This window comes from Leptinotarsa decemlineata, unplaced genomic scaffold, assembly GCF_025532065.1.
Source record: "Leptinotarsa decemlineata unplaced genomic scaffold, Ldec_3_MD MMD2_tig00001393_RagTag_RagTag, whole genome shotgun sequence".
NCBI classification, from domain to species: Eukaryota; Metazoa; Arthropoda; class Insecta; order Coleoptera; family Chrysomelidae; genus Leptinotarsa; species Leptinotarsa decemlineata.
In genome coordinates this window covers 8,779,408-8,851,496 of record NW_027412562.1, presented here as the reverse complement: position 1 = coordinate 8,851,496, position 72,089 = coordinate 8,779,408, and the positions used below count along the sequence as shown (strand labels likewise).

The 72,089-nt window shown below is 35.3% G+C and overlaps 2 protein-coding genes across 2 annotated transcripts in view; both read right to left on the bottom strand.

Moving 5' to 3' along the window:
* LOC111511095 (L-dopachrome tautomerase yellow-f2) overlaps positions 1 to 10,331 on the bottom strand; it is a 12,471-nt gene extending 2,140 nt beyond the window's left edge. The window contains exons 1-4 of the mRNA XM_023167097.2: positions 9,968 to 10,331; positions 6,595 to 6,867; positions 6,063 to 6,242; positions 614 to 897 (exon numbers count right to left, since the gene is read on the bottom strand). Of these exons, the coding sequence (XP_023022865.2) occupies positions 614 to 897; positions 6,063 to 6,242; positions 6,595 to 6,867; positions 9,968 to 10,322 (1,092 nt within the window). The 5' untranslated portion in view covers positions 10,323 to 10,331. The remainder of the gene's footprint in view (positions 1 to 613; positions 898 to 6,062; positions 6,243 to 6,594; positions 6,868 to 9,967) is intronic.
* Positions 10,332 to 21,466: 11,135 nt separating this feature from the next.
* On the bottom strand, positions 21,467 to 62,282 carry LOC141482515 (L-dopachrome tautomerase yellow-f2-like). Its single transcript, XM_074175953.1, has 5 exons — positions 61,800 to 62,282; positions 39,912 to 40,184; positions 36,565 to 36,744; positions 28,397 to 28,680; positions 21,467 to 21,927 (listed from the first exon to the last, which is right to left on the bottom strand). The coding sequence occupies exons 1-5, from the start codon at positions 62,101 to 62,103 to the stop codon at positions 21,565 to 21,567; spliced, it is 1,404 nt and encodes a 467-aa protein (XP_074032054.1). The 5' UTR covers positions 62,104 to 62,282; the 3' UTR covers positions 21,467 to 21,564.
* Between the last annotated feature and the right edge of the window lie 9,807 nt (positions 62,283 to 72,089).

The window sequence follows — 72,089 nt, the reverse complement described above, 5'->3', positions numbered from 1 at the left end:
TGGTTAGCTCAGTAGACCCACGGCCGGCACCGGAGGGAGAATAGTGTTCTCCTTCCCAGGTGCGCCTGGTGTGCCGGTCCGGTTTTGCACCAGTTGCTCGGGTAAGTGGTGGCGTAACTCACCAAAGGCCAAGGGTGTTATTGGCCATCCCTGCTTATATTATTATTATTATCATTATGCGCAAACCGTAGTAGGCGCTGGTCAGGCCCTATCCCCCGAAGCCCCGATATATTCGGGAGGGCGCGCCAGCATTATCAACCAACGACCACTCCCCACACCGTTATTATTATTAGTATTATTGTACAATTTCCCCATGAAAAACAAAATGCATGTTCATTTGGAATTCTAATATGTCTGTAATAACTCAATGGAAGCTTAATAGTATCAAAAATTTCATATCAATTCAGAAAAAATGTTCAAGTATGTGTTGTCAGCAGTCATTTTTATTGATAAAAATCATAATGATGTATATAATTCCCACACTTGATTACAAAAAAATATTTGTAGGATCAACTATAATGTCCCAAAATAATTAAATGTTGGAATATAGGAAAGGACTTCAATCAATAAAAACGTAAAATTACAATTTAAAAAATTCATTAGAAGTCGTTACCTGAAAATCGGTTCCATCGCTGGATCTGTTCGACTCAGTTTCATTCCTCAAGAGCAATGTGGATACTTTGTACATGTGTGTTCCTGCCAATGGATGGAAGTAGAGATCCCTATATCCATTTTGTTTCAGACTAGAGAGTTCGGTACTGAAAATGCCGTCGTTGAATTTGAAACTGTGTCCAGACACGAAGAAATTCGCTAGGTTTGGATCTGGATTGAAATATCTGTGATTGACCCTCCACGATTTATTGTTTTTCAAACTGTAAACAACCAATCCAAATGCTCCTACGAAATTCAATATAGGTGTAAAATTGGAAGAGAAATAGAGGAGAATGTTTCAACAATTGTATTGAGAACGAACGTCAAAGTCAACTCAGCTCCACGAAACAAAATGTGAGGGACTACAATTTCAAATTGGTTTTTTGGAAATATCTCGATAATTATTAAATTTGAAAAAAGATCCTTAAAGAAGAGAAAATTTTCTGAAAAATAAGTTTTACCTCCCGGAAGCTATCACCAATATTTATAATTTTAATTTATAGGCGAATATAGAGCTAACAGCGGGTGATACGAGTCCCGCACACGCTTATCGATATGGACAATAAAAATATTTCAACCCTTTAAATAGCATTATTGAGAAAAAAAGTCACATACTTTCTAGACACTTGAATAAACGAAAATTCATGAAAAACATTTTTTCCCATGATCATTTTATTAGATATACTTCAGTTAATTGACTAATTTTTACAATGAAGAAAAAATAATTAATATTTTCTATGTTTTTTACCATGGAAAGTTGCAATTCTCTTTGTTTCATTATGATTTCCTACCAAATAGTACCGGCTATATCCATCAACTGATTAATTCTTAAAAGTTTTGAATTCACATAAAAACCGTGGAGTTTTTCTTGAAAGCCTTCAAAAAAGTTATATAAAAATGATTTTTAATAATCTTTAGCTTAATTTGTTGAAAAAATTATTATAAACAAATGAATTTTCCATAAGATATTTGAAATTATTTTGGGAAGATTTCTATCAGTGATGAATATTATGATTTTTAAAAACAAAATTGTTTCTTAAAAAAATGTAAGTGCTTAAAAACGCATTTGTTGATTAACAATTTTTTCTGCTACTGAATATGAATATTAAGGAACAATTTGTTTTCAAATCATAATTTCTATTTCTCTTTGATATTCTGGAAAAAAACTTTTTCTCAATTTATATTTTCTTTATTTATTTAATAAATAATTTGTTTTAAACAAATGAATTTTTCACGTCACTTTTCGTGTAAAAAAATCTCTATTTCTTTCATTTTTTTTAATATTCTTTCATTTTTGCGTTCGGCAATTCCTCATGGTTCTCAAACATTGTTATTATAATAACTTTTCGAGCCCCTCCTGAAATTTTTCAAAATGTTGCTAGGGGCCATTCCAAATCGAATTAACCCTGTATCATAATTTTCGGTGTCCTTGGACAGAATTTCCAAAAAAAGGATCTTGTGACCCAGGCCATCAGTCAAGAAGGAAAGTACTCTAGAATAATGAGAATCGAGATTCAATTTTAAGAAACATATTCTTCGAAGAAACTGTCATTAAAGCAGTGATGCATGTCAAAAATAGATCCATAACCAGGAACCATGTAGATGCTCTGTTAATGAATGTTGAATATGAATACATATATACTATTAAATGAAAATCGACCATGCAACATGTAACTGCAACATGATAAAGAAACATCACTCTATAAATCATATTCGAATCATGCAACTCTAAAGTCTATCCAAATCCAAGATAGAGTAAAACAAAACAAAACCGAAGCGTGATATTCACGTGATCGCCCAGTGTCAGATGGAAAGGACAGCGTTCATTGGTGAATTCGCCTTCTTGGTACGAGTTCGGTACCAGCACAGGGTTGTAATCAGTCGTTTGCGTGTTTGTGTGGCGTGCGTTATAGTATTTTGTTTAAAATTGTTTTCCAAGATGTCCAGTACAGAGACTGCTGATGACACTGTGAGCTATCCTCTGAGTCAGGCCAGAAAACAATCTAAAAAAACACATTCGAGTGTTGACATGAAAGAAGTGATTTTAAATGTGTCCAAGAAAGAGATGGAAGAAATTGAGACATCGACTGTCGACGAAGTTGTATCGAAAGTTTCCGATAAAATTGGAGTGTGTTGCGCTCCGATTTACAATGTTTTACGGGAATATAAACAAAATTATATATTTTCCAAACCGAATACAAATCAGAAACGTCAAACCATTATAAAATCAATAGATGATGCTGATAAACATGCAATCAGGAGGAAAATACATGAGTACTTTTTCAGAAATGAAATACCCACGATAGACAAAGTACTCACAGAAATAAATGAAGATGTTTTATTGCCAAGTTTCAAGCGGTCAACATTCCATACAGTATTGAAACATTTGAATTTTGTATGGAAAAAACGAGGGCGCAATAGTTTTTTATTGTATAGAGGAAATTGTGTTATGGAGGAGAGAGTATTTGACCAAAATTAAATATTATAGGGAACAACAGAGAACAATTGACTATATGGATGAAACCTGGGTTAATGCTGGTCATACTATCCCTAAAGTATGGGTCGATGAAACTGTGACCTCATCTAAGAGGGCCTTTCTAGATGGACTATCCATCGGATTAACAAATCCATCAGGTGAACTTATATTTATATCAAGACCTGCCTCAATCTCAATATATAAAAAGTATCCCTCGTATTTGTTTTATTTACTCACATATCTTTTCATAATTTCTGGTAAAGGCGAACGGCTTATTATTTGTCACATCGGCAATGAGAATGGGTTTGTTGCTGAAGGGCTATCATTCGCGACGGTTAGAGAAGATTCCGACAATGTCTTCAAAAAAGGTTGAAATCCAAAATTGGCTGCGATCAAAGAATATTAGCTTTGAAGACCCAATGCTCAGAGTACAGCTACTAAAAATCGTCAAGGAGCGCAAGCTTGAATACCAAATATATATAGTCGATGAGACGGCAGCAGGCCAAAACAAAATTGTCCTTCGCCTGCCTCCATACCACTGCGAGCTCAATTCCATCGAGTTAATATGGGCGGATGTGAAGAATTTTGTAGCTCAGCATAACACCACGTTCAAATTCACAAATCTCAAAGTACTTTTTGATGAGGCTTTGAAAAGAGTCACAGCGGAGAAATGGGAGAAGTGTGTTCGGCATTTGATATCGGAAGTCGAGACAAACATGTGGAAGCTTGATAACATAATAGAGGCACAAATCGAGCCACTGATAATTCAGATTGGTGAGGATGACACTACTGATGAAGAGACAAATTCATCCAGTTGAATAATTTTGATTAATATTCCTTTTGATTTTAGATAAAATAAAAATTATCAATAAAGAAATAATTACGTCTCTTTTCATATAATGCTTGAGTGCGCTGTGAAAAATCCAATGAAAATCTTTTTATATTACACATATGATCTGTATTTTTCCCGTTAAACTGCAAAACGTGTGCATTTCACTCGTTATTATAAAAAAGTTTTCCTAAGTATGATATAGCATTTGCGATCAACAAGATGATGGTTCTGAATACGACCCTGGCCAATTCTTGGAATTTTCAATATCACGTGCGTAGGGCATGTCAATGTTTACATCCACTCTATCTTGGATGTGAATTTCCTTTAGATTCATAAATTTTTAAAGGAGAAGAAAGATTTTCTGTTTTTTACAAGTTCACACCCACAAATAGGTAGAATACAAATAATTAGAGAGTATAAAGAAAGATATAGATTACAAAAAGGGTGTGAAAAACAATCATGACATCGAATCTTGAATAGACTTTAAAATAAACAGTTTGCTGTCATGATGTCTATCGCACAGGTCCGACACTTACATTACAAATATTGGCAACTTTTTCAAAAAAATTGTCCTAGGATTCCCATTGTAGAACTGAATCATATGCCCGGATTGTGATCTGGGTACAAAAAACCGAATTTGTCTTAACAAGTCACTACAATCAATTTCGTTATTTAAGAATTTAACTACAAATATAATCACAGAGCAATTATCTTCTTTCTGCTAGGGATTTCAAGTTGCATGAATGAGTTTTATAAAATATTATAGTCTGTGTCCTCATCTGAATAAAATCCATTGCACTTAAAAACATGAATTTCAAAAGCTCACTCTGAACAAATTCTAATCGCTGAACGAAAATTCGATATAATGGAAACCAAATTAAAGACGCATAATCTACCTCACTTCTAATGCAAGTAACATACAACAATTTGAGCGTATCAACATTTGGAAAGTTTCCCCAGTTTCTGGAGAAATATCCCAATAGCTTTAACATCGGCTATATAATGTGAGTGGTTTGAGTATCAAATTATAAGCCGTCGATAAAAAACCAGCTCTTAATCTTTAATCGTATCACCGTTTTCGATAGCCGTATTATTTATGGAATATTAGGAAATTTTTGAATATAGTTTTCTGTAGAAAGACAGTACTTTGCATTCACTTACATTGAATTGGTCTGTTTTCACAACATCAAATTTAATCTTCATTAAGCGAGTCCTGTAAACGATAGCAATTGTCTATGGACTTGATTACTGAAAAACTCTTCAAGTCATCTGTGAAAAGTGAATGAGGGCTTGTGATCCTTATCAAAATGCCTTTTATGAAAATTGGAAATGAAAGTGGTCCCAGATTAGACCTCTGGGGCACTCCTGAAGTATAATTTAATGGTTCGACTATACCCCCGATATTCGAAAAACTGAATGCGATCTGACAAATGAGATTTGAGCAATCCTATCGAAGAAGTTGATAATCCGATTCTTTGAAGTTTTTCCAAAAGTAAAAAGTGGTCAATCTGCTCAAAGGCTTTTTTCATATTAGTATAGAAGACATCAACTTGTTCTGTTCAATTGAGATTACAGGAAATATATTCTGTTACACTCGCCAGGTTTTGCACATGGATAATGCTTATTTGGTATTATCATCATTTTAATATCGTGAATAATGCTTTCAAAGAGTTTTCCAAAATTGCATAATATAGCTACTGATCTGTAGATGGATACGAATGATAGATCGCCAGATTTGAATACGTGACATATTCTCCATATCTCTGGATAGATTTCAGAAGTGACAAATGAGTTGAAAATATGTGAAAGTGGTTATATCAACGCAAAAATACAATCTTTGACAATAAAACTTGGCAAGGTGTGATTCCACTGAGACGTTATTATGTTCTTTATATATCATAATATTGAATTGTTCCTCAATTATATATCATAACATTGAATTGTTCCTTCTTTCTCTTATTCTGTAAAAGTAACACTGAGAAAGAAACCAAAAGCAATGAAAAACTATTTGAGGAAATGTGCTGTGATTGATATATCAAACTCAGTATAGTATCGGTAGAAAACGATATTTTGTCAATTCAGTTTGACTATTGCTCTACCCACCTAAATCTGTTATGTATGCATATGCATCTCCGCAGGTATTTTCAGTGACATCTACTGAAATACTGGTGAGAGAAGTCTTTGGTTTCAGACTGTCTGCTGGTATTTGGAAAGTATGGATTACTTGATCTGTGTTGAGGTCCATGATAACCAAGGTTGGTGGTTTGACTTTGGTTGCATTACCTGAAAAGAATGAAAAAAATAATTGAAAATTATACATTATAGTAGTTTCTAGTTTGATTGAAAAATAAACTATTTTTCCATCGAGACTGATATATATTGAGAACAGTTTTTTATATCATACTCTGTACCAAATTTTCAATTTTGACTTTCACTGTACCTAATTGATTTTGACATATTTGGAAATGAAATATATCAGAGAATAAATGAATGGAAACACAAAAAATAACAGAGCTAGTTTTTTGAAATCTATGTTGAGTACACTCTACGATTAAAAAATGAATTTTTCCTCTAAGGTTCAATGATGAAGAATGTATTCAGTTAAAAATTCAATCAAATTATCAATAACAATTACCTGGTAGCTCCAGAACACCAGTGTCAACGAACCAAAGTCTGTCACAGGGATCGACTGCCACTCTGTATACTGAAAGGAAATTCTGACCAGTATTTTGCGGATCAGGATACAAATTTTTCTTCCAGTTGGGGTAGGGGATTAGAGGGGTGTTGTGGCGGATTGGGTTGTCGAGTGAGACGTAGTTCAAGGTAGATGGAATCCCTAGACGTCTTCTTGGAACCGTAATGAAGAGTTTGTTCTTCCAGGCATTCACGCTCATGGGAATGTTGTTTTCTAGAATTGGTATGTTGAATTGTATATTATTCTTAGTTGCATACAATAGTTCAGACAAGTAGCAATGTATTTCATTGTGGAAGTTCAAATACATTCGATTCAATATTGTTGCTAGTGTTGATAGTAGGACCATGAAAAATGTTCTCACTGATCTATAGAAATATATGAACATTGTTGAAAACTGAAACTACACGATCAATGTCGTTTTCATAGAAAATGATATGAAAAATGTATTAGACACTTAATTTCATTTCCAAGAGGGCATGTGATGCACTGTTTGGAACCTTTGGTGTAGTAATAAATATCACTGGAGTTTCATTCCAACACCAAACCGTTATTTTCAACACCTCAACACGTGTTTCGATCACCAAGTGATCATCTTTAAAAAGAAGATTGATCTTTGGGTAAAAATGTTTGGCTTTCTTCTACTCCATCTTGATACAAAAAAAAATATAGGAATCTCCCAAAGAAAGGAAGAAAGTAATCAATTTTTTTATGTTATCTTGATTGGTACTGAATAACTGATAAGGCAAGTGTGTTGCGGCGAAATATCGATGTATTCCAGTGTTCCATGTAAATGAAATTGTCACCTTTCATTTAGTATATTGTGTAGAAATCCTGGGAATGATACAAACTAAGTAGAGAAAAGTGTTTTGTGTATAATTCAGTGTTGATATAAAAGTATTTGTTTCGAAAGAATTTATCTTTCATGTAATTCAATGTTTATATGAAAGTAGCTCTTTAAGGAGGTTTTTTTCTTTCAGTTTGTGTCTGAAAGTTATTTCTCTGCATGATCTATATATCTATGGATTGAGTTAATTCTTTCAAAACTGATCACTTTCTTCCTTTTTTAGAAACATTCCCACATTTTCTTTGTATCAAGATGGAGTAGTAGGAAGCCAAAAACTCTCTTTTCCAAAAATTAGTTACTCCAAAAAATATAACCCTTACAATTGATCTTCCTTTCGATGATCATTTGGTGATCGGTTTGGTGTTGGGATAAAACTTCAGTAATATTCCAAGAGGGCAGTTTTGAGAAATATTTTCAACTCTAGTGATCATTGAAAATGTGTGATTTATACAAAATATGAAATACATAATTGAAAGATTACAGTGAACTACAAAAAAAGGTTGAAAGTATGTTGGTAGGTATCTAGGAAGCTACCGATTATAATATCGATCTCGAAAAGAAAAACCCAACAAATCAAAACTCGAGACAGAGAAAGAGAAAATAATAGAAGGATATAGAACTTACGTGACAAATAGTTAAAAAATTGGGATGAAAATACGATTCAAAAAATTGATACTATATATACTAAATCAAAAATACGATTTGCCATAATTGTTGGAATTTTGTGTGTGGAAGTTCGAGGAAAGAGGTTAGTGCCATACATTTGATGTTTTGTTTTGTTCGTTTTGATGTCATGTGTTTTGATACCTCTATATCTCAATGGATAGTCATTCAACTGTGCTGCAGCTGCTGCTGCAGCACAAATTTCCTGAATAATCAAAGTCAAGGTTCTCAAAATGGATGGATACGAAGAAATCCAAAACTATTACAGAAGATTGCATTTGGCACATACATTTGAAACTGTCAAATCCTTTACTTTCTGGAACATGTAATTTATGTTGAAAAGAGAAGAAGAAAAATTGAAACATACCCACTTCCCAAAGGTTATCGCATTTCTTTGAAGAAATAATGTTTGTTATGAGTAAAGGAATCGGAAGACTTCAACAGCGAGCAGATCAAAAAACTCATTAGGAATGCGAATAATGAAACATGAATAATGCTGAAGGATTCAAAAGGATTAACTTAGTTTGCTTCACTATCAATTAGCAACAATTACTGTGTTAGCTGGTGCGTGTAGATGGGAAGAACTAACAAACATGTCAATTGATCCAATAAACGACAAGAAAGATATGTTGCTTGTAAAAATACCAGATTCAAAAACACATATTGAGAGAAATTTTGTAGTTGTATAGGCAATATTTATCTTTACGGTCATCCCATTCTCTACATAAAAGAAAATTGTTCGATAAAATATGTTGGTATCCACAGTTTTGGCAATTTTCGATTGAGATTCATGAAATTTTTGAATTTACCCAATCCCAAAAACTACACAGGCTATAGAATTCATCGAACTTCAGCGATGTTATTTGCACACAAATTTGGAGAAACACGGTGGTTGGAAATCGCTGGAGGATATAACGACAATTCACTCACGAACAAAATGAAATTGCCATCACCATTCAAAAATTATCAGATGTGAAAAGGGAACTTTACCTTCTTGTTCAGAATTCATCAATTTTAAAATCTGCAAATGCCTCTAAATAATAGGGAGCAACGTTTGGAGGCTATAATGAGGGTTTTACTAGTGAAAAATAATGTAGTTAGCTACTTGTGGAGAGTGATAAGATATACTGTGAAGGCGTTTCAAACAAATTGAATCCCTTCATTATTAGCAATTGCAACATTTTTTATTTAAATATTTAATGATGTAAATAAGAATCAGAATGTTTCTTAAATGTTACTGGAGTTTTTTCACAACACCAAATCGTTATTTTCAACACCTCGACACGTGTTTCGATCACAAAGTGATCGTCTTCAAGAGTTTAATCTTCCTCTCAAAGATGATCGCTTAGTGATCGAAACACGTGTCGAGGTGTTGAAAATAACGATTTGGTGTTGGAAAAAAACTCCAGTAATATTCATTACTACCCCAAAGGTTCCAAACAGTGCATCATGAGAATATTTTTTATTTAGAAAATATTTTATTGTGAGATTTTCACTAATCGGTGGAAATGGCACAGTGAAAGTCCTACAATAAAGTACTTTTTCAATATGTTATGAATTTTCATCAAATATCGGCGGACTCCATCACATATAGAATGTTTCTTATTTTCAAATTTCAATATTTAATACAATTGGGAAGTGAAATGTTCGAAATTTGGTCCTACTAAGAAATATAATAAAAAAATGTATCTCATCGATTTGTTATTCTACATGGTTGCCGAAAAAATAGTGTACGCAACACGCTCGAAAATAGTCTATTTGTGCCCATAGACTTCTGTTTTATTACGGTTATTATTCAATATTTACCATACTGATAATCAATATTGGTCCTTGTCTCATCATGCATCGTCTTCAGGTCTTCTTCTGATTTTCCAAAGAGTGGCTTTACCACATAATTTGGATCTTCGATAACTACTGTTTCACGATGTTGATGGTAACTTCTTTTTCCGTATCTCGGATTCCCTTGGTCACTTCTACGAATCCTTTGTCTATTGCTGGGCCATTCATAATTTATCCTGGTCCAAGTAAATTCCAGGTTGAGTCCTGCACTTGACACTGAGATAATTACCAGAAAAAAAACGTAAACTAGAAGAAGCTTCATAACTATCAACACCGGTCTTCGACAAGCCAGCGAAGTCAGTGGACTGAGAACTAAGAACATGTTTGATGAATCTCATCATAATATACATATTAAGCAAGATAGCAGGTTGATGTAAATATTTTCGTCAAGGAAGCCACAATGTGGTTATATTATCGTATTCCGTTGTTGCCGGATATGTTTCCAGGCGGAATAGCAGAATAACTATCAAAACATTTGAAGAGTTAGAAAAGAAAATTGGAGATTGAAGATTTGTTGTAGATTGTACTTGAAACTTTACTTGAAAGTACAAAATTGAATGTGACAGTCAAACTGAAAGGAATAATCGACGTGCTTAGCTTTTCGACAAAACATATAGCAACGATATGAAACTATACAGAGCGTGTGACAAAAAATATATCGGTCATATTAAGTGAGCAATCGAAACTCTTTTCGAAAAACACGCTGAACATATCCGATTTCCAAGATCAGAATAATCTGGTGTCGATCAACAGGCCTTCGAGAACAGCTAAATAGTAAATGAAAACTGCCTCAAATTGTTCTGATCGGTACAAGACGCTAGATTTTTGGATTCTTTCGAATGTATGGAAATAACAAAGTGTGGCACCAGAATTTTGAACAGTGAATAAGGTTCCATTCCAAACTGGTTTGACAACAAAATCGTCACCATCAATTTTGATGAAACTATCTTCATCTCCTTGTCATGCTTCAAGAACTCAAGAGCACAATAAAACACCTTCAAGATTGATGATCACCTGAAAGTAAAAGAAACTGAATCGATTGAATATCTATTTACTACAATAGACAATCATCTCAGATGGAATACACACATACTGAAACTATGTAATACACTAAAAAGTATTCTGTATCGATTCAAATTTCTGCTAAAATTCGCTAGGATCACATACATTATAATTGGCTGGGGAGGGCACTGAAAGAGCATATTAAAAGAAACTGAATCGATTGAATATCTATTTACTACAATAGACAATCATCTCAGATGGAATACACACATACTGAAACTATGTAATACACTGAAAAGTATTCTGTATCGATTCAAATTTCTGCTAAAATTCGCTAGGATCACATACATTATAATTGGCTGGGGAGGGCACTGAAAGAGCATATTAAGACTCTGGTAGTGCTTCAAAGAACATTCCTGAAAATTATGCTGAAAATACCGAATCGATACTCTTCTGAAATTTTATAGTCCGAATTGAAGGTATTTGATATTCGACAACATTATTTTCCTAAAACAACCTGCTTTGTATAAATCATACCTTTTCAAACCAATATGTAACTACGATACGATACGAGAAGGAAGATGGATCATTTTAGAACACCATTTGCTTCTATGGGTCTATGGGTCAACGCTGTTATAACCATTTGATTCCAAGGTTCTTTAACTTTCTGCCTTATGAAATGAAAACTATAACAATATAACAAACTATAACAAATTTATGAAAAATCTTATAAAATTCTTACAGAACATAAAAAGATTGGAAATACATAGGTTGATTGAATGTAGCAATTGATAGGAAATGAAACGAAAAATGGTTATATAGGTATTTATAACAGCAAACTTCTTTCATTGGTATTAGGTGATAGGAAATGCATGATATTGTCACCACAGATAGTCTATGACTTTGTGGGTACCGTTTTGTTTGCATAACATATTTCATTATTGATTTCATTCACTTCCACGAACTATAATATAAGTTTTAAATTTTCAATCCACCTTACTTTATATATTCTTTTATCTATATCTATTCATATATTTGTAACTCATATTATTATCAAATAATTGAATAGAACTGGCGATTCTTGATGAAAATACATATTGAAAAACTGATTAATACAGTTTATTGTATGATTTTCACTATAAAGGGTTTTACAAACCGCAACACGTGTTTCGCTATACAATAGTTTCCTCAAGCATAAACAGTTTATGCTTGATTCTTTGTGTAGAGGATGAAAATTAGAAAGAGTCTTTTTTTTATCTGGCTTCATATAGACATCACAAACTGGTGATGTATGTGAAGTTTCTGAGAACCTTAAATCAGAATGAATTCCAACTTCTTGAGTTCTGCCAGACAAAATCATAAGAAGCATACAATCATAAACAGTTTATAACTTCCAATAAAAGTAAAAGAGCCATTATTAGCACAAAAACAAGTAAAAGTACATCTTGAACGTAAAATATAGTTCTGAGGTGACTACTGTTGGAGACTGCCACTTTCGGACCTCAAAAACCAAAGGAGTTCATTTGGAGGATCGTGAAACAAAAGCTTTGAGTTTCCTTGATGGTTTTTGGAAATAGAATTTCGATCAGAAGTTCTGAGTTTTAGTGTATTAAGCTTTAGGGTTTTATTATTTTCCCTATTGGAGCAACCATTTGAAAGAATGTGAAATTTCAGGACAATGACATTCCAGATTCTTCATACAGTGATAATTTATGGTCAATAGTGATCATTTACTATTTTTTTAAATTATTCATTTCAAGGTTAGGAATTCAAAACACTATCAAAACCCTCAGGTGAACCGTAACCCTTGTTTTATTGATATGTTTGAAGTGTATTCTATCTCAGTGTAACTGAGTTGGTCTGCAGCGACAAATGTCAAAAAGGGGTATTCTACAGTATCTCTAGAAGCTTCTGTAGATGGTGTCCGAATGGGATTTTTCAGCTCTCAAAATTGATTTTTTATTTTCTCTTGACCAAAAAAAACGAGCAAGGAAACGGAAAGCGTTATCAATCATTCACTCACTCGAATTGACTGCCGTGTTGGTCGGTGGTTCAAGCCCTAGTCTAAACGATCGATCTTCACTTGCTTTCGTCCAACCCGTGTTAGGAATCACACGTTAAAAGGTAAGATCTCGTTAATCCTTAGCTCGCACAAGTTTCGACTTCTGAGGGTTGTCGTTCGTAGGGGTGCGACAGCTCATTAACGGAAAAACAGATTTTTTTAAACAGACAGATGTTGCGGTTGTCTTCATACACGTATGAATTCAATCAGGAAGATTTTGATTTGCAGACAAATGCGGAAGTTGAGTTGGAAAGATAAATTACCTGAATAATTGGAATCACTGTAGGCTTGAAGAGCATCTGTATTAGCCCTATAAGTAATGTCATATTCAGTTGTTCATCCAAAATACTTCAATATGCTCTTCATTATTTCGCAGTAATCATATTTTGGTTTAGCTACTGCTAGTGCTACAAAAAGAATAGCAAAATGTATATCAGATCTTGTAGCTAGTGATGAATAGATAAGACTGCCAACGGCGGCTAGCAAAGGAATATTTGGAGAAATTTCTCTATCATCATCGTCAATGTGACGTTTCTCAATTGTAGTTTTAACAGGGTGACATATTTTCTCTTCATTCATTTATCCTAATTCCACTCTTCTACAGTTATTTGACACTCAGTTTTCAAGTCTTCAAAAAATATCTTATTGCTTTACGTTCCGCTGACCAAGTTAGCTTTTCAGGAGATGTTATATTTTCTGATGATGTTAACTTTTTCTATAGTGATTATCTCTGTGTCAAGTACAGGACTTTACCTTGAATTTGCTTCAACCAGAATAAATTATGTATGGCCCAATAATGAACAACGAATTCGTAGGAGTGACCAAGCGAATTCGAAGTAGAGAGAAAGAAGTTACCATCGATATTGTGAAACAGTAGTTATCGGAGATCCAAATTTCGTGAAGCCACCTTTCAGATAATCAAAAGAAGACCTCTAGATGATGATGATGATAATACAATGTATTTTTCTAGTTAATCGAAGTTCAAAAAGCGATTTCGTAGCTGAAAAAATATTCTGAAATACGCTACATTTATATAAGGAAAAATGTTATATTCAGTGGCTATTATTGAGGTTTCGCCATCATATTTTGTTCTTCAATCAGCAATGAAGTAGCATTTTTTGAAAAATGTCGACAAAAATTATACCCGTACAATTTTTTTAAGAAAACGGTTCAACTATAATTTTTTTTAATGCATGTAGTCGTTATATTTTTCATTGAAAATGTGTAAAATTTTTGCTTTTATTTGGGTCATTACTGTTTTAACCCTCGCATTGTTTCATGGATTGCAAACTGATTAGTTGAGAATATTCGCTACTCATAATGATGTCTGAATGATCGGAAACTAGTAATTTCAGATGAAAAATCAAATGAAGAATATGTATCATATGAAGTTTCTCAGTATTTCAGAACTGATATTATTTTGCATCCATTCTTCACATTCACAACATTCTACGTTTCACTATTATGCTGATGATATACAAATGTATTTATTGTTCCCCTCAGTGGCATGGCTATAGGAAACATGATAAAATATGATGATTTACTCCCCACATCTTCAAAACTACACAATCTCGAAATTAAAATGAAGGAAAACACCAATCTGTTGACTTTTGGTGGAAACCGCATGTTAGTTGAAAGTTATTTCATTCATTTTTCGTTGAGTCCATTCACATTTATGTAATGTAAGATCATAAGATCTAAGCGGCGTAAAGTTTTGCATTACATATGTGCTGAGTGGGAGGATCTTCAAAACCATTTTCGAAATTTCCCCTGGCCAGAAGTTTGTTTCAGCTCTGAAGATCCGCATCAACTTGGGCTTCTGAAGTCACGGAAGTTATTCTATTATCCATGGATGCATACAATTTTTATTCAATGAAACGAAACTCTGACGGCAACCGTTGGTTCAACAAAATTTGCGAGCGAGCTGTCGCCTACAAAAATCTCGCCACCGGTAGTGGCGTAAAAATCCCAGTGCCGAAAACCGAACTGGGTTTGTTAATGCTTGCAACAGCTGCAAACTTAGGATAAATGAAAGCAAAAAACTTCACAATCAGAGAATTAAGGATAAACTGCTTGCCAATCCCAACGGGTCTAGATCCTTCTGGACGGTAGCTAAAGCTGTTAATCAAAAATTTACAAAATCCACATTTGGAATAACGCAATCGAGAAACATGGAGTATCAAGGCCTTTGACCATGTGTGGCATGAGGGTTTGCTGGCCAAACTACGATGCGCTGGCTTGTGGAATCATTTTTGTGTGTGGCTCTACCATCAATGCTGGCGTTTCTCAGGGATCCAAATTGTCTCCAATCCTCTTTTCATTGTATATCACCGACTCGAGAAGACAAGAATCCAATAATTGCTCTCTGGACTACAGCAGATTTGTTTCGTCATTTCATTTGGGTTCTAGGACATCGGCTGTAGATGCACATCTTCACCGGCAGTAGGAAGTTGCATATCTTAATGAGGATCTAGAGTTAATTTCCAATTGGGGTTTCAATACAATGCCACAAAAACCCAGGCATCGGTTTTCTCCAAAAAGGTAAATGTCTCCGAACCGGATATAATAATGTCAGGTTAGACAATTCCACTTTCTGCATAGATAAGTTTGTTGAGTGTTAAAATGGACACCACTATGTCTTGGCACAACAATGTCGCTTGAATTGCAAAGGCTGCTTCTCAAAAGCTTGGAATACTGTTCCGAACTAGAAAACTGTACAACATCTCAGCATCTTTTGATGCTTTATAAAGATTAGATCAGGCCTTCTTTGGAGTATTGTTCTCATGTATGGAACTCCACCCCTAAGCATACCCTGGAGCTGCTGGATTCTATCTAGAAATGTGCCATACGCCTGATTGGAGACGCGAACCTCACCTGCAATCTTGATAGTCTGTAACATCGAAGATAGGTTGAGGATTTGTCTTTCATCTATAGATACTTTCACGGGAAGTGTTTGAGTGACTGGGCACTCTTGATTCTACCAAGATTGGTAAATATCAGAAATACGCGACGGACTGTGGTTCAACTCAGTACACCTCGAACTTCACTGTTTATGAATTCTTCCATTTGGAGAACTGCGTTTATGTGGAATAAACTTCCTGTGAAAGTTTTTCCCCATGAAGTCAAACTACAGCGATTCAAATCCAATGTGAATCGCTACTTTCACACAGAGCGCGTCAAGGATTTTCCTTCAGTGCTTGTGTTCCAAGCTCTTGATAAGCAGTCTTTTCAATTACAGCGACATGATTTTGTCGAAAAAAAGAGCTGAAAAATTGAACAATACTCATATAATATAAACGTTTCGGAGGCAAATTCTGCCCATCTTCAGACATGGTCAAAATTTACATTCAAACACAGTTTTTCCTTTGTTGATTCTTTTCATTTTTCAACTTCTTCGTAAGGTAAACCGGAATTTTCATATTTTTCAGATTGTAGAATGTGAGAAAACCGAAAAAAGGTCGATTTAAAATCAAAATTGACTTTCATTCGACATTATCTTCTTGCTGATTTCAATTATTAAATAAACGTGGTTTTCTTTTGACAGATTTGCCTCCTGGGCTAATATTGTCTGGTCACATCTGCGATACGCCTATGACAATGAGAAAATACTATTTGGAGTATGGCCTTGAAAAAAAAAAGATTTATTATCAACCATATGACTACTGACTTCTGCAACTTGAAGGCAAACAGGTCAACCATACTACATATAAATTTATTGGTCACACGGTAATAGTGCCTTTATGTTTACTTCTCGAAAAATAATGTTGGCTAATGTGAAAAGCAGCCTTTGATTCAATGGAATTATTTTCTTTGTGATGGTTCTCAATCCATTCCAGGTAATGAAATTTCATCACTACTCGCTTCAATGGAAAATAGGTAACATATCATTAAATCACCACAATCAAAGTAAATATTGTTACCTCTCATTGTTATCTACTCATATGCAAATGAGCTTATTTCTGATTGGCTGTAATGACGATTTGAATTCGATTCAGTTCAATATAAAATGGAAGGTGATATCGACAATGTTTACGAAGATCTCAAATGTGAGGTTGTAGATGAAGAAAACTTCTCATACCAAGCTGAGAATTTGAGATGTGAAGCCTCTTCTTTCGGAACCTGCTACACAATTAACATCAAAAAGTTATTCTGGGGAAATATACCGGTCTCATACCGAAGAAATACCGTTCTGCAGAATCTGTTCGAGTCATACTGAGGAAGAGTCGTTTAAGTGTAAGCTTTGTCCAAGATATTTCACTCGAAATGGTTTCTTGAAAATGTATGAAAGGAAACATACTGGAGACAGATCATTCAATGTGGTAATTTGGAAGTTCTTCAACAAAGAGAAATGGAAAGAGAAGGACAAGGGAAAGATATTTAAAGGCAACTCAACACTGTTGAAACTGTCAAGAGAATCCCTGGGCAATAGAAAGAGGCGGCGAGGAATCTCCGATTGACTGTGATAGACCTGCGAAAAAAAGACGAGCTGATCTTTCTGATATACTTCAATATATTCATAACATTGTGTGGTATTTCAATTCAAAGCGACTACAACATCATCCTTCAGATGATGAACTTTCATAGAAAGGGGTGTCAACATGATGTATCATTTCCATGTAGTATCTGTTAGTATGTAATTATGAAAGAAGCGAGAAAGGAAAAATAAGAAACATCATCACCCTACTACATATCTTTTTACAGTTGTTACATTCTGATATTCGTATTAGTGACATTTATTCCATTTTAAATACTTCTATATGAGTTTATAGAAAATGTTTTTATGAATTTCATTTGTATTTGAAGCAATAAATTTTCTTTGAAGTAGTTCATTTTTATTCAACAGTACCCATCCCCATATGTAATGTATATTTGTATACTAATTAAAAATGTAAAATTTTTCCTTCTCTTTGGAAAACGTGTATAATTACTCCAATACATGAATCAAAGGATAATATATCAATTTCAATACTATACAAATACTAGCAAAATTATTCGAAGAAATCAACATGGCTTCATCCCTACTTCCTTATTAATATTATAAATGTAAGTTTGTTTTTTTTTCGCCCGTGCGGAGCCGGGGCGGATTGCTAGTAGCTAATAAATCAAATAAATCCTAAATGTTTTAAAAATGGATTCCGATTGGATATAGGCTATATTGATTTCAGGTAAGCATTTTATCAAGTGGATCATAATGTATTACTGCATAAATTAGGACAGTATGGAATAATAGGAGGGACATTACAGTTCAAATCAAATTACCGACAAAATATATTTTTCATGTTTGAACACAATCAAAATATATCTTTGAAGTTTCACATAACTTCAGGGGTCCCCCACAGCTTTAATTTGAGACCTCTATTGTTTACATTGTTCATTAATGATCTTTCAATCAGTGCTGAATTATGCATACGGTTTGCTTTTCAGGGTTTCAGAAAACGTGAAAACGGTTAAGGACTGTATGCTCTCAATGAAAGATATAAACAATACTGGCAACCGCCCCGGCTCCGCACGGGTGCAATGCTGTGATAATACAGTGCGACGGCATTAGGATACTGAGAGTTGTAACTTCATTACTGGAATGGTAAATGACGTTGAAGTACTGACATTTTGAGACTTTTTTGAAAAAGATTTTTTCATCTTACATAAAAAACAATTTTTTTAAAGTATCATATGTTACTTTTAATACCTCTAAGAACATGTGTTCAAAATTTCATGATGATCGGTTGAGTAGTTTTCACGTGAAACCGTAAATAACAAACAAACATTCTCATTTATAATATCATTAGGGAAATATAGATGGTAAAATATAGTTATAAACAATATAGTAAAATATAGTTATGATGATAAACTTTCATTCAGCATGAACGAATGTCATGAATATAATAAAACACCTATTTATTTTTTATTACACCATGGATAATGAAGTATTAGAGCGTGAAAAGGGTGTTAAACATTTTTGGGTAACTTTTAATTTTATTTTTCCCTTTGCCAAGTATACTTTTTACTTAATATTTCTGTATAATTTCTCCCTGCAGTTCTTCTACTATATGTATGTAGGTTCTTTTCATGTTGTAGATGTGTAGTAAGATATGATTCCTGAATATTCCAACTGGGGAGCCAGCCGCGGGAAAAAAGTGCGTCATTAAATAAAGCTCTTTCATTACTACTTCTCCATACCTGTATATTTTCGGAGGCTGAAATTCCATATAGCTTAGATTTTTTATTTATTCCCTTCTATAAGCTTCTGGTAGTGTTGATGATTTTTCCGAATTATCATGGCTTCAGCTGCTGGCAGTGAAAACTGAAGTCATCGCAAGAGTGAAAGTTGGAGGAACCAAGGTGTCAGATGCACGAATACTTGATGTGTTAAAGTCAGTACTTCGTCGGTAGAGCAAGACAGAGGCACGACTTTTGCTTGATTTCGACAATTGAGTAGCTAATGATGATAGAAGCAAGAAAGGGAATAAATGCTATACCCAGACTGCAGCACTTTCCGTTTAGAGAGGCGACGGTTATCCATATCTCGAAGTCAAAGACGAACCACCTATTCCCAGATAACCATAGGCCAATCAGCTCAACCCCGTCTTTGAGCAGAACGTGTCATCCTGAAAAGATCAGAGAACCAAACCAACGAACAGTTCGGTTTCAGATCAGTACACTCGACAGAGTTGCAAATCCTGAGGGTAATAGACTTTGCGACGGAAGGCTTCAACCTCGGCAAAGGATACAACACCGGAGCGATTTTCTTAGACGTCTCCAAGGCGTTTGACAGAGTTTGGCATGACGGACTTCTGGACAAAATGAGCAACTTTGGCTCCACGAAACCACAGGTAAGATTAATCGAGTATTTTCTAGCTGACAGGCGATGCCGCTCCAGAGTAGGACAAGAACTCTCACCATGCGATTACTGGAAGCAGGGGTCCCACAAGGTGTAGTCCTTTCACTACTCCTCTTCTCGGTAAACACAGCAGACGTGCCCAAGCCGGAGAACAATTTTAACAAGCGCACGTCACGATACTTGCAGCAACATGCAGATAGATTAGAGGAATGGGCCAACCTGTGGAAGATCAGTATACACCCTGGCAAGAGTCAAGCAATACTGTTCACACGGAGGATGGTACACCCAGAAGGAAACGTCATCTTCAACTGACAAGAGATTTCGTGGACAAACGAAGCTAGATACGTGGGGGTCAACCTAGACAAAAGACTAACGTTCAGATATTACGTACGGCAGAGAATAGTAATGGCGAGATCTGCTCGACAAAACCTATTACCAATAATAAGTCGAAAAAGCAACATGGGATTGAAAGTGAAGCTGCTGATGATAAAGACCGCAATATTAACGATAATCCTGTGTGCCTGTACTGCCTGGGGTCAGTGCGCAGCGAAATACAGAGGGCAGATCTAGTCGTTTATGAAGGCGTGCGTAAGGGCCACCGTAAACGCTTCAAGATATGTAGCGAATAAGTACATATTCCGGGATTTAGACCTGAACATACACTACGTAGACGCAAATATGAGACAGTACGCAGAGGACACGTTTGACAGAATTCGAGCGCACGACAATCCAGTGCTAAGCGATCTGAATGCACTGAACAGGGATGACCCTAGATGCCGAGAGAGGGACAAACACAGGAGGCCAAGGAAGCAGAACCAGAGATCACATCCGAGAGTCGCTGTCAGGTGACTTCGGCAAGAATAACAATTTCTTAACCAGTTAGTTACGGTTAGTTTTTGGGGATTCCATGCAAAAATTCAGTTAGGAAAGCCATGATAAAAAAAAACAGATTAGAAAGTAAAGGCACCTTGACTTTCGACTAAAGGAGGTCAGATGTCAATCTATATTATTTCAGTGTGAATTTTAAATATCACTTCAACAAAAAAACCTATACATACATGAATGCAACAATCTCCTGACCTGAACGAATTGTTCCTTTAGATAATTTTATTCTTAGCCAGTCTTCAAGTATGCCCACTGACTCTATGTGAAAAATGTTCTTTTCTTATACGAGGAATCGAGAAAATTTTGGCGGTTGGTTACCTCGTTCACAGACAGATGTGGCGATGACAAACCTGTTGTTTGTTGTCCGCTGCAGCCTAGAAATGATACTCTTAAGGAATTCGTGGTATTAGCCAGGGAAGTAGTGGCTTTCTGATAGGTGTCAGTCCATTAACCTACAGTGTAGGGAGTTGGGACTGGCCTGAACGAATTGTTCCTTTAGTTGATTTGAATATTCAGTGTTTTCTCCGACCTAATGTTGGTCCTATTTTTTTGTATTTTGATATGTTCACATGTAGTGAGTATTCACAATGATCGTATTATAATTGCAATTATCATTATAAGTATTGTTTCACGACACGAACATGATAAGGACCAACTGAAATTTGATTAAAAATAACAATACATATTATAATTTATTGAAAATAACAACATATATCTGAATATCTAATAAATAATTTGTACACAACTTCATTTCAGCATCCAGCAAAAACAAATGAACTAGTAATACTTTCCTCTGCCATTTCCTCTGAATCGAGTCGTCTCACACATCGTTCCTGCAATGGCATTTTCAACCGTATTTGACCATACCCTGAAATTTACTGTGTCATAGTTCAGTCGTCCAAATAAAAATTCGGGCATAGTGTTTGTGAGCAGGTAAACTTTGTCGTTACGAACTTTAACGTCGCAAGGATAAATCATGGTTTTATCGTCTCTTTGTACGAGCGATATCGTATTCAAGGGGCGGTCTGTGTTCCAGCAAGCCAAGGCATTTTGGTTAACGAGTCCTAGAAACATTACTCCAGATGGTTCATGAATGTCGGCAGATGAGGTTTGGGATTGTGCACCTCTATCACCAATGTTCTGAAAAATAAAACGTTTCTGAAGAAAATATTTTTTAGTAAGGAATGGTTGATATTGTTGCAAATAGGCTAGTACGACCTTGTCTAATTACAATTTTCACTGATATTTATTGCTTGGGTGACATTCGACAAACTTTTCCCAATCTTTTGGGATAGAATGAACTGAAGAGAATTCATTCAGAGCTTCAGAAAAGAATCAGTTCAAATAGGCAACCAGTTCAAACGTAATATTCTATTGAGTCCTATGAGTGAAGAAAAGTATGCCGCTGTGATCGATTTGTCGAAGTGAGTTTGATATTAAGTCTTTTATGGATTCAGCAGCAGGACCATATACGAGATTCATCTACAAGACTAATTTCTGTGAGATATCTTACTTTAATGTCTGCCGGATATAATTCAATATCCAGCGAGGTATTAGCCGAGAAATTAATTGTTTTCCGGTAGGCATTCACCAGATCATACGGTGAAGGTAGTGAAGGAAGTACAAAAGAAATTTCTACAAATAGGTAATTCGAGTATACGAAAGGGTAGCCTGAAAAGTTTTCGACCTAACAAAGATACAAGACATTTTTTCAGTTGTTGTTTTCAAACATAGTCTCTTTTTAACTTTCTCCCAGCGATGCTCTCACTTCTGTCACCCGTCCAAATAGTACTCGCGGTTTTTCTCTGTAAAATAATTGTTCATGAAGGTGATTGCCTCTTCAGTTGACAAGGGAACAAAATGAAGTCGCTTGGAGCTAGATCTAAAGTAAGGCGGATTGTCAAGCAGTTCAAACCGTATTTCGTAGATTTTCGCCATGGCAACCTCTGAGGTGAGAAACGGTGCGTTTTCTGCAAATGTGGCCGTTTTTCTGCATGTTCTGCCTGCAGCTTGTCTAGTAATGGTGCGTAGTATGCTCCTGTAATGGTTTTTCTTTTCAAAGATAATCAATTGAAATAACTTCATGACTATCCAGTCACCATCACTTTCCCAGAAAAAAAACAGTTTTTGCTTTTTTGCAGCCGGGTCTCCTGTTGCAGTCCATTGGTTGGACTGTATTTTTATTCCGGGCATATAACGGTGTATCCAAGTTATAATTGGCGCCAAAACTCAGATTCATTGCGCCTGAACTACGCCAACGGAGCGTTGAAAATGTTCATTTTAACAAGTTTTTGGTCTAACGTGAGCAAATGTGGCACCCAATGCGCGGACAGCTTTCCTATACCTGAATGTTGATTCACTATACGTTCAAACACGTTCATTTGACATGTCCATACCACCTGCTATCTTTCCCACGTTAATTTGGCGGCCGTGAAGCACCATTTCGTGAACTTTGGTGGTGTTTTTGTCGGTAGCGGCAGTTTATGGACGTCCCAAACGTTCATCGTCTCCCAAGTTTTTATGGACATGTTCCATTTAGCTGCCCAAAATTTCACTGTGGTAGATGATGGTGTAGACTCCCCATACACATAATCCAACTCATCTTTGATTTGCGTTGGCATATTGCCTTTCAAAAACAAATATTCAATGACAGCACGATACTCGATATTATCCATTTTTATAAAAAAGATTGTCACATAACAACTGCCTGTCCAAAATGAATGAATGAATGTTCATTGACATAAATATGGTACAGGTACAAGTTGAAATAAAAAACACTTCAATAAACACATATAAGACCACAGAAACTATCTGGGGAACAGTTTGAACGTGGTGAGGCAATTAAAGAATAAAATAAAATCAATAGTTAAAATATATGAAATCTCAATCCATACTTATATCTAAACTCATCTTACGAACGAAAGAATGTTATATTATATGATGATTCAATATCGTACAAAAAAATGTCAAAAATTTGATCGGTGGGGTCCCTATGGTTTTTATTTAGTAGTAATTTCAAAAATTTATTTTGCAAAATCTGTATTGCATTATAGTGTGCTCTTGAAACATCTCCACAACCTATTATTCCTTAGCTCATATGTGATTTTACCAAACTATGATAGACTATTACTCTTTCTTTTCTATTCAAGAATTCAACAAATTTTTTGAACCTATACATCTCAATTTTTTTTGTCAAGTAGTCCACATGAGTTTTCATATGAAAAAACGATTCAACATTATTTCCAAATATTTAATTTCATTTGCTGGTCTTCTTGCGAATGAATTTTGTATGGTTGTATCATACTTTGAAAGAGATGTCTCGAAGATACTGAATCGTAAGGGAACCTTTTTTTTTGAAATTCAGTGGTAATAGTCTGTAGTCCAACTATGTTTTAATTTTGACAAAATCCCTTTCAATTTTTACTTTCACCGTTCCTTGAGACACACGACATGAATCTTCCTTTGTTTGGCTGATTTTATCATTTATTGGCTAAAACTTTAATGAGTAACTGCCAACAGATGAACAACGAAATTCACTAGCTTTTATATATGAGTGCTGGTATCTTTATGTTGAGATCGGAAACATTCCAGACCACCACCCGCAAGAAACAAAGTTTTCGAAACAACTATCATCACAGAAAATGAATGAGAAAATATTACTGGACAAAACAAAGGGGAAAAAATTGAGAACAAAACTAGTGAAACAAAAACACTTACAACGAATACGAAAAATCAATAATGAGAAGTTTATGAAACCACCAAACAACTTTTAAATCAGTCACAAAAAAATGAATGTCAATATTCAGCACGTTTCCAGAGATATAGACAAGCGAAGACACTGAAAGACTAACATGAGCAAGACATATTGTCAATAAAAGAAATTTCTTGGAGAAATATTAGGAATTTTGTATACATCAAGGTTCATTTGGAAGGTAGAAATATATACCACAGAAGAAAAAAAATTTAGAGACTTTTTAAGAAATCGCTTGAAAATTGTACCCAAGTGGATACTAGATAGTTTATTTCCTCCAATAAATGTTCAGCCCAACTTATTCTAGAACAGGAAAGTGCTTTGAATATATCAGAATTTTCTACCACGGATATTGAGTGAACATTTCAGCATGCCGAGTCTACCCTCAACAGTGAGTTTCGATGTTAGGTAGTGAGTTATGTAGTTCAGCATATTATTCGCTAGACCAAATCATTTAAAAGAACAATTCGTTCAGGCCAGTCTCATATTACCTACATTGTAGGGTAATGGACTGACACCTATCACAAAAGAACTACTCCCCTGGCTAATGCCACAAAGGGCGTTGGATTATATCCGACAGGTGCCAGTGGAGAATTCTTCACTGAAGTTAATCCTGCATATGCTGTTGGCGATAAAACTGCCGCAATCGATTTTCAATTATTGGAACACACTTGCAGACCGGTTTCGGGCTGTTTGGCCACTCGTCAGTGCAAGGTAGTGTCTATCATCAACATGATGTCGATGATTTCCGATAAATGAAAATTGAATCAATTCAGAGTATCATCCCTCCAACTAGGCTGAAGCGAAAAATAAACAACATGTTTTTCATCGCCCCATCTGCCTGTGAAAGAGGTAACCAACTGGACTATTCTTCTGTTGTTCTATGAATACTTTGAAGCTCTGGAAACTGAATGTGCATGATACAAATACCAAAAACTCCTGTACAATTCTCACCAAATTCACAAGAAATGCAGCCAGTACTGAGATTGGGATGAACTTGAAATATCTTAGACAATCTGCATTTTTTCTACTCATGAACCTAAACTGATATATGCTCATTATCTGTTTTAAAGCTACCTAGAAGATTCACTAGGGGAATTGTGTATTTTGACGTCATCAATTTTAACGGAATTGAGAAGATTTACACTGGGTTATCGTTGATCATAACTATATTACCACCATAAGTTGAATATCTGCAAAACGTTAAGTCTATGCTATATTACGGTAAATGCATTTTTTCATTTAAATCCAACCAATATTCAGTTATGGGGATGCTGCTCAGTAATGGCAAGTTCTCAAGAAAAAAGCACAGACCAGAATATTTGTTTCTAACGGATTGAATATTCAACATCAGAGACGAAGAGTACTGTAGATGTCCTTTTTGTTTTGGTACTTCTGCATTTGGTTTAATAGTCGTACACTCCATAGGTTCTGTCTGTCTGGCTGACGAAATTCATCAACGGTGATTTTTCTGTTCATCCAATGATTCATTGTATGATTGTAGTGTCCATTATCATGCTCCCATAGATTCAGTTCATTAGAGATGTGTGGTTTTTTCCCACAAAGAGAATAAGATATCTCCAAAAATTTTTTAAGAATAGCTTGGGTACATAAACTGCATTTTTGGAGTACATTCTTATTCACGCTACACGTTTCACTGAATGAAATAGCTTTTTCTGGCGTGTTCAGTACTAAATAATTAGTTTTTTGTTATTTGATCATGTCATTATGAAGTTTCATCAAGTATCGAGTCAAATCATTTAAGAACAATTCGTTCAGGTCAGTCTCAACTCCCTACACAGTAGGTTAATGGACTGACACCTCCCAGAAAACAACTACTCCCCTGGCTAATACCACGAAGGGCGTTGGATTATATCCGACAGGTGTCAGTGCAGAATTTTTCACAGAAGTTATTCCTGGTCGTTCGATAGTCATCTTAATTTCGGTCAAGTTGGAGCCTGGGTCCCTTACCCTTTCAACTGGTGTTTGCCAGAAGAACAAACGGGTCATAACTGATCATGGGATGGTGGCATGAGTGCCCTTAGACATCAATACCGCCCTTCATGGTGTACCCCTTACCTGGCTGGGGAGAGATGGATGAAAAATTGTTCATCTGTTAACGGGGCCTTCTATATCGGAAGGGGTCGTCTACAGCATAGTCTATAGCTTCCCCAACTAACGAATTACCGTGAGTTTCTGCGCAATCAAAAATTCGCCGATTCCTCAACTGAATGGACTGCTGAATGGAAGGTAGCTGCAAATCTCTGCGGATGGCTTCGTTCCGCACGAACCAAGGAGCATTCAAAATCATCCGTATTAGCTTATTTTGTAATATCTCCAGAATAAAAATGTTAGACGGAACCGCTTGCCCCCAGATGTCTGAAGCATACATGATGACAGGCTTGAACATCGTGTTATAGATGATAATTTTGTTTTTCAAACTAATTTTTTATATTCTATTGATCAGAGGGTACAAACATCTGATCTGACCCTCGATTCTTGTTTTAACGGATTCAATGTGCGAGTTCCAGGTGAGCCTACGATCTATTAGAAGGCCGAGGTCCTTTACCCGCGCTTGCCAGTTCATCTCCCTTCCAGATACCCTCACTTTCCTAGCCGGAGAAGATATCGTTCTTTCCATGGTTATCGCCTGAGTCTTTTCTGGGTTGCATGTTGTATGTAGTCGACCACGAGCTCTCGACCCATGGAAGATGAAAGGAGAGCTGTATTATCGGCGTAGAGAGACATCTTCATACGCTCGGACCTCGGGAGGTCGCTGGTGTAGAGTATAACGTGGGAGAGAGTACAGCTCCCTGTGGCACCCTAGCGAGGATCTCTCTGTTGTCAGACAGGGAGCCGAATCAATCCACCGGATCAGGCCCCAAGGCAGGTCGAACGTGACCACCTTATGCCATACACGGTCGAAAGCCTTCGAGATGTCTAAAAGAACGACATGAACTTTACGATTATGGTTTAGCTTTCGAATGGTGTTTTCAACCAATCTCAGAGCCTGTAACTCGGTGGAGTTGTCTCTCCTGAATCCGAATTGTTTGTTATGCAGGAATTTCGGTCCTCAATTTCTTTATTGAGCCTTTGCAGAACGACTCTTTCAGCCAGCTTAGCCGCCGACAAAATCAGACTTATCGGGCGATAGTTCTGTGGGAGCTGCGAGAGCATGAATAACATCGCATGCTTTCACCTTCTGGGGAAGTATCAACGAACTGTTTATTATATCGAGAAGGTTCTTGACGCAGTTGTCTGGAGCTTCTCCAACAACATTTTGGTTGTTGAATCGATCCCCGGAACTTTCTTGGCCTTTGCGGCCCTGATATAACCCTTCAGCTCTCGTAATATTCTTATATGTAGTGTGGACATAAATAGTACCCCAACATAAAGCTTCTGAATGGCATAAGATAACAAAATCGGACAAAGTTTATGCAGAAAGGTATCATTTTTTGTATTTATCGATAAGAAAAACAAGTGGTGCATCACTCGGTATGAAGAGGGAACTATTAACTTTTTTTGGGGTAATAAGAAAATGGAAACGGCTAAAGTGATTCACAAAAATGAAAAAGTGTTGGTTAAAAAACCTATGATATCTAAGACTCCTACTATTTTATCTCTTATCAAAAAGTTATGTATTTACGAAAAATTTATATATTTTCAAAAATGTCATATCCTAAATTCTTTTAATTAGATTTACTGTAATGATTGATGTCATAAATACCAAGTATTGTGCACTTCCGATTGTCAAACATTCAACTAGATGTTGTTTGAGAAAACAAAGACGATTGAGTTATGATCTCATCATAGAATTGCATATTACTGCAAATCTGCAGATTATTGAGAATACATTACCTGGAAATCGTCTTCGTGATAAGACCTGGTTGAAGCAGTTTCATTTCTCAGAATCTTCGTGGATACTTTGTACATGTTGGTACCTGCCATTGAGTGGAAATATAGATCCCTATATCCATTCTGTTTTGGACTTGTCAATTCTGTACTGAAAATTCCGTCATTCCATTGGAAACGGTGTCCGGAAACGAAGAATTCACCAGCAGTTGGTTCCAAGTAGAAATAGTTGTGACTCACTCTCCAAGATTTGTTTTCCCGCAAACTATAAACTATCAAACCGTATCCTCCTGCAAAATGACAATGTTTGACAAATATCACGACTGATAATGAAATTTTCAAATTCATTCCAAATCATTCCTCTAGAAGATTTTTACAAACTCATAGAGAATAACAAAAAAAATTAGTAATCTTCTTAGCTGCACTGAAATTTTCAACTTCGAAAAAACTGTCCGTCTAAGTTTCCAAAAATGTATTTAACGGGTAACACTTTGGGTAGATATACAGGACGTTCCATCAAAAAGTGGACAACCTGAAATTCGGAAACGGATGTGCAATCGAAAATCCCAAAGAACACTTCAATTTTAATTTCTAGGGGGACTAATTGTGATATTAAAGTCATACCCGAAACTTCACCCCCTGCGTCGGCAACTCCCTCCCCTATTTTTTTCAATGGCATGGGGGGGAGGTAGAATGATATCATTTCAAAGGTCTTTTGTCTCTCTGTTACTTCTGTAATTTTTTTCGAAATTGGTTCATTCGTTATTGAAAAACTGAATAGTGAACGTTTCATTTAAGAAATGAGATATCAATGGTTATTGATGGAAAACTATTTTTTCAATGAGGAACCCTGTATATTCCTGCATATTTCAATGAAGCCCAAACTTATCTTTTCAAAAATGCGGCACACTTGAGTCATCTTTGAAATACAGAGCTTATGGGATTTTTCATGCAGACTTTGAAACGCACACTTTGATCAAGTATGCTTTGGGCGACGCGACGCGGCAACAAAACAGAGGACATTGTTCAGTAGTAGCTATCAAATTTCGAGAGAGCTTCTCAAAGCAGCAATTTAAACGCATAGTTTCAATGAAAAAAATTATACTATATTTATTACTGATAAATGAAATTTACTTCATCAATAATAATAACAATGATGAGAACGTACAATCAAATATATTTTTTAGAGAAGGCGCTCGAAATATCCTTCTCCTACACACAGGCGACACCTTTTCTGAATATTGTTTGCCGAATTAATTAGTTCCATAGGAGTGAGAGAAGCAACATTTTGTATTACTGCCGCTTCCAATTCGTATTTTGAATTGGTCGGAAATTAGAAAATTACATCGTTCACAAAATTTTGTATTACTGCCGCTTCCAATTCGTATTTTGAATTAGTCGGCAATTAGAAAATAACATCGTTCACAAAATTTTGTAATACTGCCGCTTCCAATTCGTATTTTGAATTAGTCGGCAATTAGAAAATAACATCGTTCACAAAATTTCGTAATACTGCTGCTTCCAATTCGTATTTTGAATTGGTCGGCAATTAGGAAATAACATCGTTCAAACTTCTCCAGAGGTAAAAGTCCATAGACGTTAGGTCCGGTGGCCTGGCCGGTCAACGGTTGAGTCCTTGGATGGCTATCGAATTAATAACAAAATTTGCAGACAAAAAATTGGTAACAATTGCAGTGTTGTGAGGCAAGACCTGTTGAAAATATACTCTCTGAGCTCCATTGGGGGCAATTCATCAAAAAGGATTTCAATATTTTTCTTTAAAATTTCCAAATACCACTGATATGTGAGAGTGTCATAATTACACCCCTGAAAACACCTGCCCACACAGCGAATCCAAATCTTCCTTGACTTCTTTGTTCCATTATAGAATGAGGATTTTTTGTGCCCAAGTACAAAAATTAAAGCGGTTGAAAATAGCGGCATTGCTCGCATAAACTTCATTTGTTCACATACAATTTAACGAAAAATCATGGACTTACAACTTTTCGGGAACCACTGCGGCATTCAAAATCCACTGGTCTAAGTTGATAAATTCTTCTGGTTCTGTATGGCTCAAATTTGTGTTTCTTCAAAGTCCCCCTGATGTTAGTTCTCGGTAGGTGAGTGTGACAACACTTCGCGTTGACGATTTGGAATTATTTTCAACAGCTCCTAAAACGAATATTTCTTCCAACTTCTTATCCCCATTTCATTTATATGATTTTGGCCTTTTCTTTTCAAATTGACCACCATCAATTAGGTTGTGTCGCAATCTTGCGAAAATAGCTCTCAAAGATTGTTTTCTCTCTAGATACCTCACGAAATATAAATTACTTGCCGCTTCTGCATTTTCTTCGGTCTGTATGAAACAGACTATCATATCACATCCGAATGTGTTTGAAAATCGAACAAAAAGCACCAATTGTCTTTACTGATCAAATACAATTTTGACAGCTACCAGTGACGTTTTGCATTCTGTTTTATCGCCGCATCGTCCAAAGTATACTTCATCAAAGTGTGCGTTTCAAAGTCCACATGAACAAACCTTCAAGCTCTGTATTTCAAAGATGACTTTAGCACAGTGGTCGCCAACCTGTCGATCGCGAGCTACCGGTAGCTCGCGGAGGTAATTCTGGTAGCTCTCACAACGATTTCAATTTAAAAAATACAAACTGCAAAAATCAGAGAAGCTTCCAAAAATTCCACGAAAAAATATAATTGTCTAATTAAACATAAACAGCGGCAACGTTGCGGTGAGCGATCTGCCGCTGACGCCATCAAGCTAGAATCGGCTAGAACCGACCAGCCGGACCAGCGCGTTAGTGTTCGAGAACGATCTGGATTGCTTTAAACGGGATAAATACGCACGACGCGGCGACATTGCGCTTAGTTTAAAACTGAACGCGTAACCAACGTCCAGCGGTTGGGTTAGTAGAGAACAAGAAAAATAATATTATGGCAAGCTGTTGTAAGAAGGTAATGACATGCCACTTTCATTCGGAATGGGAAGAACAATACTTTTTTACAGAAGTTAAAGATAAAAATGTGTGTTTGTTATGTAATACTTCCGTCTCCGTTGCTAAAAAAGGAAATATTGAGAGACATCATAAAACTGTACATTCTAATTTTGAAAAATCATTCCCACCACATTCTGCCGCCAGAAAGGAGAAACTGAAACAGTTAAAAAAGCAGTTAATTGGACAACAATCAATATTTTTAAGAACAGTCGACAAAAATAAGGCTGCAACTGAAGCATCGTACCGTGTGTCTCAGATAATTGCACAAAAAAAGAAACCTCATGAAGACGGGGAAATGATAAAACAGGCATTCTTAGAAGCTGCTGATTCGTTATTTGCCAACTTTAGAAATGAAGACGAGATAGTTTCAGCTATAAAATCTATGCAACTTTCTGCTAATACAGTGATGAGACGTGTAGAAGTAATGAGAAATGATATTTTTTTACAGTTAAGAACTGACTTAGATAACTGTTTTTATTTGTCACTTCAACTGGATGAATCAGCAGATGTCTTTGACACTGCCCAGATGGCCGTGTTCGTCAGGATGGTTTTTAGTGATTTTACGATTAAAGAAGATCTTTTGAAGTTCATTCCACTGAAAGGACACACTACTGGACTTGAGTTGTTGTCTCATTTAAAAAATATTATTTCTTCCGAGAAAATTCCAATATCGAAAATGGTAGGCTTGACAACCGATGGCGCTCCAGCTATGGTGGGTTGTGATAAGGGTCTGGTGGCGTAAGGATGTCGTAAGGATGAAACTTTTCCGCAATTTCTCTGTTACCACTGCATTATCCATCAGCAAGCATTATGTGGAAATTTCCTGAAACTAAACAACGTTATGAAACTGGTGGTAAAAATTATGAACAAGATTAGAGCTCAAGCGTTACAAAGAAGATTATTCAGAACCTTGGCCGATGAAGTTGACTGTCAATACGGGGACCTACTCCTTCACTCTGAAGTCCGATGGTTTAGTAGAGGTCGGGTGCTGAAACGTTTTAATGATGTCCTATCTGGAATAGTTCAATTTTTCAAACAACGCGATGAACCGACTCCGGAACTAGAAAATTCAATCTGGCTTAGATATTTTGGTTTTCTCGTGGACATTACAGAGAAATTAAACGAACTTAGTTTGCAGCTTCAGTCTCAAGTACTGAATGTATCTGGCCTATTGTAAGTAAAGACAAATATTCAGTTCTATGCCGTGTTGCCTTGAAAGTGAAAGCATTATTCAGTTCAACCTATTTGTGTGAATCTTCTTTTTCCAATATGAAGTTTATTAAGAACAAATATCGCGATCGACTTACAGATGAACATTTGGATAATTGTATTCGAATGGCTGCATCAAATTATACTGCAAACATTAAAAAAATTATCGATGAGTCTGAGTGTCAGCCTTCTCATTGAAAGTGCTTTTTTATTTTTCAATGTTTATGTTCATGATAGTGCGTTACTTTTTTGTTGTTATTATTAACTATTTTTAAATCATACGTGACATGCCGTTGTGGCTGGATAAAAGTTTGTGTTTATTTTTCAAACACCTTCGTTTGATAGGTAGGAATGTAGCTATGAACAAGTACGTACTAGTAATATTAGTCATTTTGTTATTAGTTTATTATTAGTACCTATGTATTATGTATTACCAGTTGAATAGTAAAATAAATACATATAATGATAAATTAACTGTGGATTATTTCATTTACGTTGCGTTATGTGGCTTCCGTGTGGGTAGCTCGCTGTTTATTCCAAAATTAACAAAGTAGCTCAACACATTGAAGAGGTTGGCGACTACTGCTCTAGCAAAACATGCAGAGACTCGGGCTGTCGGAAGACAGGGTGTGTCGCCTCTCTTTGGAAAATGATGAAACAGCAGAACATATACTTTGTGCTTGCTCCGCTGGGGACCGAATCAAGTTTTTAGAGTTCGGCAGAGCCGTACTCTTACTATCCGACCTCAAATACCACTCACCATACAAATTAATTGGCTTGGTTGAGAAGCTGGGTTTATTTGGTCGAATGTGAGTAGGTGTGAGCCACAATAAACCCTTGTGGGTTGCGGTGGAGGGTCGATTAGACCCACTCACTTTGGACCTAACCTAACCTAAACTAGCAAACATCAAGTGTGCTATATTTTTGGAAAGATAATTTAGGGCTCTATTGAAATATGCAGGGATATACAGTCTGTCTCACCAAAACAATATTTTCCATCAATAACTATTGATATCTTATTTGTAAAAAAATTGTTTTCCAAGTCATTGAATTCTATGTAAAAAATTACTTTGGAAAAAAGTAACAGCAACTTTTCGAGAATTCCAATTTTCGAAAAACATGCTGTAACTCAGAAACGTTGATATATAATGATATGCGATTTTCACCATTGAGTTTGTGATAAAATTCGACCTTCAGACACATCCATCAGTTTTCATCTGCTTTCATCATGCTTTGCGTTTTCCAGAAACGTCTAAACTACCATCGACCGTGACGGTGTATATAGTCGATTTCCTCATAGATTATTCATTTTTCAAAAAGACGACAAGTCTTTATGCCTTTCAGTTTCATCCAATGTTACCAAACAAACTGAGTTAGGATGTTACTTTTTGAACAAAAACTGAAAAGCAAAGAACGCTAAGAAATAATTTTATTACTCGCGTCTGTTATTTGAATTTTTTCTGAAATGGAAATCAGGTTAAATTGGCTCATTTTTCAATCACAAAGTTTGATAACAAGATTTTAACTTCGAAAGTGTCCACTTTGGCCCACTCTGTACCAGTCTAAAAGAAGAAGCTACCGTGTAGTGAAAGACGAAGTAGAAAGTTCATTATGAGAATCATATGATTATGAGAATCATCGTGGATGGTGTCGGTATATTCATAAAATGAGTATCTATTGAATCGAAAGTTTTCTTAAAATACAATATGACAATAGGTAAAAGAGCCCCCACATCAATCAGTTGCCCGAAACCTTCGTTTTAAAGAGACTCATGCCTTTTGAAAAAACGAAGATATGTAAGTTGTACAATACAACAAATACACAGTAAAACCTTTATTATATAGGTTTTATTCCAACGATCATATTACACATTTTTTGTTTTCATAAAATTGAATTTGGTATTCTTTTTCAATTGAGAATTCTAATATTCCGGTCAGTTTTAGAGAAACTATGCCAGAGTCCAAAGTTACTACGATGAAAATTTGAACGATAAATTAATTGGCCATAAAAATAATCCTGAGATGTGGCTCTTAGCTACAATACAGAAATAAATTCGCTAGTCAATTACTTTAATATCACCTGATGGCCTTGAAATCGTATATTCGAATACTCGTGAACAGTTATCTACTTCAATTAGACGATTTGAGTTTTTATATAAATATTAGTGACTAGGATCTGACTTGAAGGTCTCATCCGTTAGTTGTGGATGAGCAATCACGAATGTAAAAAATACTATTCCGCTAGAGTTGAACTTGTCAAATTTTCATTTGACTTATAATGACTTATAATTTTGACAAAGACTGATTGAAAATTTAAACATAATTGAAGAAACTTCCTACTAAATGATTGATACTTTCAAAGAAGTACAGTTATAAACTCATTAAAAATTCAAACATTCATTAAAAATTTAAATTTGATACGTCACAGACGTAGTTGAACTAATGTTGCCCTGCCAAAATATGGTTTGCAAATGTAGAATTGGCCTTCACATTCAATAAACTATTTTTATATTCTTTTATTCTTTGGGAAAATGTTTACCTCATTTGGCCAATATAAAATTTTGGGCAAGAATCACAAGTCAAATTATATCTCCTGGTCTATACGACGTTGAAGTTTTGTCTTTTATTGTTTTTAATAAAATTGCATTAATTATGATTCGTAGTTTTCTGAAAATGATGCAGTCAATAATACCTACTTTATGACCTCATTTCTCTCTGTAAATTACTTTTTGACAGTAGAATATACAAGGGTCTGTGGGAGCATACTATTGAATGCTGCCACTTTATGCTGATAGGGATGTGTTGAGGAATTATATACGACAATGTCCGTATATTATGGTTTGCGGAAAATTAAAGAATAATGTTTATTTATAATTTCGACGTGCGGTCGAACCGGGCGGTTCGACGTGCTTCGTTCACTCAGTCAATGTCCGATTTTCACTTGCTTTCGTCCAACCCGTGTTAGGAATCACACGTTGGAAGGTAAGACCTCGTTAGTCCTTAGCTCGCACAAGTTTCGACTTCTGAGAGTTATTGTTCGTATGGGTGCGATAGCTGGTTAACGGGAAAAACTTATTTTAAACCTATTTATTTTTATTGTCCACAACACATAATGGCAGGTCTGAACTTTCGTGTTCTAGCCTTGTAAGGTTTCCTTGAGTAGATGAAGGTACGATATTAAAAAAATTTCAAGAGGGACATAACTGAAAGCAACAGGTATTCTTCGAATATTGTAAATAAGATGATTAGGAAACATAAATTCTGAAAAAATCTTCGGGTTTTCAAAAAGAGATAGATTAAGAGTTCATCGTCCACTAATGATATAGATAGTATTGTGAAAATTTGAATGTGAAAGAAGCTTTCAAACCGTAAGGACAAAATTTTGGGAACTGAAAAGTAGAGGATATATGAAACGAGTTGTGAGAACTTCGGGTCAGACTAATCGAGGCATCAAAACTGGTGTCAAAGAACACGCATTACATCTGATCCGGAATTGGTTTTTGGGAATTTTCAGCATTCACTGTTGTCGCTTACTGGCCGTGTTAGATGATTTGTGTTTTATGTTTTCTGCCCAGAGAGTTTTTAGAAAAACAAATTATGACGAAATGCAATTCTCACAAAAAAACTGGTTAGAAACCACACGAGTAGAGGTTCGAAAACTCAAGTGATTTTCCAAGCAATAATTTATTGTGAGATTTTCGCTGAACCGTTTCGTTATTGTATAGTAAAATTCGTGTTTTGATTATGTGATATTTAGTGAAACTCTCACGATGAAATATCAGTTGAATGCTCACTGGATTTTCATCATCAGCTAACTCTATTATATATGAAGTGATTCACAAGCCCCGTTGCAAAAGTATGAAAGTAAATGAAGATTGGAAACTCAGAACTGTGTGGAAGTATTCCGTAGAGTATTTATAATTTTATGGAATTTTTACTAATAGCTTACCTAAATCTGGTATGTACGCAAATGCATCTCCACAGGTACTTTTCGTAACATCTATTGATAGACTAGCGAGGGCGGAATTCGGCCTCAATTGGTCTTCTGGTATTTCGAAACTATGAATAATTTGATCCGTATTGAGGTCCATGATAATTAGAGTTGGGGGTCGTACTCTTATTGGATTTCCTGAGAAAGAATATTACTGTAATATAGTACTGTAATATAGTACAGTACAGTGTGTGTATTTGATATCATCAATTTTTTTTAGATTTAATAATGTCATTATGCGTGGAATATGACATCGTTCAAATATTTGCCATGGCTTCTTCGGATGGATTTTTCTATAACTATGGCGCATAAATCAGTCTGAATTCGATCGATGGCATGGGTTATGTAGGCTTTGAGGACCTCTGTGATTTGTGGCTCATTCGCATATACCTGTAACTTAAGAAAACACCACAAGAAAAAGTCTAACGAGGTCAAATCGCATGCTATCTGTGGCTAGTTCACATCACTTCCAGGTGAAATGACCATGTCCTCAAATCGCTCTTGCAGAACATTCAAATTGTTATGAGCTTGGTGGCCGTTGCGTTCCCATAGATATATGGACCGATGCCGCTGCCAGTAAAAAATCCACACAGTGACTTTTTCAGCATGCATTGGACGCTCTTGGATCTCACGTGGACTGTCCCAAAATCGATAATTTTGTTTGTTCACGTACCCATACATCCAGAAATGGGCCTCATCGCTGGAGATGATTCGTCGATGAAAATTAGGATCAGTTACCAACCGCTCCAGAGCTCATTCAGCGAACACACGTCGTTGTCTATGGTCGTTCACCTTCAGTTCCTAGCTCAGTTGAATTTTGTACAGGTGCAGGCCCAAGACACGATGCGAAATTCGCCAAGTTGTGGTTTGCGAAAGGCCGAGTTCTTGTCAGCGACACGAAATCAACTGTCTCAGATTCTCATGCACACTCTCACAGACAACGGAGATGTTCAGGGGCAAACGTAGCGTTTCGTTGACTTACAGGTATTGTTCGGTCGTTCACTGTACTAGTGGACTCAAATTCATCCACCACATTACGAATAGTCCTCTCGGTAGGACGATTATGGCGACAGTAAAATGGGCGAAGCGCGCGGTACATTGCACGAACACAACACCCATTTTGATAAAACAATTTCATTATTTGTACGTGTTTTTGAATGCCGTATCCGTCGTGGACATATGGCAAAACAGACTGAATAAATGACAACTAATTTGACAGATGTAGCTTCAAGAGGATGACTGTTATCATTTGTTCGAAGGTGATTGACAATGGTTCGTGGTGCATTTCATCAGTTTGGACTGCCATTTTCTAATATGATATAAATTGATTTGGAATCCCTGAAATAATCAAGTTACGTCACGACGTTTCGATTGTTAGTATCCACAATCGCCTTCGGGTGATAACTGGAATTATTTCTCAGAGATCTGACTATTTGTAGGCCATTCGAATGCTTTTACCTATCCCCTCTTCCCTCTCACCGCTTCATAGGTTTCAGCGGAAGCTGACCGTTTGACGGGAGTTGGTCGTGTTCAGCTTGACTAGAGGTTTACATATGTTGCGTATCTCTACACTAGCTTGACTAAATGCGTTGTTGGACAACATATATGAGGCTTCTTTGAATTTTCTCCTCAACCAGTGTTCCTCCTTTTGGATGATTTCAGCTTGAGCCCACTTGATGTTAGGTTGATGAGTCCAAACACGCTCTGCTATTCCTGATTTACTGGTTTCTCCTCGCTGTATGTGTTTCTTGTGCTCGGCAATGCGAACTTCCAATGGCTTCTTAGTTTCACTGGTGTATGATTCTCCGCACTCGCAGGGTATCGGGTAAATGCAATTCTTGGAATCGCAGTCCGCGTTTGGTGGCATGGTTTTCGAGAGGCTGCTACGGGTAGTGTTCTCAGATCTGAAACAGGTTCTGATGTTATACTTGGACCCAATCCTTCTTATCCTTTCCGACAATCCTCTGATGTAGGGAAGTACAAGTACTGGTTGTGGCGGCTTCTCTTCCTTGTGGAGCTCTTGCTTCACAGGAGCGAATTCTCTTCCTTGTGGAGCTCTTCCTCCACAGAAGCCGCCACCACCAGTATTTGTATTTCTGTACATCAGAAAATTGTTGGAAAGGATAGGAAGGATTGGGTCCAAGTATAACATCAGAACCTGTTTCAGATCTGAGAACACTATTCGTAGCAGCCTCACGAAAACCAGGCCACCAAACGCGGACTGCGATTCCAAGAATTGCATTTACCCGATACCCTTCGAGTGCGGAGAATCATACATCGATGAAACTCAGAGGCCATTGATAGTTCGCATTGCCGAGCACAAGAAACACACACAGCGAGGAGAAACCAGCAAATCCGGAATAGCAGAGCATGCTTGGACTCATCAACATAACAGCAAGTGGGCTCAAGCTGAAATCATCCACAAAGAGGAACATTGGTTTAGGAGAAAATTCAAAGAAGCCGCATATATGTTGTCTAACAACGCATTCAGCCAAGATACACGCAACATATACAAACCTCTAATCAAGCGGAACAAGACCGACTCCCGCCAAACGGTCGGCTTCCGCTAAAACCGATGAAGCGGAGAGAGAAAAGAGAGGATAGATGAAAGCACTCGAATGACCTACAAACAGTCAGATCTCTGAGGAATAAGTCCATTTATCACCCGAAGACAATTGTGGATACTAACAATCGAAACGTCGTGAAGTAACTTGATTCTTTTAGGGATTTCAATTCAATTTATATTATATTAGACCATGGAAGTCTGAAATAATGAAATTGAGAATTATTTGAAAAGCTAAGTCGAATAACTTGCGCCTCCAACTTATAATTGCACCTCTGACGATTTTTTTTCATGGTCTGTCATATCACGAAGGTAGCCAACATTCTGGTAGGAATTGTAACAGTGTAAGTCCTCTAAATTCGCACATAAATTTAGGTTAGCAGCAGTTAAAAATGTTAATGATATGAAAATTATGGCAAAGAATGAAAATTCAGTTCTTATTTTAAATTGCAAGCAAGAATAGGGAATTTATTCAAAATTCAGAAATAGATGGAGTGTCAATAGACCAGATGTGGCCTCAATACTTTATAAATCTTTCTTCCAATTGGTAAAATACTTTAAATTACTGCAGCCATTGTGAATACCTCTTTTAAACCAAAAAATATGGAGTACCAAGTCATAAATGGAACAGTAGTGGACATTATCATCAGATTTCAATGAATCATGATGAACTAAGAAGGTGGAATATTTTAACTTGATTCCTCTTATAGAAAGTGAAGATTATCAAAAAATTATATTTTACCTGGTAGTTCAATCAAACCCGTATCGACGAACCAAAGCCTGTCACAGGGATCGGCTGCCACCCTGTATACCGACACAAAATTTCGACCAGTATTGCGTGGATCGGGATACAGATTTTTACTCCAGTTGGGGTAAGGGATCAAAGGGGTATTTTGACGATTCGGATTGTCCAGAGATACGTAGTTCAATGTAGATGGTACTCCCAATCGTCTTCGTGGAACTGTTATGAAGAGTTTGTTCTTCCAGACGTTCGCTCCCATGGGAATGTTGTTTTCTGAAATTTGAAGTCAACATCAATACTTTGAACGTATACGAATGTTCGAATTCATGTTGCTAATATAAATTTTAATTAACGAAATTTTAAAGTATGATTATTTGTTAACAATGTTTACAATTGATTGCTCTGAACGATTCAGCATCAACAACACTAAAATCAAGTCCGTAACTCTACATTTTGGTCAAAAGGATAGCTATAAAACATCCTCAGTAAATGAATATCTCATAGGTTATTTGGGAATTTGTTCAGAGGCTCTTCAGTACTGAAGAGCCTTGGGGCAAGTGTCTTAAGGCGAAACATCGATTTATACCAGTGAGGATGACAGTGTTCCATGTGAGTGCAATTTTTTATCTTTCATTTAAAGTATAACTCATGTGAATGATATCTGATTTTTATTCCACAACGAATGTTAGAAATACAAACTGAGTAGAGAAAAGTATCTTCTGTATAATTCAGTGTTCACATAGAAGTATTTGTTTCGAAAGAATTTTTTCTTTCGTTTAATTCAATGTTTATATGAAAGTAGCTGTTTCAGGAGGACTTTCTTTCAGTTTGTGTCTGAAAGTTACTCCTTTGCATGATCTACACATCCATGTATAGATTTACTTATTTTCAAATTGATTACTTCCTTTCTTTCTTTGGAAGATTCCCTCATCCTTTTTTTGTATCAAGATAGAGTAGTAGAAAGCCAAAAACTTGCTTCTCATTTGCTTCCTAACTTTTTCTTACAAAAATTTACGAACTGCAAAATCAATATGCAATGTTCAACAAATTTTAGGTCATCTAAAATGCTTTTTCAGAGACTATCGATGCAAATCAGTTGCGTCGTTATTTGCCATATTTGCTTTTTGATTGACTCTTCATTTCCTATGACCCTACAAGCTGTATCACTAATTCAACAATCACCAGCTCAACAATTACTGACTCAACAATCACCTTTCACAAGTGCACTTAGGCTCACAGCACTAAAGCCACATGCGACCCATTGTATATCCTCCCGAGGAGTTGTCCTCCTAGGACAACTTTTGTTGTCCTAGGAGGACATTGTTGACGATCCGAAAGACGTTGCTGAACTTTTCAATAAATTCTATACAGATGCGGCTAAAAAGATATTGAGCAATATAGTCTCCTGTGACAAGGACTTCAATCATTTTCTGCGTAACGTTACGTCATTTCCAAATTCTTTTTTTCTCATGCCCTATCAGGAGATGGAACTATTTCAGTTACTTAAATCAAAATTAAAAAATAAATTTTCTTCGGGATCGGATGAGGTACCTACAATTCTATTGAAAAAGTGCCTATCAGAACTTATTGTACCACTTACTTTTATGATAAATATCTCATTTTCTTCTGGCGGTTTTCCAGAATTGCTGAAATGTGGTAAAATAACACCTGTGTATGAAAAGAACTGTCGTCAGAGCCTTGAAAATTACAGACCAGTCACAGTACCTTCAACTTTTTCCAAAGTATTCGAGTATTGTTTTTTAGATAGATTAATGTCATTTTGCCATGAATATGATATAATTTCGAGAAACCAACATGAATATTTCAACAAAAAATCTACGAAGACTACGGTGTTTTCTTATTATCAAAAAATAATAGAATATATTGAGGCAGAAGAATGTCCTGTTGGAATCTTTCGTGTCCTCAGCAGGGCATTTGACTGTATCAATCACGACATACTACTGGAAAAGCTGTATAAGTCTGGTATTAGAGGCTGTTCTCTAGATTGGATAAAATCATTTATACTCAAATGTACACAATATGTAGCCATCAACACTCATTTCTCACAACAAACTGAAACATATATTGGTGTCCCTCAGGGGTCCATATTGGGGCCAATTTTGTTCCTTTTCTATATTAATGATTTGGATAAACTTTCTGTACCTGCATCCTTCACAATGTACTCTGATGATACGTCGTTAATTATATCTGAAAAAATGGATCCTTCCTTGCGTGATAAATGCAATGAAGTGTTGACTTCTTTGAATGAATGGTTTTCAGCAAATTACTTGTTTTTAAATACTTCGAAAACGCAAGCACACCAAATTAAAAAAAGAAAGTAATGAGTTGTCATTCCAATCGAACGAATCGAGTCCATCGATCTCAACTAGTTTGGATCAAACAATTTTCTTAGGATTATGAATAGATAGAAATCTCAATTGGAAGGCTCACTCCCATTACCTAATCTCAAACTTGAATTCGATTGCCTTTCAATTTAGAAATTTGCGGCATGTACTCAATATTGATCAATTGATACAGCTCTACTAAGCACAAGTTGAAAGTAGGCTAAGATACGGTGTGATATTTTGGAGTTTATCTACCTTAGCAAAATATATCTTTGTGAAACAAAAACGAATTTTACGATCAATGACGGGACTTTCACAAACTGATTCATGCAAAGATATATTCAAGATACTGAAAATATTAACATTACCATGTCTAGTCATATCACAGTTGAGTATGCTAGTATTTGACAATAAAGATGAAATTTATGTGAGAAACAAACAAAATCATAGTTTCAATACAAGACAAAAGAATGATTTTTCAATTCCATTCAGAAAATTCAAAATAACTCACCAATCTCCCAGTCACATGGCTCGTAAAATATACAATTCTCTTACTTTAAATGTAAGAAACTGCATAACAAAACAAAACAATCATTCAAATATAATTAAAAATCCTTTTTGACAGAACAGTGTTTTTATAAACTGGATGAATATTTGTCGTGGCAATTTGCGGTGAAATAAATTTTTTAGTATTGGTATAAGTATTAGTATTATTGTATTTTAAATGTAAACAAGTGACTTTTTCCATATGGTTTGTAACTGTCTTAAGGAAATGAATTACTATTATTATTATTATTATTAGATCATCGTCCATCCTGTCCTTTTCAGGAAGGTTAGCAGGTCACTAGGAAACATCTACTTTATATCGGCAGGTGTAGACCGATACTCGCCGAACACAGTCACTTTCTACAATAACTCCGGACACCCACATAAAACGTGCCTGACTATTTCATCTTCTTGTTCACACACCCTGCATAGAGGTTTATCAACTAGCCCCATAATATGGGGATATTTCCTAAGTTGATAGTGGCCAGTCAGAAATCCTACTGTTAAGCTTAGGTTTTTCCTGGTTGTCGCCAGATATTTCTTCGGTGCCAACTTCCCAGGGTCACCCAGGGTGATTCTGGTAAGACTGCATCCTTTAATACTATCATATATCTTTAGAAATTGAGCATGGGTGTGACATTTGGCTAGTTTCGCAATTGTCGAAGTCATCAGGCCGTAATTGACAATGGGTCCTAAGATGCTAAGTCCAGCTACTTCCTTGGCTAAAGAGTCGGCAATGCGATTACTTTAACTCCTGTGGTGCCCTTTAATCCACCTCAGGATAATGTCATTATCTACTGAGGCTTTCGCTAAATACTGGAGGCACTCTACCAATAGCCCTGAGGTAACACGTTGTCTATTCTATGCTAATAGGGCTTGTCTACAATTAGTGCAGATTGTTATGTTTTTGGCAGAAATTCCTTTCCTGGTTATTTCTTTTAAGGTGATTGAGATACCACTTAATCCTTAGGCTAAGTGATCTGGAGTAAACTCCACATCCTGAGCCTTCTTTGGTTTTTGGACCGTCTGTACATATGTGTATTGCATTTGTAGCATCTGATTCTGTGCTCTGTTTTATTTGTATTCTGTAGGTTTCATTAAACACGAACCTGGGTTCAATTACATCACTGCCTGCCTGCCTGCAGCAGAGGTTGCGCAGTAAGCGCTTCTCGCCATAGGCTTAGCCTAAATTGACCCATTTCTACTTCAAGATTTATACTAGCCGTGCGGAATCGTAACATGGCCATCAACGCAACCTTCTTAACGTACATGTCCAGAGGAGTCAGACCAGCAATCAATTTCATTTCCGCGGTTGGTGTTGTTCTCATAGCTCCTGTGAGGTTCAATCAAGCCAATCGCTGTATTTAGTCTGATTTTTGGATGGCCGTTGCTTGTAGAACTTTCTGCCCCTATGCAATGGGGCCGTCTGTTAACATAGGTCGTATTATTGCAGTGTAGATCCAGGTGACTATACGGGGTGAAAGACCCCATGCGCGTCCCACTGTCCTCTGACATTGCTCATAAGCCACATATGCTCTACTCTGTTGGTGGGAGTTCCATGTTAGCTTCCTATCGAGGATAGTACCAAGGTATTTCACCTCTTCAGAGAAGTTTAATTTGCCTATGAAGATTTGGGGGGGTTTTAAGCCCGATAAACTGGTTTTCGTGGTGAAAAAGAATATCTCAATCTTCTTGGGATTGATCGACAGTGAGTATTCCTTCCACCATGTTTTTATTAATATGAGTCGATTATGCGCTCTGTCGCACAAAATTGCCGGTCTGCAAGATAACTATGTCATCTGCATGTAAAATTGCGTAGAATCCATTCTTTTATTGAGGTGATTAGTCAGGGTATCCAGAACTATGTTCCAAAGAAGGGGTGATAAGACCCGTCTCTGTGGTCATTCCCTCATGACCATTCCTCTCACTGTGATGTCTTCTACATTGATACTTATTGCTCCACTAGAGATCACCTTGAGTAGCCATTCTCCTACTACCAATGGTACATTCCTGTAGTTTAGTTGCTGGATAATTGTTCGAAAGGTTGTTTTATTAAACGCCCCCTCAATATCTATGAATATACCCATTCTGGGACTCTCTGAAAAGATAAGACGAATTAGGAAATATATATGATGTTAGAACTCCTTACGAAACAGAAAATACACTCGTATCCATACTCACACATACAAAACACAACAGCACAGAAGAAAAAACAACAAAAAATTGGATTTATGAGATACTTCATTCCTGTGATAAAAGTTATATTGGTGGAATTTTGAGATCATTTGAAGTGAGAATGAACATCAAGATTACATCAGAAATAGTCAATTAACAGGATCAAAATTGTCAGAAAATAGTTTAAAGTCAGACTGTGAACATTGAGTTGAGTGGAAAAAGATGAGAATTATTGCCAATAAACCTCTGTCTAAGAGACGTTCACTTGAAGAATCAGCGTAATTTCTCAAGAGAAGTGTACTTTGAACAGCTCTTTAGAAATAGACCATACTTGGCTACCCGTCTTGGAAAAAAATATGGATAGTCGCGAAGTGGCAACAGACTGATACCTTGTACTACATCGAATGTTTCAGAAGTCAATCAACAACATTAACATAATTCACATTTTAAAATTTTTTTGACGTCTGTCGAAGAAGTTGAGAAAAAAGAATCAGCAAGGAAAGTTGATATAAGTATTGTGTAATCTCTTAGTTTTTTTTTTGATAGGAAAATTATTGAATACGACAAGTTACTGATGAATAAAACATTTCTCTTTGTGAAAAATACTTTGAATTTACCCACTAAAAAGTAGTACACACGTGTATAACGTTCTCCATTACAATTTCCATATTTTTCAGATTGTGGAAGGTAAAAACACCCAAAGAAAATCGATAAAAACTGATTTTCCTCAACAAAAAAAAATCGTTCAATGATCCATATATTCCAGAATTTTTAAGGGAACGTGTGAACAATTTTTTGCAGCTTAATGTTTTCATGATTGGAGTTAACGTATCGAGAAAATGACTGTAATTGTCAATGTGCTCCAATGAAGCAAGATGATAGCCTATACTAATGAATACATTTTTGAAAAATTGGATGCTATTGTAGAGTTTTCCCCATTTTCTCCATGAAAATTTCAGCTAGGAGGTGGCTTATAGGATCATCCATTATGAGGCCTTCTCTGTTGTTATATGCCGAAGAGAGAGAGAGAGGAGTTTATAACTGAAGAAGACTAATTTTATTTATGCTAACCACTTTTGGAGAACGATCACGATTTCAGCATTAACTACGACATACTCCACTCAGAAAATAAACAACATGAATCAATTTTGCTCCCTATAGAACAACCAACAAAGGTTTATCCACTCACCATTGTTAAACCTTTTTTCATACTGCCAAAAATTATTCATATTCAAAATCAACCGGCTGGCCAAGAATTGGGATTGTGATTGATTGGGTTTTTGAAATTCTACGTGTTATCCTTTTCACCATTAACCAATCAAGTAAGGGCTTTTCTTCCACGTTGTGTCTGAAAGTTATTTTTTTGCATGATCTACACATCTTCGTATAGAGTTTATTTATTGAAATTCTTTGCTTCCTTCGTTTCTTCTTGGGGAACAAAGCCAAATCCTTTCTTTCCCAAAACTCAATCTTTCCTAAAAATATACTCTTTCCAACATAACTACTATTGTTGTATACAGTGTCATCCCCAAAGTAGGCACCATATGGGAAACTCATTTATTAAAGGTTTTTCGACAAAAAGTTATTCTTGATAAAAGTTTGTCCATCCCATGAAACTGAACATGAAACACACGTAATATACAAGGAGCCTTCAAATATATGATTTTGAGGCGAGAGTAAAGTACTCTTATTTTGAAAAATTTCGGGAAATATTATTTAGAAAATTTGTTTAGCATTGAAAAATACATCTAGATTTGAAGTCATGACCATCTAAGTGAAGTTATATATTAAATGGGGACTACGAAAAAAAAATTGCTAAAACGATAAATAGTCCGCATCCTGTTTACGACGGTTAATTTCGAAAGCCTGTAATATTACAAATATGGTGTTAACCACGGTCAATTTTTTTTGAATAGTAAAATAATTTTCAAAGTTTTTGGTGCAAAGTTCATTTTATTTTTTGTTAACACCAAAAATTATTCAAAATTATACTGTATTGTAACAAGAACTTAATATTCAATAATATTAAATCACAAAACATCAAAATGAAAAAGGTTTTTCGGAACAACCTCATTGATTTTCTGGAGATTTTCTTGTTCAAAATGAGTGTTTTAAGTTGCCGTTGAAACCAAACTTATGTTTGACATAAAGAACGTGTCATATCTGCTAACTATTCATTATGTTTAAAAAAAAATAAGTGTTTAAAGTTGGCGTTGAAACCAAACGTATGTTTGACATGAAGTACGTGTTATATTTGCTAAATATTCATTATGTAATTATTGTTTTTGTTTATTTTGTTAACGTTTGATAATGAGTACTATTAAAATAATATCAAGATGCTTACAAAATGAGAAAAATTTGAGATTATATTGTTGTGTGGGGAAAATACTCCAAGCAGACAAGTTAGACATTTTTAATGCCAGGCATCCTAATCGCAACGTAAATCACACTACATTTACCCGTATTTTAAATAAATTTTAAGGAACAGGCAGTATCAATAACAATTTCAAAAACCTCACACAGCTGCAAAAGTATTTAGAGAAGAGTTTAAGTGTTATTGAAAATGGTAAGACATCAATAATTGATGTCTAATTGAAGTTTTGCAGATGAAGCCTTCAAAACTGTCGAATTCAAAAGAAATCTAAGAGGAAGGGTCGTTATGCCAGCGGCGATACCAAAAGTGAGAAAAACAAAGAAGAAAATAAATAACGAGAAATACAAAGATCTCATGAATTTGATGCAGTGGGCTCCTGAAGAATATAGAGCCTTCTTTGAAAGGCTTCTACATGGAGAGACGGAAGGAAACTTTCCTGAGGATGACTCCACTGCTCTGGAGTAATGAAGTATTATTTTGTAGTTCGTCTATGTTTTTTTATGTTAATTGAAAATTTTAAATGAATACTTGCGTAGTTATGTTTACTTAAAACGACGTGATAAAATTTTTTATAATATATCTTAGTATCACTAAGTCCCAAAAAAGATTCTTTGTAAAAAGCCATAATGGAGTAAGTCCTTTCCTGCCTAATTCAAACCACGAAAATTATATCAATTGTGAATTATTCACACAAAAATTGTCCATGAATGAATAAGGTACGACCCTTTCAATGTTTTTGATGAATTTTGATATGATATCTCGAACAATAGCTTTGTGGCTTAACGATGAAATTATTATTTTCACTTTTATTGGTCTGCTGTAAAGTTAGCACAATGTGACTTACGTCCATCTGGCTCTGAAGTACAGAATTAAACAAATATCAACATCGCTTGATGTACCTATTACTACCGTTCAAAAAATTTTAAGAAGAAATAAAATAAATTCAAAGCTTTCAAACGAAAATTTTAAAATACCCTGAAAGAAAAGGATTTTATTCCAAAATTTGAGTTTTTCGCATGGTATCATAGAAAATACGACGGAAGCGCAGGGTTCCCAATAAATATTTTATGCACTGATGAAGCAACATTTACAACTAATGGAACAGTAAGTTCACAGAACTGTAGCTGGTGAGCTTTAGAAAACCTTCATTTCACTATAGAGTGCAAGGGACAAATACTCATTTGAAGTAAATGTCTTGTGTAGACTGTTAAACAATACTGTGATTGGTCCCTTCTTCAATGATGGAAACTCAGATAGATGGAGCTAGTGTTCACTGTAGTGTAGCAATGCGACAATTTTTAAATGAAACATTTGATGGAAATGGATACGACGTTACTCAGAGTATCCAATGCCAGCGCGCCCACTAGAATTAACCCCAATGGATTTCTCCTAATGGGGTTTAGTAAAGAACGAGGATTACAAACATCGTCCTTTTAGGGATAGATAACATTTGAAAAGTGTGATTACTAATTGTGTCAGGGCCATTTAACCGGAGCACATTGCGAATGCGGTCAAGGATTGTGTAAGAAGAACCGAACTGTGCATGTTGCGGGATGGACATCATACTGATATGTAAAATACTTCTTTCGGAAACATATTTTTATTTTTAAAGGGAATATAAGAATTATTTTGGACAAGAAAATCTTCAGAAAATCAAAGCGTTTGTTCCGAAATATCTATTTTATTTTGATGTTTTGTGATTTGATATCATTGAATATTGAGTTCTTGTTACAATACTGTACAATTTTGAGTAATTTTCGGTGTTAACAAAAAATAAAAATAACTTTGCACCAAAAACTTTGAAAATTATTCTACTCTTCAAAAAAATTGATCGTGGTTAACACCATAGTTCTGTAATTTGTAATATTACAGGCTTTTGAAATGAACTGTTGCATACAGAATACTCTCTATTTATCGTTTTAACAATTTTTTTTGTAGTCTCCGTTAAAAAAATATAAAACTTCACTCAGATGGCCATCACTTCAAATCTAGATGTATTTTTTAATGCTCAACAACTTTTGTAAATAACATTTCCTGAGATTTTTCAAAATGAGAGTACTTTACTCTTGTCTGAAAATCAAATATTTGAAGGCTCCTCGTATATTACGTGTGATTTACTGTATTTTGTTGGTGCATGTTCAGTTTTAGGGGATGCACAAACATGTATCATCAATAACTTCTTGTCAAAAAACCCTTAATAAATAAGTTTCCCATATGGTACATACTTTGGGGATGACACTGTATATGAATTTCAGACCACCAATGAAGCTTCTGTGGTATCGAAACGCGTCTGAAATGAAAATTTTATTTGTGAAAATTATTATCATGAATAGTTCCTGTCATAAGTCATAGATGAAATATAATATTCTATTTGAATTGAAGGGGTTATATTTTTAGGAGTGATTAATTTTTTAAGAAAGTTTTTGGCTTTCTACTACTACATTATAGAAAAATGTTATCCAATTTGGTACTGAAGAGCCTTAGGGCAAATGTCTTAAGGCGAAACATCGGTGTATACCAGTGAGGGTGACAGTGTTCTATGTGAGTACAATTTATTACCATTCATTCAAAGTAGAACTCATGTGAATGATATCTGATTCTTATTCCAGTTTGAAATACAAACTGAGTAGAGAAAAGTATCTTCTGTATAATTCAGTGTTCATATAGAAGTATTTGTTTCGAAAGAAATATTGTCTTTCGTGTAATTCAATGTTTTTATGAAAGTAGCTGTTTGAGGAGGACTTTCTTTCAGTTTGTGTCTGAAAGTTACTTCTTTGCATGATCTACACATTCATGTATAGAGTTTCAAATTGATTGCTTCCTTCCTTTCTTTGGAAGATTCTCTCATCCCTTGTTTTGTATCAGATGGAGTAGTAGAAAGCCAAAAACTTTCTTTCCCCAAAAAAAAAAATAGTATTCTACTTGTGAAAAAGGGTCATAACTCGCCTTTGACTTACGTCCACATTATTAATTTTCTCTCTCTCTCTCTCTCTCTCTACATTTCTCGCTCGTCAAATAATATACTATTAGAGCTCTCCATAAGTATTCTCGTTGTTATTATGAAGTTGTTTATCAAAGGAGCAGCTATTTAAATTGATCAATTATGAATTATTTTGTGGTATTCTAGCTTTGGTTCCGTATGAGATTCATTAGTCATCAAACAGGTTTTTTAGTATTTCAATATTTACGTTCGAATCGTGTTGGAAAAAAAATCATGAATTATCCAACAACTACAAATAATTCGATTATGAAACATTGAAGTTAATAGAGTATGTAGAAATTAACAGAGACCAATAACCTTCAGTCTTGAGATTTTTAGAATCCTCGGCAAGATTGTTTAAAAATTTAAGCACATTTTTCAATTCATGTGATTGCTATGCCATCAAATAATTCGTATTTAATTCCCTTTTAGTATATTTTTCGATGTGATATGTTTCATTCTTGATAATAAACTGATTGTTTGAAGGTGATTGACAATGTTTCGTGATGAATTTCACTAGTTCGGACTTCCATTGTCTATTATATAAAATGATTTGAAATCCCTGAAACAAGTAAAAAAGAATAATTAAAAAAGAATAGTTGAAAATAACAATTATATTAAGCAACAATAAACCTGAAATGAAATGATAGTAAAATAACCTACAAGTAAAAATATAATAATTGAATAAATAAAAATTAAAGGAATGCAAAAAGAAAATAATAAAAAAATAAAAAAAAAGTGTAGGGATTCCAAGTCACGTTAGTTCACGACGTTTTGATTGTTGGTATCTACAATCGTCTTCGATTGTCATCACCCGAAGACGATTGTAGATACCAACAATCGAAACGTCGTGAACTAACGTGACTTGGAATCTCTACACTTTTTTTTTATTTTTTTATTATTTTCTTTTTGCATTCCTTTAATTTTTATTTATTCAATTATTATATTTTTACTTGTAGGTTATTTTACTATCATTTCATTTCAGGTTTATTGTTGCTTAATATAATTGTTATTTTCAACTATTCTTTTTTAATTATTCTTTTTTACTTGTTTCAGGGATTTCAAATCATTTTATATAATAGACAATGGAAGTCCGAACTAGTGAAATTCAATAAACTGATTCTTTTCAGAAAAACACAATAAAATTACAATGTGTAACATCGAGCTTCCTTTGGCAGTTCAAGATAAAAAAAGTGGAGATATTGAAAATATGATTTCATGATAATAAAGTTAAACAATTTTTTCAAACAGTTTTATTTCTAGACGCGTTTGATTAACACCGTAGCTTTTTTGGTAGAGGAAGATGTCAAAAAATGTTTCGTTCAAAAATTTCAGTACTAGCGAGCGAGAGAACATCTATGTTATATTTTTGGGTTTACGAAAATAATAATAATAATAAATCTCATCAACAATATGTGAAAAAATATGAAATAGTTATACTGACTGGTTCGCAAGTTGCACCAGAAATAATGTCAAGAACCTGATGGTCGTTTCTATATCATTTACCTGACCTTTCAGTGCCTAGAAATATGTTTGAAATCTTAGAACAAGACAATGAACTACCAAGGTCATCACAAAATAATAATAATAATAATAATAATAAATCGTCTTTATTGGTGAAGGTACAAAATAGGCGCAGTTTAGCCAAAGGCTACTCTTACACTTAACCTAAAATGTACAATTCTAATCAACTAAAATGATAAATAGAGAGAAAGACACGATGAAAAAAACGCATAACATAATAATAATTTATATCATAGGTATCTAGATGACATATTGTGACAAGGTAAGTAAAGGTTAAAGATAAATTCAGGACACGGCACTCAAGTTCCTGTTGGTATTCAGGAAGTGTTTTTCAGAAAATGTTTTTTCAAAATGATTCTTAACTCTCCTTTCGAAAGTTGCATACAATTGTATAACAGTGAGTTGTAGAATTTGATGAAGAGATAAGTGAACGATCACTGAAACAGTGACGTCTTATGACGAGGGACATGCAGTTTATTTTTTGATCTTACATCCAATGAATGTAGCATAGACCTAGGAATCAATTTATTGTAAAGTGATGTGGGAATTTTGTAACTCAATACTTTGTACACAAAATTGCAAAGATTATAATTAGTACGATTGATCATTGTCAGCCAATTTAATTCTTTGATTTTATTCGAGACATGATCGAATTTTCTTAAAGAATAGACAAGTCTACAACAGAAGTTCTGTACTTTCTGTTTCCGATTTAAATCAAATTTACTTAAAAGATTGCTGTACACAATGTCACCATAGTTGAACCGTGATAAGACCAACGACTCAGTGAGAAGTTTCCTGATTGGTCGACTGAAAAAATATCTATTCGAATAAATCAGTTTGAGAGTCCCAAACGATTTTCTGAGCAAATCATTCGAATGCAAATCAAATTTTAGGTCAGAATCAAAAATAATACCTAGGTTTTTAATGGAATTTACAACGGGAAGTATGGTGTTCTCAATTCTAATTGTGAGATGTTGTGCAACTATAGCCCTATTCTTTTTATTACCGAAAAGCATCAAATGGCATTTATTCCTATTCAATTTTAGATTATGTTGCGCAGCTAAATTAGAAATGGTTTGTAGGTCGGAATTGATGAGGTTTTGAATAGTTCCATAGTTGTAGATGTTTAAGTTGGTATACAATTGCGTATCACCTGCATAGGCCTGAACTTTTGAGTGCTTCATAGAATTCAAGATGTCAATGGTGTAGATTATGGTGCTGATTTTGAAGATATATCAAATGAGACAAAGTGTTTTCCCCAAATTGAATTAGAAGATCTTGTAAGAGATTTAAATCTCTCAAAACAATCTTGTTGGCATTCAAGAGTGAAATAAAAAAGTTTTCTCTCTTCAGGTACTGAAATAAACTTTTTATCGTGATAGAGAAAATGTATTACGACGTTATTTTTCTGACAAAAACTGTATTGCATTTTGTACAGACGTTAAAAACTTGTTGATAAAAAGGGGGTTGACACAATACTAACCATTAACTGCTGAAAACGTAGCCTATTATAATGTATTCTGTTACACAACGAAAATAAATATGCTGGGGTGCCTATTGGCCACAGTACAATGTTAAAAGAAGAATTTTGCAACATCCGGCTAGTTTTGTATAAAATAAAACACAATGACCATAAGTGGCAAATTTGTGTTGATTAAAAAATTGTGAATATTGTCATTGGTCAATAAACTAATTCCATCAAGTATCCCTCTTCATATTTCTTAGAGACAGTAGAGCTGAATAAGAACAGTGTGTAAGAAAAAAGTGGCCCTGAGAAAAAAGTGGTCGTGAGAAAATTATCCTTTCGCCATTACACATACAACTGGGCATCATGAAGCGATTTTTTGAATCATTAAATAAAGATGGAGACTGCTTTTTTTGCATTTGCGGAAAAATCACCACAACTCACTATGGAAAAGATTAAACCCGGTATTTCTGATGGCCGCAAATTGGGTAACTTACGAAAGATACTCAATTTAGAAATTCTATGACTGAGCTAGAACTAAGGTCTTGAATAGGTTTCATCTCTGTGATGCAGAACTTTCTCGGGAACAGAAGATCAGAAAATTAGAAAAAATTGGGGGTGCAATATGAACATAAAACTCCAATAGTCATATGGACTATTGAGATATGACTCAATAGGAGATATGAGCGAAGAGCAGGGAGAGAGTATGCATCAAGTCTTACACATTATTGAAGAGCGTTATCACGGTTTTCGGGATACTGATATTATGTCTAACTATTTTTGGTCTCTGATACGCTATTATCCTCAGAGAAGAGCTTCAAAGCAAAGTTTTTTAAAACTCAATGAATAATTAAATGTTTTTCTTACTAAATACATGTTTTATTCTTTTTTATATCTATATAGGTAAAATTCAGAAACTAGAGCTGATATAAAAATTCCACTTATATATTTGATATTGGGATATCATATATGAAGTGAGCAACAGCTGAAAATTTATCGGCAACAGATGTACCGTAAACTAGTGTAATGGATCAACGAATTCGCATCAAATTTTAAGTAAAACTGGATTCAAGTGCTCAAAAACACTTGAAATGTTGATGATAGCATACGGTGATTGTACTTTGACTTAGAAGAATGTCGAGAAGATATGAATGACGATGCTTGCCCTGGACGCCCCAGCACATCAACAACAAAATGTTGAGAATGTGGAGGAAATTGTTACGGAGAATCGTTGAATCACTATTAGAGGAGTTGCACTATTAGAGCAGTTGAATACCATTTTGGGGAACATGCAGTGCAACCGTCCTCTCATCTATTACAGATAAGTGCAGTAAGGTGTCTCTGTAAAGTGAAACCTAGGAAATCATGCAGAAATTATTTTACGGCCAATAAGATTTTAACCGTCGTTGCACTGTTCATTCTTAAAGCTGTATGTTCGATGCATAAACATAAAACGGAGTTTGGATTTGTTTCTTCTCCTTATGCTACTCGTAATAGCATATTTAAGATTAGACTTCCTATACTGAACTCAACAATAATCAAGGATTCAATTTTTTGTACTGGTAGAAAATTATTCAATCACTTACCAGTAGATATAAGGTCTTCAAATCTGACCAACGTACAATTCAAGAAAGCAGTTAGAAATTTGCTAGTTGATAGACCCTATTCTAGCTTGCAAGAATATTTTAATGAATCATTTCAAAACGTGTATTCCATTTTATATTTATTTTTATTGTATTTGTATGTGTTATATTCAAACCTTCATTAACTGCCAGTTTTTATCTATACACCATTAGTTATGATTATATTTATAGCTACAAATCTTTGTCGATGGGATGCAAAATGTTCTGACAATAAGGTATATTTTGATTGATTGCTTGATTGATTTGCTGAGAATGTGGCATATCAGAAATTTCGAGTAGGAAGCGCGTGAAAGAAAAGTTCGTTCCAAAATTGTCGCATGAGCATCATTCAGAAATTGTTGTATGACGACAACGGCGTTTCAGGTTTGCTTATAGGAGTGATACCTGGTACATGGTTGTGACATCGAAACTAAAGTTCAATCAATTCAGTTGAAGAGCCCAGGAAAGCCGAGACCAAAAAAGTCCGCGCTGTTCTATCAAATGTCAAGGTTTTGCTCAATTTTTTTTTCGATTACCGGGGCGTAGTACACCAGAAGTTCTTGCCACATGGTCGTACGGTCAATAAAGAGTACCTTAAAGTTATGCGCCGCTTGCAAAACGTCCGGCATTGTGGAAAAACAATTCATGACTTTTGCATCACGAAAATGCACCTGTTTATCCGTCATTACTTGTTGGTAACTTTTTGAACAAAAACAATATAGTAATCATGCCACAGTCAACGTATTCACCAGATTTGCCCCTTTTGTAACTTTTTCTGTTCGCAAGATTGAAGAGACCCATGAAAAGATGGCGTTTTGCGACGATTGAGGACTCACAAAAATTCCATATCAGAACTGCTTTGAGAATTGGGAAAAACCCTGGTACGGATGTATCATATCTAAGAGGGACTACTTTGAAGGGGACAAAATTGATGAACAAATAAATATTTTTTTAGATAAATGGGAATTCACCCTATTTTCTGAACATATCTCGTATAGTTATACATTAGTTTTTTTTTAAGTAATTGAAAAGTAAATTGACGAAACAGGTACATGTAAGAACTTGAAAAAAATAAATAATAATTGCACAAAGTTGCTTCTCCACTCATAAGCGATTTTGGTTAAATTGGTGACACATGTGGATCGTTGTATTTGTACCACACGCCAGTATACGGGTTTCTGCAATATGCTGTATAATGCCCTCTGTAAGTAGTCCCACTGTCATTTAAAAGTGCATATAGATTATAACAACAAGTAGCCATATTTTCTGCTGCAAAATTGTCCATATCCTATTCTTCCAGAGGAAATTCGATGACATCATTCAATTTGTCTCTTAATCTTTCCGTTGGAGAGAATCTTTTTGAATGAGTTACTGAAACACGGAAAAACTTGTGAATTGATAGGGACTTTGTGCATTTTCCCTTCTCCTTGGATTTCAAACACGTCGGTTTTTCATTTCCATCCAAAGTTTCTCCTCTTTTAAACGAATCCAAGCATTGCCACAAATTCAATTGGTCAGTTCTTTGTGGTATGGAGAGAGACAAATCCCAGAAAGGATCAAAGGTTACTGATGAGTGTCTACAGTGTGTGCATTTCATCGTGGATTTCAATTGGCCAACGAAATTATCTATAATCTTAGAGTTATGCATCCTCAAATATGTGAGCCATGACTCTTGAGTATTTCCGCTGTCGTTCAATTTTTCGTCAATCTCCTTTAAAATTGGTTTAGGTTTCTCATTAATTATATTAACGTCTTCATGTAAACCTTCTAAAAGATAACGAAGACACTCCTGGGCGTTTTGATAGGAATTACCCATGAATCGAGGATCAAAACTTTGAATCTGATTTTTCAAGGAGGCTGTAGTTACTACTCTATCAAATGAATCTTCTGACCACAACTCTGTTTTAAAAAATCTGTTTTAAAATCTGTTTTTCCGTTAATCAGCTGCCGCCCCCATACGAACGACAACTCTCAGAAGTTGAGAAACTTGTGCGAGCTGAGGACTAACGAGGTCTTACCTTTTAACGTGTGATTCCTAACTCTTTGATGACTTCTGCAAACGCTTTGATTAAAGCACCCTTCATACTAGAAATATCAGTATTGATATCTCTCAGGAATTCGTACTTTTTGAAATATTCCAATAACCATCTCGTATTTGATAAACATTGGATTACGCTGTTCATGAAACAGGTGTTACCAATATTTTTCGAACTACTTAACCCAGAGTTTTCATTGAAGAATTTATCACTGAACCATTCGAAATATTTTTGAAACCCATTTCAGAATTTTTCTGAAAGAAAGTATTGTTTCCATTTACTTTTGTTTCAATTCCATAAAGTGGTTTGTTATTACCTCTCTTTTCTTTGTAAAGTTAGTTTTCAGGAAACATGTAAATTTCATCAGGTTTTTCGGAATCAGGAAGAGTACCGAAAAACGAAGCCGCATTTCCTCTTTGGATGGCTGTACTAATTTTTTGAATGAGAAAAGATGTGGCTCTTGATTCGTGGGTTTCATCGGTTACCTTCTTTCCAAATTCATGAATGAAAGATAAGGCTTTAGAGCCAAAAACACCAAGAGTTTCAACAGTTATTGGGCGAAAGATATAATTATTTCCCAAATTCTGATATTTCCGTAGTATGGAACGTTCTCCTAAAGAGGCATGAGCACCGGCTTTCGCAGTAGTAGGTGGAAGATGGCAAGTTGCTAATGTATCTACACAGGTAAAGTCCTAAACAACAGTCTTACTAAAGTAAGAGACAAAGTCGAAATGAATATCCTAGATGTTATTGAAGCTACTGCACATAAAATTCAATGGTGCGTGATGCTTCGCAATAGAACTTCAGATTGTGTCGACCTCCGCTTCTTGGTACCAAGAAATTGATCTTGGATAGAAAAAACCGTGCTGTCAATATACTCATTAGGTAATGTATGCAGGAAGTTTATACCAAGGGCAATTCTCCTATTTTCCAAAGATGTCATATCAAATCGTGTCAAAAAATGTTATGAATAATGCCTCTCGTGGGGTATTGTCCATCAACTTTTGAACATAAGTATTTTAGAAACTTCCTCTGCAAGCTTTCAATTGATGTTTTTTGATAGCCGTAAACTAGATTCCATAACACAGAGTCATACTCCAACTTAGATCTGGCATACGGAAAATATAGCAATTTCAAGGTGGTAATACCATTTCTGTAAATGAATCCAAGCATCCTATTTGCATGAGCAGTTTGATTACATCTGATTCATATTGTACACGTTGGCAGACAGTAAAGGCGTCGATTTTATAATATAGTTTCAGGTCGTCTGCAAATAGTAGGGTAGGAATAATCAAAGAGGTTGCTAAATTTTTAACAAAAATTAAAAAGATTACATCTTTGTGGCACCCCAGACGTAACTACGTATTGAGTGGATTTGAAAGATTCATATTCGAGAAATTGTTTTCTGTTAACTAGATTTGATTCAATTATAGTAAGCAGTTGGTTGAAGACTCCAAATTTTGTTAATTTGAATAGAAGAAAATAATGGGCTATTCAATCAAAGGCTTTTTGAAAGTCTAAATAAGCAACATTCAGGATATTACGAGGTTATCTGGTATAAATTTCGGAAAAATATATTTTTTGAGTACAATTCGTCATAATTACGAAAGGTTCAGTATTTTGATGTGACGTCATTTATGTTAAAACTCAACTGTGCCATATGTTCATGACAGTTTTATTTTTGTGTTTCAGATTATATGAATATTGTGGGAACCTACTTTGGATAACTAGAACCATAACCATGGTGATGACGAGTTCAGTATCGGAATTTCTGTCACAAAAAACATCAAGCCCTCCCCACGTTTCAAGAAAAACAATTTTTTGAGTAATAACGCAACATCAACCAGCCGGGTACCATCAAAAGATTCTCGTAAATATTCTTCAAAAGACATTTTTTTGCGGAGCACTCAATACTTTCAACTGTTTTTTGGGTATATGACCTCTTACAATCTTTCTTTAGTGGTTTATGTTTTCAGAACCTGAAATTCATTATAAAACATTCGACTTAAATTGTGAAAGTTCTAATTCTTTTGACATACGTCAAGATTGTTTTCCGATACGTCGACCACTGAAGAAAGATTGTGGAAGGTTATACACAAAAAAAAAAAAACAGTTATTCCTAACTGAGTTTTGTAATTCTAATAAGTCATTTTTACAAATGATAGATATCTTATGAATGTTGACAGTCAGCATTATTCCACTTCATGGTCTTCTCTATTGTAAGCTAGTGTAAGAGTATACACAAAAACTGCCCAAAAACAAAAGAAACACTACTTTTGTTGAACAGCAATATATTGTATAGTAGATATGCTAATAATCTATCTTATAATTCAGATGCATACTTTCAAAGAATTGGCCAATTTCTTTATTCAAATATTGTGCTTTGAACTTTGATAAAACTTGAATAGTGAAAATAAAATTCTTTTTTCCGAATTTAAATTATCTAAATTAGCAAGTTCATTTCGGTTCAACTACTTCCTGTAAAATCAATGACGATTTCAATTTAATCATCATAAATCAATTCACAATGATCTCTTTTTATTTTTATCTATATCAACTAATGAAAGAATATACATGAGGCATGATTTGTTTAATACGAATGTTATGGATCATCTCATTATCTCTTTGGAACTTTTCATATTTAATAATTTCTCAACTGCCCAGTTCAGGGTCCAGAGTTTCTGTGTTGATTCAATACACGTAGTTCAAGTTCACTAATTTTTTCAACCTCCGGTAATATTTAAAAACAGTAAACAATATTTGGGTATCGTTTCGGATGAAAATAAAATATTTCAAAGCAGAAAAAAGAGTTCAGAACCAAAAAATCAGAAGAATAAATGTAACTGAATGGATTAACAATGAGAAATAAAAATCAGACAATTGCGAATAAAAATTATTGAAAATTTTTTGAGACCATCTGAAATCACAATCAGTATTTCAAATATTCTACTAGGAGTTTCAATTATTTCTGCAAACGTTTCGACACTATTCATACGCTCCTGGTATAACACAAAATATTCATTATATTTTTATATTTTATATTTATTCTGAAAATCATATTATGAATTACGTTTCAAATTCGCTTATACTTATCATTTGACCGGCCTGTATGACGTCATATGTTCCCATTTTGCGCTAAGCTGACAGAGCGATATGAAGATTTCCCGGTAGGAGTTATTATAGGTTTTATAACCTTCCACAATGTGAAAAACACTCAGGTTTCTTTGACAATTGTAGGAATCGTAGAGCGAAGCAAAGACAAATTGTCAGTATCATAATACTTTTTCCAATTCTAAAGACAAAGACAGATTTTGGTTTCAAAAACGGCAAGATGATTATGTATAATTTATTGGCTATTTTTTGATAGGCTAAATTACTAGTTACTGATGAACAAAATATTTTTCTTTATTGAAAATACTTTAAATTTATACAGTAACTGATCAGGGTGAACTTGGAAGGTTTCCGTTTTTACATCAGTATAATGTTTTCAATTACAATTTTACAATTTTTCACATTGTGGTAGGTAAAATACCCCAAAAAGTTCAATGAATAACGCCAATTATCTTCGCAAAAAAATGATTTTCTTTAAATTTTTATAAATATTGTGCAGTGTCTTGATCAAAATTCGAACTCTCGAAAAAATATTGATTGACGTTTTATAATAGAAAATATTTGAAATTAAATTTTCATTACGTCATTACATTTCAAAAGTTCCAAAACAGTTGCAGTTATACAACAGAAATGTTTGTTGTTTATTAGTAGTGGTTTTGAATTCAATGCGTGGAAAGATTAACAAGTTTATTCTGTGTGAAGTATGATAAAATGATATCGATGAGAATTATCAATAGTAAAAATATCAGTTGGAACATGAGCTGTACATTATTTCAGATGATCCTTATTATTATATTCGGATTTGGAAGACTCCCACGTTTATTTGTGTAAAGATGGAAAAGTAGAAAGCCGAAACCTTTCTTTTACAAAAATTATTCTTTCCCAAAATTATACCCCGTTCAATTCCCATTACTATTTGATATATTTTCGATATTTGACTATGAAATATATCTCCTCATAAACCAATTTCATTTCATTAGCAACAATTTCAATAAATTATCATAATGAAAAAGGTTGGTTATGTAACAGTAGCAATTTTTTCTTAAAAAAACAATTCTTTTCTTGACGACGTTGCGAAATTAATTAAATTCTTTTTCAGGGGTCGAAAATCGTTTTTTCGTGTTGATGATATTACTATTTAAAAACAATCAAAAGTATCAAATACATTTAAAAAAAAAAAATTAAAAACAACCAAATTTCCGAGACAACACCTACACAAACGAATTCGTTCGTTCCATGTTGTTTTGTTTGGTTTGGTTGTTGCAATGTATTTTTATTTTTTTTTTAACATGTATCTGTCTGAGGGTTTTTAAAACAGTAATCAGTAATCAACACAAAAAACTACTTTTCGAGTCCTGAAGAAGAATTCAATTAAATTCGAAACATCGGCATGAAAATGATTATTTTTTTAAGAAAAAATTGATTCTGTTACTCAACCAACCTTTTTCAGAAATATTAATGGATCACTAAACCAGTTAACTGATTATTATAATATTGCATTCTTGAGTTTTTATTACATCAAGACTGTCATGGACCTTCCATTCAACATGTTTCTGGTAAAAACTGCAATTTCTAGAGACAAACAAATTGAATTTCCTTAGATTACCCAGTACTTTTTATCTTTTATTGAATTTTTCAAAAACTTAGCAAAACTGTCTATTGCTTTTCAGTTATTTTGCGAACAGTCCAAATTTTGTCTTGAATATTTACCATATTGATAATCGATATCCCCCAGAGGTTCGTCATTCGCCACTTGCAAATTTTCACTAGTTTGTCCAACATTTCCAAAAATTGGCTTCACCTCTAAATCTGGATCTTCAAAAATGATACTGTCAGCATTCCCATTATAGCTTCTTCCTCCATATCTGGGGTTCACTCCATTACTTCTGCGAAACCTTTGCCTTTTGCTAGGCCACTCGTAGTTGATCCTGGTCCAGGAGAACTCTAGGTTGAGGCCTGAACTCGACACTGAGACGATAAATAAACAAAAAACACCCGAGAAAAAAAGTTCCATGGCAATCAATTAGATCTTCAACTAGCAATCGATGTCAATGGACTAGGAACTTGGTTGGAGATTCTCTTAATATACAAATAAAAGAGTGTGGCAGTGGCGCAGTTTGGGAGGGGGTTTTTAGAGAAGAATCCTAACTACCTCTGTTCTAATTGACGGGATTTCCAATACTGAATGATGAGAAAGCGAGCTAGGTAAGGGCACTACAAGACTATAATTTGTTATTCAAATACTGAGTGGATGGAATTATAGGAAGTCACTGTCACTGATAGTAACGATTTTTTTAAATTCATTTATATGCCAGATTTGAGGTATTGCGAAGATTATTATCTGGAATAAATTTTAAGATACTTAGTCAACCGCCCCGACTCCGCGTGGGTGCAATGCTGATACTAAGTATACATTTAAACGCGTGCGATCGCTGCTTATCATGAAGTGCTATAGGGCGATGATCGGCTTTTAACGTGCTATTTATAGGCTGGCGCCGCCGGCTCCCCGGCCGGTACCGCCGGAACCGCTATGTCCCTACATTTCAAATATGTAATATCAATTCATTTAAATTACAAGCTGTGAAGGGTCATACTGATTTGTATTGAATGCACAATATATTTAAAGTACTTAATTGGATAAGGAATAATCCTGTTCCGCTAAAAATCGCTTCGTGAAAAAGTGAAGGATAAAAAATGGTTATTGTGGGTTTTTCCTAAGAGATAGACAGATACCATCGAGGACTTTTTTGTAAATCTTTTTGAAATGTACAGTACTGCAGTACATTATTTTGAACTATTTCGTAGGGTTCAGCAAGCGTTTGCAATGTAAGCGCAAAAAATATGCTCATTTACGATATCACATTAGACACCTCTGAAATTATCAGTGTTTTTCTACTATATTATGCATGTTATATACATATGAAAAATGAAGTGATGAATGAAGCGAAATCTTGATTGAATGGAAAACAAGCTTTTGAGATTTGGAGAAGTATAATTCTCCATTTACATAAACAGATTGTGGAAAACTTCCGAATTTTGAAATAAACTCTTCACAAAGACGTTACTTTCAGTTACAAATTGAGCTGCTTTTATCTGGTTATTATCTTTTATAACGAATGTTTACAGTACAAACTGAATGGGAAAAAGTGATTTTCCTATATTCCAATATTCATATGAAAGTAATTGTTTCGAAAGTACTTTTTTTTCGTGTAATACAATGTTCATGTGAGAGCAGTTGTGATGTACTGTTTGGAACCTTTGGTGTAGTAATGAATATTACTGGAGTTTGTTTCCCAACACCAAACCGTTATTTTAACACCTCAACACGTGTTTCGATCACCAAGTGATCATCTTCAAGAGGAAGATTGAACAGTTTAATCTCCTTCTTGAATATGATAACTTGGTGATCTAAACATGTGTCGAGGTATTAAAATAACGGTTTGGTGTTGGGAAAAATTCAAGTAATAATCATTGAAAGTAGTTGCTGCGGGAAGGCTTTTTTAGAGTTTATTTTGAACTGAATTGCCTTCTCTCTTCCTTTACAAGTTTAAATCTGTTTAAAATCTGTTTTTCCGTTAACCAGCTGTCGCACCCCTACGAACGACAACCCTCAGAAGTCGAAACTTGTGCGAGCTAAGGATTAACGAGGTCTTACCTTTTAACGTGTGATTCCTAACACGTTAAACTCACAATGTTTGTATGAGAATGGATAAGTAGATAGCCAGTGGCTTCCTTTTCCAATCCAAATTTCTAATGAAGTTTTGAATGTGAAGGTGAAGGTAAACATTTATAATCAAAATTGATTTATTGATGAAAATCAATATACTATTTGAAAAATTTAAAAGTTGATCGAGAAAATCAAACTAATGTATTATGAGCAAAGTTTATACTCCATGTCTTTCGTCAACCAACACCATTTCAGAAACAGACTTCTCCCTTTCCGAAAATTAGAACGACAGAAGACTCAGTCCACAAATATAAATTATAAACGAGGTTTCCGAAAGCGATCAATTGTAAAGCAAAGCTTCGAAATCTATTCGTCCTCTGCCTTTCACTGCAGCTTTCTCTGCAAGGCCACTCGATTAAACCAGAGTCCAAAAACAACGCATTCGTGGTTCAAAGAATGCCTCTTTTATCGATCTGGCACCTTTGTATGATGATATGTATTTCAAGGACAGTTAAGCCCACCAATGAATTCGTAGTTCAGCCTAGTACCACTGATGAGACTCATGGCGGGTTGAAACAGCGCTGTTTGATGATAAATCATGAAAACTTTGTTTTTTCGCTCTAATTTCATCATGATTGTATTCAATATACTGAATTATCAAAAAATCCAGTGCTCATAATATGGTAGCTTAGATGAGACAGTCACACTTCTCGTTAACGTCCATTCGTTATTAATCATTCTGAATCCTGATTTGTCACTCCATTGCTAATGATTCATATCACAAAATGTTTCTCTATTTTTTTTCATACTTTCAGCATCTGTATATTATCTATTTCCCCAGTTTTTAACTGTACGCCATTTTTTCGCATATTTCCCCAACTCCGTTCATGGTAATAGTTCGAATGACCTTCAGATTTTTATGATTTATTGTCAACGAACACAAATTGTTCTCTAGGTAAGACGTACTATTTTCTTATTATCACGGATGGCATCAATTGTTAAAACATGTGTACAAATACTTGTTGGAAATTACCATTCCGTGTAGCATGATTAGATATTCATCTTGTAGATAAATAATAGGATATTGGAGAAGAGTGAATTCATAAAAGTACGATGCGCAATATCATCATTTTTCTTAGAAAATAACTGGTATCAATTTTTTGAAAATTGAAATCACTAGTTATTTCTTATTATTTTAATAACAAAAACGAACATAATTCGTATTACGTCAAACGTTGTTTTAAAAACTCAAGAAAAAGTGAAATACAGAAAAGAAAGTTGTGGTACAGGGAAATCAAACGAATGACTGTTTTTAACCCTTTGTTTCAAGTATATTCTCTGAAACTTCGAATTCGGACTGAATTTGGGGAAAGGAAAAGGATTAGATAGAAAGAGAGAGAGAGAGAGAAGGATGGAACCTTTCAGTACAAAATTACGTTGAACGTCTACAAAAATATTTTCTAGGTTTTCACTCCAATAAAATAAAACGTTTCATAGAAAAAAAAAACGATGTAAGAGAAATTTGTCAAACATGTTACTCTGCTATCGACACCAGAGCCCAAATACAAAGCATTCATGATTCAGCAGCAGACAGCGTTATTTCTATCCGCCATTGGTGCTCGGCTGAACCACAAATGCATTTCTCCACTCAACAGTATCTTCCAGGTAATCCCCAGAAAAATTGTACTTTCTTTCGAGTATAATCAACAGGATGAGAAGTAATATTTATTTCAAATATTTGAATTGTCGTATACATTTTTCAATTTTTTTATACTAGTCGATTTGAATAAAAGCAATCACTGAGAAGGAAATATTAAAACAAATATTCATAACAAAATATTTGTTATTATGTATTGTGGAATCAAATAGATGTTACATTACAACAGAATGAAGGAATGAAAAATCCAAGATGCGTTCGATACCCCCTCCTCTAATGAGGAACATATACAGTGTGACTTATTTGAAGCGTACTATCTTTTGTCATTCATGGGGTTTCGCTAACCAAGTTGACACATCAGGAGATGACGAAGAAAACAAGACAGGTGTCAAAAGAACACATCTCTATTACACTGATACGTCAGGCGTTCCTTTCATTCGTTCCTTTCATTCATACACACACCTCAAGAGAACCACTGAAATTTCAAATTTGGTGAAAACTCGACAAAGATGACGATCGAAGATGCTGAGCAAGGTCACCCTCCAACGAAGCCGTTTTTTAGGTAGGATTTTTTTGTTGCGCTTTTAGAACAAAATATATAGAGCATTTCATTGGTTCGGACTTCCATTGTCTACTATGATATAAATTGACTGGAAATCCCTGAAAGAATCTATAAAACCTTAAAAAGATTAGCTGAAAAAAACAACAATTATATTAAGCAAAAAAAAAACTGTAATTACGATGAAACAAAATACAAGCAACAATCAAAAACTCAATTAATTGAACTATTATCACGAGATGGAAATTAAAAATTATCAACAAGAAATGAAAATTAAAAATTAAAAGATTCCAAGCCAAATTACTTCACGACGTTTCGATTGTTAGAATCCACAATCGTCTTCGGGTGATAACATCTTGATTGTGTACAGGTTGGAGCCTGGCTCCCCTACCCTCACAACTGGTGTTTGTCAGAAGGACAAACGGATCATAGTCCCCATGGCGGCATGAATGTCTTTAGACATCAGTATCGCCCTTCACGGTAAACCCCTGCCTAACTGGGGTGAGTGGATGAGGAAATTTTCATCCTCATCCATTAACTGGGGGCATGAGGGCCTCATTCGACAGAGGGTCGGGGCCTTCTATATCGGAAGGGGTCGTCTACAGCATAATCTATAGCTTCCCTAACTAACGGATGGACTTATTCCTCCGAGATATGGCTGTTTATAGGTGATTCGAGTGATCTCACCTATCACCTCTTCCTTCTCTCCGTTTGGCTGAAGTTGGTCGTGTTTCGCTTGATTATAGGTTTCCATGTTGGGTATCTATACGCTAGCTTGGCTAAATGCGTTGTTGGACAACATATATGCGACTTCTCTGAATCTTCTCCTGATTCAGTTTCCTCCCTGTAGATGATTTCAGCTTGAGACCACTTGATGTTATGTTGAAGAGTCCAAACATGCTCTGCTATTCGTGATTTATTGGTTTCTCCTCGCTGTCTGTATTTCTTGTGCTCGGCAATGCGAACTTTCAATCGACTCTTAGTTGCAAAATGCAATTCTTGGAATCGTAGTTCGCGTTTGGTGGCCTGGTTTTCGTGAGGCTGCTACGGATATTGTTCCCAGATCTGAAGCAGGTTCTGCTGTTATACCCTACATCAGAGGATTTCAGACAATCCTCTGATGTAGGGAAGTACAAGTACTGGTTGTGGCGGTTTCTCTTCCTTGTGAGGCTTTTGCTGTCTTCTAGCCAAAGTCTGTTCGACCATTTTGAAGTAACCATTTCGTTGAAGGTCAGTTTTTATGATGCCTAGTTCTTTTTCGAAACCTTTCTTTGTATTACAGAGTTCGAAGGCACGGTCTACCAGAGTATTTGCTGTCTATTGATGTTGGTTGGATTCCTGGTTCAGATACTGTCCCATGTGAGTGGGTTTTTGGTATACAGATGTTTCCAATTTAGTATCGGTCCCCTTCACCAATATGTCTAAGATTGATAATTCGTTTTGGACTTCCTTCTCCATTGCAAAAGTGATGGAAGGACTTACGTTGTTGATGTGCTTCAGGAAGTTGTCTAGTTCTGCATTCCCATGGTTCCATATTATGAAGGTGTCGTCAACGTATCTCAACCAGATTCGGGGCTTCTTATGGGCTTCTTCAAAGGCCAGAGTTTCAAACCAGTCCATATGTATGTTGGCTATAACCAGACAAAAGTGGCGATCCCATTGGCAAGACCTCATATTGCGTGAAGAATTCGTCCTTCATTGGGAAGTAGCAGTTTCGTACACAACATCCTAGTAATTCCATGATTACTTGTATCGGTAAGTTTGTTCTATCTTTCAGGTTCCCATCTTCGGATAGCTTCCTCTGTTTGATTTGAAGTGCAACTTCGACAGGAACGTTGGTGTAGAGGCTTTCCATGTCGAAACTGATCAGTTGATCCTGCTCTGTGACTTCGATTGCCACCAGTAGTTCGACAAAACGCCTTGAATTCTCCACAAAAGATGGAGTTTTTCCTTCCAGTGGTTTTATTATTGGTAGTAAAAATCTGGACAAGTTTTGAGGAGTGCAAGGTATTGTCGATTGTTAAATAGATCGTTGTTTATGGTATGGTGGGATGTATGCTGACATATCAAAATTAAGGGTTAGGATGACGACACGATAAAATATGGTGTGATAATGATATGACGAGGACGACTAGAAGGGCCTAACGTTTGAACATGCTATCCAACATGTCAAAAGGACACTAAGTCGTATATCTTCGTTAACCAAGTTAGCGTCATCGGGAGGAGTTGAACACATGTGGATAATCATAAACAAAAAAAATACATAGGGAGTCGTTTGAAAAAGAAAAATTATGCAGTAACAAGGATCCAACGTTTCAACGTGTGATCCCTCCTCCTCTAATGAAAAACGTTTACAGTGTGACTTATTCGTAGCGTACTATTTATCATTAATGGTGTTTTGCTAACCAAGTTAACATTATCAAGAGACGGCGAAGGAAACATCAGGCGTTCCTTTCATTTTTACACTCATCTAAAGAAAACCATTGAAAATTCAAATTAGGTAAATACTCGACAAATGAGTTCCGTACGATCAAAGACGCTGAGCAAGCACATTTTCCAAGGGAGGTGTTATTTAAGTCGCCTGTAGAACAGAAAATATGGAAATCGCGTTCCATGGGTCTTCAGCACGTGGTTTTCCTGCATAATCTTGACCCAAAAATCATGGTACCTCAACCAACATTTGAAGCCTACGTGAAAGGCATCGGTTACGTAGTTTTCCTTATAGGCCTCTTTGCCGTCATGGTACACGACGACGAATAGCTTGTACTGCTTCCCATCAGCCTACCTGATGCGGTGCTCTGCCAGAGGTGACAACTCTTACCTTGCTACTCATGGGAATACACATGAATGAAACAATATAAACAACAAAAACCAATCCCGAGGTTGGACAGAAATGCTCTCCTCAGTCTAAGGCTGTGGCTGGGGATGAACAGAAATGTCCACCCCAATCTACCGCGTGGAATGAGGCAGGACATACCAGATCACCTCCAACATCAAGGGCACTTCCTGCGTCGGACGCCAAGAGCTCCGCTTTGAATAAAGGCAAGGAACCGGCTGTCCCTGCAGGAAAGCTCCCTCACTTGTGCACCTCCACGGAGGGACCCCCAAGAAGGTTGAAGAAGCCGCGCAACGACAGTAATATCGCTGCACCTTCCAAAACCTTCGCGGAGGCCACCATGACACACCTCAAAGTTGCCAAGGTGTGTGTTCGGCGAGTCTTGGCCTACACCTGCCAATATAAAGGAGATGTTTCCTGGTGACCTGTTCACCTTCCTGGAATGGACGGGATGGAGGATGACCTAGGAGGACATCGGGAGGATGTACTATGGGTCATATGTGGCCTAAGTTCTGTGAGTCAACACTCACCCTCCCTACTCTACAGATACCAGATACCAAAGCTTGTCCTGCTCTTCTTTTGGTGACAGTGTTTTTGATGACACCACTATCGAATCAATTTTCAATTGGAATTCGAATTCCAAAGCCTTCATAATCTTCGTGCAACCGTTGTGGCTATACTCCAAACACTTCAGATGCAATATTTGGATAACGGGAGGTTCACAGAGCATTACTTGCTTCACAGTCTTCACTTCCTCAATTTTTGAGTGACAGCGTGGGTAAAGGCTAGATATTCTCAGTATTGTGATCTCCGGCACTATGTATGCTCGATTAAGTTGCTCCCCAAAGATGTCGCTTATCGGTGTACTGGCAACTTAAGTATTTCTGGTTACATATCTTTTATTGCAATACTTCAAAAAAACAAGAGTATTTGGTATTTCAATTTGGTTAAACTTTTTTCAGAATATTCAAATATTTCAATCAGCTCCATTGTTCTGCTCCATTTTAAATATTCACCCGGCATGATGGACACTTGTGCTGAAGAAAATGTATTCATTGGTAAATCCTTTTTTGTACTATTTGTTTGGGAAAACCTGGATTCACCTCACAATTTCTCATGCAATCTAAAGAATACCAAACTATTGTACCTAAGAAAGTAACGACTTCTCATCTTTCTCTTCTTTTTTCTTCATGAGTATTCTGTTTGATGCGATCAAACCGTCGAACTGTTCGATAGAAATCTCCAATTCAGTTATCAGTAGAAATCCCGGTCGATAACTAATCATATAGGTGATTCGAAAATTCTTGGGATTATTATTGAATGTCAGATTTGGAATATTTGAGTACCTAGAGAAAGATAAGCTGAATATACTGTTGAGGGTATAAAAAAAAACCAGAACCTAAATATTCGAATGAATCACTTGAAAGTATGAAATAATTTGAAAAAAATGTGAGGAATGAACAATTGGTGAAATGCATCAACGTAAACTTGAAGCTTTTTCAGGTCTTTAAATTCCATCTATTAGTGGTGGATTTTTTCATTCGTTTATTTCGATTCGGTTATTTTCGATATTTTGAATCTTTCTGGACAATTGAAATTTGAACTTGAACCACCATTGTCAAACACTTTCAAAAAATAATAAAAATAACAATAATAATAATAAGTTTCTTCCAAAAAAAAATATTACATAATCAACACTAGAATAGATTGTAATTGAGATGTAAATAAACATGGAATTCCCACTAAAACTAAAGTTGTGCGTGGGATTTGCACAATTGAATTTACAATTTTTTTTTTATATTAACAATATACAATGGTTTGCATTGGTCTCACTTTGTTGATTTTTATATTGTTTCTTAACATTTCGACACTCGTTTTAGATATCGCTCTGAGATGTTTTAACATGATATTCTTTTTTTTTCCTAGTAAAATTTTTGTGGTCGATATTATTAAATGATATTCATTTTTGTGTATATGCGTAAGTAAGTTTCTAAGGAATGTTTGTCTCACATCGCATATTCTTGCTTATGAATAGAGTAAATTGCTAGAGAAGTTTGGTTCTTTCCCACACATAATTTTCAGAATTCGTTTCTGTACTGAACCTCAGTTCAATATGTCATATTGAATACGAGATTCCACTAGAGCGAAATAAATGATCTTTAATTGGTGAGTATGAAGTGATTCACTCAAATATCTGAATTTGAACAGCATACTTCGTAAGGTTTTTGTAACTTTCTCATTGTGAACATCCCATCTCATATGACTATCCATTGTTACACCTGAATATTTAATGGTATCTGTTCTGTATATATCAATAACCAACTCGTTGTTATGTATATTGAGTGTGTAAATGTTTCCTGTAAGCTGTAAAAGTCAGAAATTCAGTTTTTTCAAAGTTTATTGTTATTCGCTGATGATTAAACCAGTCAGTGATTTTTGGCATATCAGACTCCACGTTTTATTTCAAGTCATTCTAATTTTCATCCTCATACATTATCACAGTATCATCTGCGAAGCTGATTATAGTTCCTGTAGTATTCAAAGTTAGTAAATTATTGAGATATATTGAGAATAATAGTGGCCCAAGGTCAATGTCTTGTGGCATACCAAATTGTACTAACTCTTCTGAACTGAGTTTAGTTTCAATTCGTACAAATTTTCTCTGGTATAGATAACTTTCTACTAGATTATATGTTGTTCCTCGAACTCCAATATCCTCCAAGGTTTCTAGTAGCTGTGTATGGCTCACAGTATCGAAGTCCTTGGAAAGATCTAAATTTATCTCCATGAAGGACGGACGACACTGATAGTTTCAATTCACGTTTTGAGTATATAAAAGCATCGACATCTACTGAAACAAAGTAATATCTTCCAGATTGAAGAAATGGAAGACAGTGAAAAATAATGGAGAATTAGTTTCAGATATCAATTGATGGATGTACCCGTTAGTTACTACGTGGTAGAAGATCGTCATGAGAAAATGAGGAATGAAATTTCCTATGTTTTTACCACTTATATTTGTAACTAATATTACTGCAGTTTCATCCTATAAGGACATTCATTGTATACGTTTTAAAGTGTCCTTATAGGACGAAAATGCAGTGACGTTAGTCACAAGTACAAATGGTATCAACATAGGAAGTTTCATTCCTCATTTTTCATAGTTTCAGATAGGTATGTGAAAAAAAGTGGGGAAAATTTATCTAACTAGAATTGTTACCGACAGATTGTTTGTTTCATTTGTTCTGAATTTCTGTCAAAGACAGGTTCGTCCTCTATTC

Excerpts from the sequence above, each read along its gene's own strand:
- LOC141482515 (XM_074175953.1), bottom strand. The coding sequence starts at position 62,103 with ATGGAACTTTTTTTCTCGGGTGTTTTTTGTTTATTTATCGTCTCAGTG. Across the intron at positions 36,745-39,911 it reads GGGTTTGATTGAACTACCAG|GAAATCCAATAAGAGTACGA; the intron begins GTAAAATATAAT and ends ATTCTTTCTCAG. Across the intron at positions 21,928-28,396 it reads ATCACGAAGACGATTTCCAG|AACATTGGTGATAGAGGTGC; the intron begins GTAATGTATTCT and ends TTTATTTTTCAG.